Here is a 60,948-nt window from a genome sequence, read left to right on the forward strand (position 1 = left end):
TGTGACCAAACATCGACTTGCTGACCGAAGCTCTTACCGACTTCATCATGGCACAATCACAGCTCAGCTGCACCACTGGCAACAGCGAGAACCATCTCGTTCGGGGGCCCCCGCGGTCCTTGGAGCAGGGCCACATGGGCAGACGGAACAGCGGCTCCTCTACCTACCTCGTCCGAAGGGATGACTGCGCCTTCTTGCACTCGCGACCCATTACGTTTTTGGAGCCACTACCAAGCGTCCGCGTTTGCGCCGGCTGTTCGGTGGTTCCTGCACTGGCCGTGCAACTCCCCTGCGGCCACATCCTGTGCGAGGTATGCGAGCAAAACGCCTTCGTCCGTCCGACAGCATGGCGGCGCCGAGACGCCGGTGTCGTAGCCGAGCACCGCACAGGCCTGTGTCCCGTGGACGAGCCCTACTTTGCCAAATGCCAGCTGAAACCCGTGATCTTCCGCCTGCATAAGCTGCATCGCCATCGTGCCTTCTGCGTCAACAGACGCTTCGGCTGTCCATTCCAAGGCGAGCTGGGACAAGTCAAGGGGCACTGCTTCAGCGACTGCTGCGTCCGACGCAAGATCTGCCTCCTTTGTAAACGGAACAACATCCTGGCATGTGACACCCGGCTGCATTCGAAGCACTGCTTGCCATTCCAAAAGCGAATGTCAAAGCAGAAGCCTAGCCAAGAATGAAGAACACTTGTCGTTTTAATATCGCAATATGTGAATAAAGAATAATGTTCATGTATTTCACGCAGCCTTTGAGTGATGATTACACGTGCCCTGTGATCTGCCTGATACGGCGTGAACACGAGCGTGACGTGAGTTTCCTGTTGTTACGTTATGGGGTTTTACGTGCCAGAACCACTTTCTGATTATGAGGCACGCCGTAGTGGAGGACTTCGGAAATTTCGACCTCCTGAGGTTCTTTAACATGCACCTAAATCTAAGCACACGGGTGTTTTCGCATTTCGCCCTCATGGAAATGCGGCCGCCGTGGCCGGGACTCGATCCCGCGACATCGTGCTCAGCAGCCCAACACCTTAGCCACTGAGCAATCACGGCGGGTGCGAGTATCCTGTAGCATACAACTCGAAACAGGTTCTTTCTGCTTAAATGTTAATGTGGCTCGAAGTTTTCAGTTAACCAGATTCGGGAGAGCACAACTACAATGAACAAAGGTTTTTGAGGAAATTCGCGGAAAATCAGTGCTGGGGGGTTAAGCAGAAATAATTAATTAACCGCTTCCATAGTGTCGCATCCATTAATTCGGCACTGCTTCTGCGCACCCTGCATAAGTTGTCAGTTTGACATATTTTCATGGCGTTTATTTTTCAAAAAAAAGCATAAACGTACAGTATATATACCGTTGTTTCACCCTATATTTACACCGCTTCCCCTTAATCAATTTACTGTCTAGTAGCAGCGTTTCCTTGCCTTCTCAAGTCACATATTCCTTATCCTCCTCCCCCTCTCCCCTTTTGTGTGCGAGCTGGGAGCAAAAAGTGGCAAGGCTGTTATTCCCTGGTTTCGCGACTGCGTCGGTTATACTCATTCTCTGCTTCCACTCCCCCCCCCCCTCCTACCTCCTAAACATCCTAGCTTCCCTCAAGACATGCACGTTGCTAGAAAGGTAAGGACTGCAATTTCTGCAGTGCTCTTGAGGGGGTCACAGATAATTACAGCTGTCAAGAAGCTAATGGGGCGACGCCAAGGAAGCTCCAGAGGGTTCTGTGCGCATTCTACACGGTGCAAAAGGTCAAACGAGTTTCGTTGTAAGGTTTGCAGCGAGGCAACACAAGATGGGGACAAATTGAAGGTGAGAAAATGGGGACAGGGCGCTTTCCCCCTTTTGTCCCCGTCTTGTGTTGCCCTGATACTAATCTTACAATGAATCCTAACCAACTGGACCAACATACAGTCTGTGGTCAAACGAGTTTCTCGCTTCTCCTTTGTTCTCTGCCAGGCTCCCTTCATGCATATACGCGCTCTGAAACACCCCCGACGCGGCGTGCAATTCAGCAGCAACAGCAGCAGCGGGAAAGTCGAAGAAAGAGGCAAAGCAAGCATCGCTTTAAGAACGGTACACTTCTTGTGCCGAGAGCTCACGTGCTACGATAGAGACACGTCTTATTCAGAAATGGCCTGCACTGTATTCGACAGCGTAGTGTCCATTTTCGTTGATTGTTCGTCAAGTATTGTCAGAGTCGTCATATTTTTTAGCAGCGAAATACAAGTGTGACGGGAATAAGAAGTGGAGTTTTCAATCATTTAAGCAAACATCGTATTCAAATTATAGTACTCACCACTTGTCGACGTGGAAGAAAACGGCCCCTCTAGAGATTTATCAGATTCCTATCAATGGGATTTTTGCGTTATTCCGGTCAAGTACACCGGAAGATTCAGGCGGGGAGGAGGTCGGCGCCTAGCAAAGCAAGTTGAATATCAATATAATGTACTTTCAAAATATACTGCATATATTTTTTATAGTGACGCATATAGGTAAAACGAACACAATTGACCGGGACGATAAACGCCAGAGATACACCCATTGCGAACACCCGAAGTGTCAAGTTTATAGGAGAGGCAATTCCCAAAAGCTCGGAATAGCCAATTTGGTGCAATCACGCTCAAAATACAGAAGAATTTTTTTTCTAGCCCTAACACATTCGACCACAAGCAAGTATAACGAGTTATTCTACCCATTCAGTTGTTTCGTGTTACCACCCCAAAACCCTACAAACCCCTCTACCTTGGTACCCTCAGATAAAGGATATTGAACCATAATAATACATTTCGTCTTCGTCAGCACGTTATTATTGTAGCGCGACTAGGACAACAGAAAATTCTAGCAATAATGGTACATGCAGGGAAGCTCCAGGACTCCAAGGGGAATGCTCTCTGGCTCTTGATGTGGGCACTCCTGATTGTGGACGCTTCTTTAACGGGAACCACTTTCGTGAAACCCGTGAAATATTTCGAACCTTATCGCATTAGCGCTTCCTGGTGCACAGTCAATGATGCTACAAAACTAGTCAGCTGTTCATCCCTATTACATATACCTGTGTAAATTCCTCAACAGCGGGTTTTTCTTTATATTCATGCAAACTTCTTTTTTTTTATCACTGTCACCGATACATTGCGCTTATATCTATCTGTGCGCGCGTATACCACATGTTTCTGCGAAGGCATTAGATAATTTTCAAAAAGATGGCTGCTTGGTCTACAGTCTTCGTCTATGGGACCTCCCTATGTATACTACACACATGTAATTATCTGTACTTTTACCAATAAATAAATTATGAAATTATGAAATTGGTTTGGTTGGTGAAATATGTTTTGCTCAGTGAACAATCCTTTTTTAGTGCAAATCGTAGTAAGGAACAATGCGACAGGATAGAGCCCACGCTAACTACAGAGGTCATTGCTCAGATGGTGAGAACATAGGCAAAGTTGAGGAGGGGAGGAAGGAGGAAAGAAGAGGGTTTGAAATAAATTCCTATGCACATGTGAAGAAACACGCATTACCTCGAAAGGAACTGATCGTATTTATATAATTTGGTAATAGAACTCAACTCGCACAATTTTTTTCAAAGGGCAGCGACTTGCCCTGCTGCTACCTTGAGATACGCGCTTCATAATGTCGGGCTCTCTTAGGTGACCGCAAATACATCGCCATTGTGGTCCATGTAGCTGAGGTCGCACAATAAAAACGTGTGATGGACAACTCCCATGGTGGATTTTACATCTTTTTTAAATGTTTCTTCCCACAGCGCATCGCGGAGGTGTAATCTGAACTGTTGTAAATACCGGCCTAACAATTCTTTTCAAGGGACGCGACACCTAGAGTACATAAGGTAAAGTTGAAATCTGCGCTTTGCGTTCAACCTGCAAGGTTTCTTGTCTGGCACATGTCTCTTCCTTTATAAGATATCGAAGAAGTGATTCTGCTATACCTGAGAGCATGTGCTCAAGGAAACCTGCACAATGTAATGTTTCAACTTGTCATTGAAAGCTCGTTTTGACCTGCCGATGGCAACACCTTAAAAACGATGCCTTTATGCATGCTTTTGCTATCCCCCGCTTAACAATCTTTGAATGTACGAAACTTAAACGTAGCTGAACTTTTCCTGTGCGACATATATATATTTCCAGCCAATATGTTTCGCCGTGAACAAACGTTGTAAATCTGAAAATCTCAGCTTGTTATTCAAGGAATATATTGTTATCAGTACCAGATTATTCATCCAAGAAGAAAAAAAAATGTTGAAAATATTTTTCTCGTCTTGCCTGGCGTCACACTGCTCTGCACAAACTATGAATTAAAAACATTCAACATACCGGAATAGCTTAACAGCATTTGTCTCGTCAAGGTCAGCATTCGGGCACCTACAATAACCCGCTAATAACATATCACTGAAGACTGGGGGCAAAACATGAGCCGAGGCACACACCCTGACTTGAATAATTCACATGTCCTTCGTCAAGATGAACGCCGACTGTGATGCACTGTTTAATGTTTGTAAGGTAGTATGCATTATCGTGACGTCAAAGTTTAACGTGAAAGCTGTGTCTGCGTTCAGTTTCTAGAAATAAGTTTAGTGGGGCATTATGTGTAGTTAATTCACGTTCGCAGAAATTAGCGTGGACACACCATACATATAAACACGTCAGGGCCTGTTCAAGGAAATGCGTTCGATAAAACGGCATTCCTTCAAACGCAATTGACACCACCGAGTCATGACGCTTTTCAGTATATTTCATTTTCCTGAATAGCAAATGTCCTTGTTCTCATATTTCAGCGGTAAAGAACAAAATTATAATAAGAAGCACACTCCATCCCGAAAGCTTAGTTTTACATGAGAGTATATATAAAGTGGTCACCTAGGCGTTCTAATCGAATAGGCCTTCTCTGGTTGAATTTACAGTAAGATAGAAATAAAAGGAGCTGCATTTCACTGGAATTTTTAACATTTCATAGTCTCCTTGATGGTACCACGTGAACCTACTTCTGTTCTTGTATTTCCTTTCATTCCTACATGCTTTATGAGTAAACAAATAGAAGAAGGCTTGCTGTAAGACTTCATTCTTCACCAAGACAAATCTGTTTTACGCAGTGAGGCTGGGAGAAAATTGAGATAACTTTTCAAGTGAGGCTATTAGTCAATTAAGGTTCAAGGAGTAACGACAGCAGAAAATCATGCAAATACAACGCTATAATATAGGCTGCTATTGAAAACAACCGAAAGGCAACGAGTAAGGATATGGCCTCTGCCTACGGCAAATAGTGCTAAGCCAAAAAGAAAAAAAGAAAAAGAGATTTGCTGCATTATGCATGCATATTTATAACCTGAGAACTTTAAAGAACATGTCCTTTGTCACTAGTTGCTTGTAAGGAAATTACCAGTGTACGACCGTGAAAGGTGCAGGGGGCAACGGGTTTCCTAGAAGTGTATATACTGTGAAAGAGATCTGTCGACTGCTCTAGCAGTTGAGTAGTGTGCAGGATGCCTTAGGAAAGGAATAAGTGACCGTTCGCTGAATGCGCACCCAGCTTGCCATTCACAGGCAGCATATCGTTAGAATAAGCAGAAACACTCAGGGCGTCCTCGCATTCCGGAAAACCTGGTTCGGATTTCCAGGAGACCAACAATGGGTCAGAGAAATCCCAAGTTCTACTCCAAGTGCATTATATTCTCCGTAAATGTATACCCACCTGTGAGCGCTGATAGAGGTATGTGATCCATTGTTCGTCAGACAACACGGGCCCTTGAGTGCCCGGGTGAAAATTAAACCGTGACCTTGGTTTTGACACGTGTGAAGATTCATAGCGCGCTTCTGCAGCCCTTGCCACTATCGTTATTGTCGCCACGTGATTTGTTCGTTAACTAAGCACCGAACACCGGCCCGGAGGTTTATACTATTCAACCATAGTATATTTGAGGAATTACACGAGACATATTGTTTATGCTTCCGGAAAACATTATTTTTAAAAATTGAATTCTGCGTCTTTACGTGCGAAAACAGCGATCTGACTAGTTGGGAACCCAGAACATTTTGAACAACTGTGGTTCTTTAATGTGCAAATAAACCTAAGTACACGGATGTTTTTGCACCTCGCGCGCATCGAAATGCGGCTGCCGTGGCCAGGATTCGATGCCCCGACCTCTTGCTTAGCAGCCCATCACTATAGGCACAAAACAACCCCGGCGGGTAGAACACATTATTGATTATCCTCATAATAAAAAACTCAGCGTACTTGCGTGAAATATGTCCTTTGCAATAACTTACAAATGCAAGCACTCCAGAGGGTAACTGAGTATATTTAAGATGGCCATATAATTTACCGGCCTGAACTGGAAGACGTCTAAAACAACTTAAGTCAAATTCACTGCTATGTACTAAATCTCTTCGTCGAGTTATAGAAAGAAATATACCATTACAACGTTTTGAAAACCGTGGTTTATTTACACTTCGACTCTCGATGCAACTGGTCAAAAGAAGTAGCTTTACTGGAAATTAGGCTGTCATTCTGCACAAGGCCACGCAATACCAATGCCTTTTTTTATTGCGAGATAAACACAAATTAGGAATAAATTCTAAACTTAACGTTTTCTTCTTGGTAAAGATGAATAGTTGATAGTGTACATAAAGATCCAATAAACAAACATGAAAGTACAGATAAACAAAAGTATAGCTTCTGCGGCATAAAAAGCACACTAAATTTGTTCTAACTCGTTATGATAGGGTGTGATATTCGTGTAGTTGTTGTCGACCTCCCTGCCTATTGCTATTTTGGCTTTTTCGTTGATATACCACATGGACATCCGTATCGATATGATAATATAACGACGCATAGCCTGATGGACAAAGATAGAGAGACGACCGGCATTGCACTGACTTCCAACAATATTTGATTGCCGTTGCCAAATCCCGTGTGTATTAAACGTGAGGACGCATGCGAAGAAAATAGAAAGTGGACGAAATTCGTGTGCTAAATACATGGTCCTGTCTGAATGTTCTCCGCCCTCTGAAATGGTTACAACTAATTTTGGACCCTTATTTATCAAGAGTCACTTTTTCTCAGTGTGACATGTCGACGAGAACATGCCTCGACGGCATTGATTTCTTCATAATCAGAGTGAGAAAACATATTTTTATGTATTTATTGTATAGCGAAAGAACAAACTTTCCTTGTCAAAATCTGCGTATTGTAAGCGCTGGCACTAATAAAGAAAATAATGTTTCTTAAAAAAATGAATGCTTTTGGGAGGAGTAAGAATGGTCAAGAAAATGGGGAAGCTTAAATTGCTTCGACAACACTAATGGCCGTATTTCAGGACCGGTGCATATTGGACACTTTCAATTGTAAAAGGCATGGTTCTCTGAGAACGCGAACTATTCTACTATACAGTTTCTATGAATACATAGTGTTTTGGCATTTTATTAGGTTCTGAATAGATTTCCTGTTTGCAATACACGTAAAATACAAAATGACCTACACCAAACGTCCTTGTTTTAGTGTAGAGATCACCTGGGACATATGCCCGAAGTCTCGTCTTTAGGCACGATAACTCAGATACGTGAAGAATGCTTTCACGAAAATTCAGCAACCATAATTGAAAACAAGACTTCCTTAATCAACTCTTTAAATAATTAGGGTAGGGCACACTTGGCTACATAATATTCCACTGCGATGAGCAGCGCTCACCTGAGCTCCTTCGATGTACAATAAAACGAATGGGAAGAGGATGAAAAGACTGATATATATATATATATATATATATATATATATATATATATATATATATATAAACACCCCACAAACCAGACACATGTTTTGTATTCCACTACACTCTCCGTGTGTTTTCTTTTGCTAATGGCAGCCATACACGGTGCAGTGATGTAATATTTACTTTAATAACAAAATTAATTTTGATATACAGATTCAAAAATGTAAAAATGGAACGACCACGCTTCATCGCCTTTTCGTCAGTGCATGTCGCCAAACTGCTGTCTGCCTCAGTATTAGCTCCAAGGTGACATCCCTTAAAAGTCAGCGGCTGCTATTGGTCAAGTACAGTGTGTGCAGTAAAAAAAATTGCCATATACGTTTGTAAGCCAGCTTCTGCCAATGTTTCACAAACGCTGTGACATGACGAGCTGAGAGAACTGTCGCATAGAACAACTACGGAGAACCGCGCAAGGAGATTACCACGCGCTCTTTTGCACCTTTGAGCTTGCCTAAAGTAGAGAGAGGGTTACATGAACCTCTAGATGTAAAAAATGAAAGAGGGTAAGGGCGAGGGTAGTGCTTTCTTTTACTTGCCCTCTACAAAAACTCTTAGCTTTTTCACGCCATATTTTGATTCTCCTCTACCACTTTGACTGCTCGCATAGTTAGCCACAGCCCCTTCGACCACGTGACCGGTTCGAAGCGCCTCCCCCACGATGACATAGCCAATGGGTACAAGTGGTCGAGGACCCACCTCAATTTTCCTCCTCTGCTCGCCGCTTGCGAAGAGCCCTGCCAGGCTTTAAAAACCGTCGAATCCTTCTCCGAAGCCAGACTTGCTCCAGTCACATTGACGATCTGTCCGCCTTAAGACGTCGTAGATATCCTCAGCCCACGTGTTTCAACCGATCCCTGTGACTATCATCGGCTTGCTGACCGAAGCGTCATTAGAGGGACACTGCTGCTCGAGATTCGGCGTCATCATGGCACAACCACAGTTCAGCTGCACCACTGCCAACAGCTACAAACATCTCCTACGGGGGCCTCCGCGGTCCTTGGAGCAGCGCCACCTGGGCGACGGGAACCGCGGCTCGGCTACCCACGTCCTCCGAGGGTATGACTGCTACTTCCTCAACATGAGATCAATCACGTTCGTGGAACCTCTACCAAGCGTCCGCGTTTGCGCCGGCTGCTCGGTGGTTCCTGCCAGGGCCGTGCACCTTCCGTGCGGCCACACCTTGTGCGAGATATGCGAGTACGACGCCTTCGTCCGTCCGACAGCACAGCTGCACCGAGACGCCAGCGCCGTGGAAAGGCACCGCGGAGGCCTGTGCCCCGTGGACGGGACCTGCTTTGCCGAATCCGAGGTGAACGTACTGACCTTCCCCCTGGCTCAGTTGCACCACCAACGCGCTTTCTGCGTCAACAGACGCTTCGGTTGCGCTTTCGAAGCCGAGCTGAGACACATTAAGGAGCACAGCTTGACCGAGTGCTGCATCAGACGTAAGATCTGCCGCCGTTGTGGACGGGACAACATCCTAGCGTGTGACACCCGGCAGCATTCGAGGCGCTGCTCGCCATTGTAGAGGTGAATGTCGAGGACGAACGGACGTTACCAAGGACAAGTGCACAGCGGCAACTTCCATGAAGATCACTTGTAGTTTTAGAATCGCTATCTGTGAATAAATAATAATGTCATTTCATTTCACGCAGTCTTTGAGTGATGACTGCACATGCGCTGTGGTCTGCCTGATAAGGCGTGAATACGAGCGCGACGTGAGTTTGCTGTAGTATCGAACACGAAAGATTGTACAGTATGTTGTTTCTGTTCATATGCTCTATGCGTGCGTGTAACCAGCGTCGGAAGAGCAAAATCTTAAGCGCGAACGTTTTCGATAGAAGTCGCGGGAGGTCAGGGCTGGTGGGCTTAGCAGTATTAATGTATATCGGTATAATAGGCGCCGCGTGGAAGACGCCACAGTCTCGTTTAGTTCCGTTTTGGAGCAATTATATACAATGCGTAAGAAAAACCTGGCTTGCCGCGATCTGAAAGAATTAAACGTAGTTTATCTCTTGAGAAAATGTTGGCTATGTTACGGTTTGAATAGCGTGAGTTACGGAGATTGCAAGAACAAAACGAAATTTATGAAAATAAAGGCTCTTACAGAAGAATTTTTCTGCCACGAGCCGCGGCCAGAGATCGACTTTGAAGATATCGGCCAAATGTGTCCAGAAAACGGTGGGCTGCAATTATCGTTACAGCCGAGCGATATAACTGGGCCTATGCATATAGACACAAGTCTAGAAGCGTACGGTAAGGGGCTAGTTGGTATGACATTATGCGAACCACTGCGCCTGTGTCGTGTGGTTCTTTCTCTGTCTTGTCCTTTTTGCGCAGTTTTTCTTTGTTCTCATAATATAGACACAATCGATAACTAATTGTATGCGAAAGCGGAATATGTAATGTAGTGGCAGAAATTCACAAAGGGCTGAAGGAGGAATGCCCTCTGGTGCTATAGTTCTTCGAGCTTTACATTAAGGGCATAGAAAGACAACAGGAAAACAGCGAATTAGGGTCTTGTTGATCCGTCATGCGTAATGTATGCGTACGACATAGTGCTACTAGAGGACAATGCAGGAGATTTACAGAGCCTTGCGAATGTAGGCGGGGCAATGCGGCGACAGTCATCAATCTAGACCTGAAGTTAGGTCAGGGAAATCGGTAATTATGATCTTTATTGAAGAAATGGGTAAACGCGGTGTCATTTAAACAGCAAGCCATACCCAATGGCAAGCGACATAATTACACCGGCGTATGCATAAACAAAGGAAGGACTTAGTCGCGTACCCACCAAAATAATATCAAAATAATAAGGAAGCGGTATGCAGCTATAATCGCTTTGCTAGCTGCCACAATAAATATGAAGGAGTGCGTGGAATCTAGACTGGAGTAATGGTGCCAGAGCTAGCGTTCACAAATGCCACTATGTGCTTAAAATCGGATATCTTTTCGGGGTTTGAAGTTAACCAAAGATCGGTTGGCCTTAGGAGCCCACGCTAAAACCACAATAGAGGCAGTACATGGTGACATGGGATTGGGCTTTTTCCAAGTCAAATAAGCGCAGAAGAAAATTGGTTTTGAAGAAAGACTTGGGAGCATGAATAAAAATAAATGGGCAGCTAAACTACACAAGTATCTGTACCTCAAAACCGCGGACACAGTGTGGAGGACGAGGCCAAGAGAGTTGGCAAAAACTAGCACAGGGTAATTGAATATGTTAATAGACAACCAGGAAACATCAGAAAGAAAGTGAGAGAAACACAGGGTAAATTGGATGCATGTAATGGGAACAAAAAGACCATTCTGATTTTCAAACATGCAAAGCAAGTAATTAGAAGGGAAGATCTGCACGAAAACACATAGGACAGTACTTTGGTATTTGGCGCTCGACTTGCTTGCGTAAGGACAAAAGCATACTGGAGCAAATATTCTCAATAAGACGATGCGTGTTTCTATAGAGGAAGCCCAGAGACTACTCAGCGTATCCTAAAGGAATTCTAATGGATTCCCCCAGTGAGACTCGTAGTTTAACGTACACCTTCCAGAAGTGCTTGGACCTTAAGTGGACGGAAGCATCAACTGGTCAGCAGCTGAGATAAGCAAGATACTTTTACAGTATTGGTGGATAAATCAGGGACGAGATTGATACGTCCGTATCCTTTAGGCATAAATAGCGTTGCAAGGTAGATAGATAAGTTTTGAAGGAGATTACGGTGACGGTATCATGGCCGCCATCTTCCATGAAGTTCGTATTCTCCGACCACGCGACGCCACTTAGTCGCGTTTGGAAAAAAAAAAAAGGGGGGGGGGGGTAATCTGCTCTTCGCCGTCGCAGCATGCTGCGGTCTGTCTCTCTGTGTTGCAACGCTGCGACAGTAGATATGCTGTAGTTGATGAAAATGCCCTGCCCCCCCCCCCCCTTCTTTTCAGAACGTGTGGCGCCTGGCACCACTGTTGTTTTGTTGCTGCGCGTGGTGACCCCTCTCCCCGCTGATACTTTCAACAATGACTTGGTACAGCATTTCTACATGTAAAATGGTCATTGCCGCTGGTGGTGTTAAGTGGTTTGTCACTGTCGCTTTTGACGTGGCTGTCACGTGAGGGCCACCCGCTGCTTCGAAAACCATCTCGGTAGGTGGCCTGCTGGCTGTGGTGCTCACTACCTCGTCGGAACGCAGTACTTGTAATAAAGACAGATTGAGAGTGAAACGGACGGAACCTTGAGTGACGTTGATCATCAACCGCTTTTGTTTCTTTTCCTTCCTAGTCCCTATTCTTCTCTTTATTTTTTAGCATTCTACAAAGTACGGACCCAAAGGAACATTCTAGGCTCGAAATGGTAAATGTAGCGTTGTGCCTGTAAACACATAGATAGAAAGGGAAAAGAGTTGCTATTGACCGCAGTAGCTGTCTTGCACAGCCTGCTGACTAACAGTAACTGTCTAACAGTCTGCTGACTCCTGAGCAGGGTCAGGAGTGGTGAGGGGTGGCGATAAAAGAGCAGGCGTAAAAGTTAGTAGAGAGTATATAGTAAACACGTGATACTTACAACAGAGTGGCTAAGTAAAAAGAAAGAAAAAAAAAGACAGTTCGTTTGTGGAGTGACTCCCTCGAGAAAGGTTGTAACCGGCACTGTTAGGTCACGTGGGACCGTGGGGTGGCGAGGCCCGACTGCTCGAAGTCGCAGTGCTTTTGTAAGCTACCCCGGAACGCGTTCACGTGCATAGAACTTAAGAGTTGTGTGCACCGCCGACACCAGTTTTGTTTCAACCGCATGTGCCGCGTGAACCAATGCCCATTTCCTTACGTTCGGAAGACCCCCAGAAAGCTCGTTTCAATTACTTCGGTGCAGAGCCCCTCCATGTCGCACCTTGCAGTGCGCCAAAAAGGGTGCTTTTTTATAAACATGCGCGACGGAAAGGCTTTGCGTGTCGCCAACAAAAGCACGTTCCTCAAGGATCCGAAATCAGTGATCGTATGTGAACGGGCGTCGCTTTTCTTTTTTGGCGTTGTTTACAAACTGCATGAACACGAATGGGGATTTTGGCAACGGCCATGTTTTGGTGCAAGAGTGCCTGCTTTTGCAACACGCTGCTGCTGACACTGCCCAGGCGGCGCGTCCGAGCAGCGATCGTCAGCGCCTCTTGCGGCACTTTCCGTCAAAACTGACACTGACGGACCACGCTACTCACGCTGCGCACGCGGATCTGCCAACGTGACCGCATCTTCATGCTTGTTTTGAAACGAACAAAGGGCGCAAGTTTTGCTGTGTGGTTTCAAACCAATCTCAACATTAAACGGTAGGATACGTCCTGCGCTTCGTCGTAAAGGGGAAAAGCTCTACGCTGCCGCGCACGTACACATCGTGAGAGAAGTCGCGCCGGCGTGACTGTGCTGGCGAAGTGTCACTCCCAGCAAGGCAAATCCAACTACCGCGTGTCTCTGGCCTGAGTACACTCAACTATCGTATTATGCTTTGATCAAGCAGGTCAATCGCGTGTGCAGGCATGGCTGAGCTTACTAAGCGTTGGGCGTAGGTGTTCTCATCCAACCATTTGAGTTACCGTAGACAAAAGCGTGTCCTTCCGTGGTGCTGTTTTTAAACGCTTGCAAAGCCTCATTGGCCAAGGATGATAGGCGCCATATCTTTTCGAATTACTAAAAGGCTCTTTTAAACAAGTTGCACAAAAAATTTATTTGACCACTATGTTCTGCCAAGCAACCGCAGTACTTTCTTTACAACATGTCGAGGCACCGGCACGACCTTGGACCACTCCGGCCGCCCAGACACGGGTGACCGTACCCGGCAACCTGAACCCAAGCAGAGCCGCACAGCATGGAGCGCTCAGCGATTCACGCAAGCCCCTGCAGCCGCCACGCAGTACGCTTCGTACAGCAAAATAAATGGTTCTAAAGATATGGAGATTTTACAAAAATACGTAAGTCGGCTGCCCTGCAAGACTCTTTCTCGACCAGAAACTTCCAGTCTACTGAGTACAATACTTTCTAGTGCGATCCTCCAGGAAGGAAGCCCGAGCACAAAACCACGGCCGGCCAGGAAATCTGTAGAGTCGGAGAGCAGGCAGACCTGCACGGCCGTTACAGCCTTTGACGCTGCAGTACCGACGTCCCCGCGCTTTGTTTCCTGGGCTGTTTTGGATGTCCTGCACACTCGCCATCGTAAAACAGCGGTATGAGAACGTTTACCTGCAGGACGGTGGCGCGCGTGGTTCAGAAGTTTCGAATCACACGTGGTCATAACTCATAACGACAACACGCGCGCCGCAGCTGGATTCTATACGCCGTCGACTGAAGTTGTATCAGGGCCAGAGTCGCGCTTTTGACGCTACAGGTGGCGCGGCCGTCGCAGGAAAACCTCACTGTCAGGAGCGTACAGCCGAAGCTATAAGCGCATCCAGCTTTTCTGGACATCAGGGAATACGTACAGCACCGTACTTTGAACTTAAATTTATTCAGCTTGCCCAGAACCGAGGGTTGGCGTGTCTATACTAGTAGCGTTTCCTTGCCTTCTGACATCACATTCTCACCGCCCCCTCCCACCCTTGTGTATGGGAACTGAGAGAGAAAACTGCCAAGGCTGTTACTTGTTTTGCGACTATGTCGATTCTAGCCATTCTCTGCTTCATCTGCCCCCTTGTTTTCCCACTATACTCTACCAATCTATCTAAGGTTTGTTCGTTTCAGAAAAGGTGCACGGGAACCACAAACGAAAAGGTACGAACGGTGCCAGTTATGGTGTGCCGGGCTGCACCCGCTCTGTAAGGCTGAAGGGTGCACTGCACCCCGGCAGCACCTTGCTTTGCACCCAGTTCAATCGAACACGGGGAGTGCAGGGTACACCGCTGCACCTCGGGGAATCGAAGACCTAGGTGCACTGCACCGTTAATAGGTGCAGAGAAACTTGGGCGTATTGAATAGACCTCAGGCTTGCCTCTGCACATGCACGTTAGTAGAAAGGTAAGCGCTACAATTTCTGCAATGCTTTTGCAGGGGGTCACGGATAATTATAGCCGTCAAAAGGCTAATGTGGCGACGCGCGGGGAGCTCCAGAGGGCACTAAGCACATTCGACGCAATACAAAGGTCCAAACGAGTTTCTCGCGTCGTCGTTCCTCTCTGTCTCGCTCCTGTCATCTATACACACGCTCTGAGCCATCCTTCGACGTGGGGTGCCAAACAGCAGCAGCAGCAGTGGGAAAGGCGAGGAAGAGGCAAAGGAAGCTTCGGTTTGATAAATCGGCGGCTAAAGTGCACAAGTATCTGCACATCAAAACTGTGGACGCAGAATGCAGGAAGAGGTCAGGAAAGTTGGCAACCAAGTTGAAGGTAATTGAAAGTGTAAATAGACAAGTAGGAGTCATAAACGAAAGTCAGGAGTAGGAAACGAAAGCGAGAGAAACAGAGTTTAACTAGATGAAAACAATGAGATAAAAAACATGGATATCTTCAACAGTGGCAAGAAAGAAATGAGAATGATAAATCTGTTTGGTAAAGGAAAGGGCAGTAGTTTGCTATTTGGCACTCGAGCTGCTTGCTTAAGGACAAAAACATAGCAGGGTATATGTTCGCAACAAGATGAGGCATGTAGGCTGCAGAGAAACCCAGAGACCACTCGGCACATCTTAATGGAATGCAAAAGGGTTCGCTCAGTGATACCCGTACGTAACGTACACCTTCCAGAAGCGCTTGTATTTAAAGTGGGCGGATTCATACACCGGTCAGCAGTCGAAATAAGCAAGAGACGCTTAGCGTATTGGTAGAAAAAAAAAGAAGCAGGGAAGAGGTTTATACTGCCGGATCCAATACAGACGTAGGTATCGTGACCAGGTAGACGAGTTTTGAGGATTAGAAAAAATGATTGAGGAGTTGCACACAAATAATGGTGGAATGAAAAGCAGCTATACCCTGCTTGATTTACCCAACCACCGCTCCGTTTCAAACAGGGTGTCAATAAATCTTCAACTTCGCCCCGTCGGCTACTTTCCACTATGATTCTTCCGTTTGAGAAACACCTTAGAGTTCCAGCAGTTGTTCAGGTGTCAGCCGTCCTATGCGCTTTCTTTCTTTCTTTCTTTCTTTCTTTCTTCAAGAAGCCACAATAAAGCAAGCTACACCAGTATGCTACAACCGCTATGTTGAAGCAACACCACGAACGTTGGTTGAAGGCGCGGTTGCAGACGCATACATGTGTGCTTGAACGAATGTAGACTAGGCGCGAGTCTTAGCCGAGCACTCAAATCTGGAAAAATAATGCATCCGCGTTTTGCCAGCTTTGTAATGTTTAGTGGCGGGATAGTTGACTTATGCCTGAACTGACGTGAACCACCTTGATATTTTTTTATTTATATTGCACAGATGGTGCCACCACCAGAAATCGCCTCTAGGATTCATTTTTCATTGAAAATCTTTTGTTTCTAGCACTAGTTAGTAAAACTCGTGAGTGCCATTGATAACAGGACACAGTTTGAAATCTGCGATCACTTGTAGTAAATCAGCATGTACATGGAAAATGATGTCAATTTGCACGGACCTGGCCATTAGAAAAATTAGATAAAGTAACTGCTGCTGTGTAGATTCGCTACTGCAGTTAAGACGTGTACAACTTTCTCTTAATATAAATGGAGAGAAGGGCTTCCTGCTTGAATAGTTTTGCCCCTACTTCGGGAAGGCGTGACCAAGAATTCGCACAAATTGCACTTTTCCCGCAATAATAGCTCATGAATGATTTATCAGAACACAGAAAAACTTCACATACATGGCAAGTAGAATGTAGCCTGAATATCACTAAAAAATTTTGTTCGACACTGAAAAGGAAGAAAAGAAAGATATTCCTTTATGAACATTTACTTTTTTGCCCGTATTGATTGGAGCCTAAATAAATTGCGAATCGCTTTACACGTAATATCTCACCACATAAATGCTGTTTTACATTTCATCTAAAGGTGACATAAACCGCATTTTGTTATGTTAAATAGTTTATCCATAAACGCAGTACAACTCAGGCTAGTACAACAAGAAACTCCCTATTTTTGCTCCTATTGCTTTGACTCCTGTTCGGTACACTTACTGCTATGCGGTACTACTAGGTGCCATGCGAAAGCGGAAGAAAGTGAGTTTTCTAATGCAATGTTGCTCGCATCTGCCAAATGCGTGCCGAAAATACAGTTCTCCCATGAACATTGTCTGATATGCGAAGCAGATGCCACCGGAGTGAGACCGCCACCAATCATGGTTTTCGCAAGCTGCTACATTGCTTATTGAAAATGACTCCCGCCGGGACATTTGAAACGATTGCACTAAAACTATATCGGAAGTAAACGCAGCATAAATAGAGTGGTGTTGGGAAAAGTATACTTGAAAGTGTGCTTCAAAGTATATTGAAAGTTTATTTCAAAGTTTGGGCGTTGGGAACGTTGGGGTAAGTAAAAGAAAAATCTTATTGTTTGCATGGAGCGCGTGGCACAGGTCATGAAATGGCTTAATCGATAGCGCCGTTTAAAAAGGGCAAGTTGCAACGGATGCAAACTTGTCAAAACTGCGGCAGCATTGTCAGTGTCTGTGGGATAGTTTTCAAGAGGAAGGTGGATTAAGGAAGGCCTAAGGAAAAGTTAGTTCTATGCGATATGCTCTATAAAAATGCCTTAGGAGACTGTATAAGCAGATGAATAAACATTTCTAGCTGGAACATTCGGAACAGAAAAAACTTGAATCCCTATACGAACTGATTTGGCATTGCTTTAGAAAACTGTTAACGCAATCGAAAGTATTTAACAGAACGCGTCAATCAGAGCACTTAGCGAGCCGGAGAGAATGCGGGAGCTTACAGCGTGTGTCGAGGGAACAAAATCACGTTCAGAGGGCCTGATGCGGCACGATATTCTGAGGACATACTTTCTGGTTTGCTTTGGTGTTCTAACCGTCTTCCCGCCAAATTGCGGTCTAATTTGTTAGAGCATCGGGTTGCTGTGCTGAGGGAGCCGCGTTGGAAACCAACCGTCGGACCAATTTGGGTCAGTGAGTACATGACACTCTTCAATGAAATCCATGCTGGTTCGCAGTATCGAACAACTAAATAAAATAAAATGTGCTGCTCTTCAGTGCATCTTTTTGACGGCAACTTCAGTCACTGCGGCCTGCAGGTGTGTGCCATTTTTCAAAGAAAAAAAGTCTGAAATCTCATCTTGTGCCGGGCGGAATGGAACCCGCGTTATATAAGGGTGACCATGTCTTTAAGAAAACATAACTTTTTTTTTTATTAAGAAGCTTTGAGCTTGGTGTTTTTGCAGATTAGTTCTTCCGCAAGAGGGACATATTTTGCAGCATAACGCGAGTAACAGCAGAATCAACAAAATAACATCAATTAACGTTTTTTATTTCAACCCCGGGGGCAGTTGTTTAAATGGCAAATCTGGAGGCAGTCACATTTTAACGTACCCCCATATTATGAAATCTTCAAAATCGCCTCTAAATCGTTTATTTGGTTGCACCAAAATTGATGGTATATGCAATCTGTGACAAAAATTTTCACATTTGTGTCATGATGAATAGGAGTGCGGCCAATAAATATTGAACCCTCTCTTTTCTTATTTTTTATGCGTCATGCGGCGTTTGTAGTTGGTTGCTTCAGTGCCCTCTGTGAAATAGTCAAGGCGCCTTGTTTATTTAATAAGGGATAGATAGACTGGTGTTCAAAGTGTGCAGACTAATTAAGACATTTGCGGGTAAACTGCGCGTGCAAGCGATTCAGAGCTTTAAAGGTCATTTTATGAATAACTGTGAACGCAACCGAGGTCAAATATAGAATTGGGGGAGGGTGCAGTATGGCCAATTTTCTGGTTAACAAGTGCTATATGCGGGCAAGGTTTCAAACGGAAGTGATTTACGGTCGGTGTTTTTCTAGTATGTGGTTTAAGGACAGACAACTGTGATTGTAAACAGTAAAATGAAACAAATAGACGGCACATCCCACGCCCTGTGGGAATCGATATGTTATGCGAAGCAGTGTGCAGGGTTTGTCGAGCATCGCAGGCGTAATGCGAAGACGTGGGATCGTTCCCCACCTGCGGCAAGTTTTTTTCATCCACTTTCCTTTCCATTAATTCGTAATTTCTTTATTTCATTTATTAAGCACAATTTCCCCTATGTTGTCCTGGTGTCTGTTTGTTGGCTTCATATATGATCAACGAAAATCGGGCGCTGCAGTTAACCTCCTTTCTTCCAATTTCGGCACATACGAAGATGTAGTTGGCTGCTTCATGACCTACATGTGAACTTGACGTGCACCAAGTTCACGAGGCACCCACATGAGGCGCCTGTGAGCACGAAAGTGCATGCGCTGCGTAAAAGCTCATTCTGATTTTTGACTCGTTAAAGAAGCCCCGTAGGGCCTGCCAAAAATTGCCATGGCCGACGGTATTTCACGTCGTCCCGGCGGGGTATTGGGAAAAGTTTTCAACTAGCAATAGTCGCCCCTCAGTTATCACTTCATTGGGTACGACACCGCCTCTGCGCAAAGCTGACAGGTTTACTGTTTCGATATGACCCTATTGCAAGAGGCCCTAATACGTTTGCAAGTTTTGTGCATGTAAACATTACGTTTTTCTCAATAATTGCTCAAAAAATTTCAGAAATTTTATATTTTTGGTGTAAAACTAATAAACTAAACTATATCTTTTATTTAGTATCAACAATTTCTTTTATATATTAGTCAAAACTTGTTATAGTGCTTACATGAAAGCAGTTTGCAGGTATGTAGAAAACTGTCTTCAACATGTCTTCATAGGTGGCGCCAGGTGGCTCCTAACGCCTCCAGTTGCTGCGAACGGCGAGATAAGTCGGCGTGTCGCCAATGTTCGGCCACTACAGTAAATTCAGTTGAATATTTAGGAAATACCCGGGTTCCTTCACATGTTGAATCATCATTAGCTCTTGTTTGGCCACATTCGCCGGCAAAGAACCCGTAGGATGTTAACTTGACTGTCTCGGACCAGTGAACGAGGGGCAAGTTTTCGTTCTCATGTGCGTGCTTGCGATGTTGTGCAAACACACAAATTAGCGCATGAATCGTCCAAAGCGTCCGAAAGGGCCTCAGCAATGTCGTCCGTAACTGTGTTTCGTCATTTCGCTGTGGCTTTGCCGTTCGCAGTCGATTACCTTTCGAAACCACATGCGCCTGAGTTCTGGGGGCGGAGTGTTTGGGTCGGTCGTCGTCTTTAAATAACCTGCCTTCTCTGCTTCATTTCACAATAAAACGCTGTAGTCCTGTCAGGAACGAAGCTGCAAATTCTGATCAGTTCAGAACGATAACGTGTCATTGGTACGCTCACTCGGTGCGGCACGATGTTTCATGCGTGTGGAAAGACGCCCGGATACAACACGTACTACGTTTGATACGAGGTAAAAGCTGCAGTGCGCTTTGTATCGGCAATTGGCGGGCTTCAGACGAATGTGACATCAAAATTGGGAATAATTGCACCAAGACAAAAGGCAACTGTAGCTCCAAAGCTAATCATTACTTCGCTTCACGCGTAGAATATTGCGCAGCTGATGCGCCCAGTCGAGCCTTGGGTTTAGACGTGGGAAGGAATTCTAAAAAGTTTCTTGGCGCAGATCGTGCTGCCACACAGTTTGTGATTAGTTTGGAGACATTTGCCGAGCGAACCTTACAGCTCGGCAAACCCGTCTCTTTGACACGTCGTGTGAACTGCTGTGTTCATTCAAACGCCGTCTTTGAAACGGTGCAGTTGACTTGGCGCCATGGACTTCCTAGCCGAGAACAACGCCTGCGGCCAGACGCTCCTGCACCTCGTCTCCAGGGGCAACGCCATCGTGGCCGAGCTGCTGCGGCTCTCGGACGTAGTCCCATCCATTTTCAAGCTTGACAACCGCAAAGACGTGGCCGAGTACGGCGACATCCTCCTCGACTACAGCTACTTCAAGGTCATCGACCATTTCGAGAACAAGATAGAAGCAAATGATGTAAGGATATGGTGCTTCCCTGCCGTGATGCAAATGCCCTTGTGGTGTGATTTTTGTCATCTATAAGCAGAAAGTAATTTTGTGTAGAGGCAGGGTCCAGGGACTTCGAAGTGGCTTGCTTTCTGGTGACGTGCAGTTTGCAGAGGCATGCATGCATAAGTCAGCCTCACCTTGCTTTGCCTTTGTAATAAACATTTTTTTCTGATTGAAGCATTATGACGAATCAAACGAGGCATTATAAATATAGTATAAATATAGTATTTGTCATCCCATACATATTGCACCAAGGAAAGTGGCACATATAGACCATACCTTCCAGCTCGCCTGAGAGAGCGTAATCTTTATTTTCAAATCATCTAGATTTGAGTATGGTGTGTACGTTTTAGTGGGTCTGGGCACCCACTGCGGACACAGTTTCGAGACCTTGTCTCAAAGCGGCTTCCTCGGCTCGCTGGACAGCCCAGAGTTGTGCTGTCAGGTTCGATCTGAGCACTGTGGTCTTCCAGCGTGAGCAGAGGCTGGTGGTGGAAGAGACGGAGGGGTCGGCACTGCCCAACTTGTTTGTTAACTCCTGACACTCCCATAACATGTGATTAAGTGTGGCAACCTCGCCACACAATTTGCATCTGTTTGTAGTGTACATGTCTGGATACATGGCGTTCATGAGTCTGAGGTTTCTGTAAGAATCCGTTTGTAGTTTTCTGAAGTGTACTGCTTGTGTCCTGTCTAACCTAGCATGAGGGAATGAGTATACACGTCTCTGTAACTGGTAGTGTGTCGTGATGTCGTGGAACCTGGTCATACGACCCTCCCATGCCCAGACGTTTGCAGTGCCCCGTGGAGTACTGCAATGTTTATATATATATATATATATATGGACAGGCGTGCACTGAGAGCAAGCTTTTAAAAAAATTGTGTGTTGTATGCCCCCTGCCCCAGCCGTCTGTACTGTGTCTGATTTTACAACTTTCAATGTTCGCAGGTTGGCAGGTATGCTTCCATCAAACTGGACTTGACCAGCTAAACCTTTCTAATTTTATTCTTTTAAAACATGGCTGGTTGTGTCGTTTTTGAGAGCTGTTTATTCAGGTGTGGCACCAAGGACAGGGACCTGCCGCAGTGGCTTAGTTGCTGTGGTGTTGTGCTTAGTGCTAAGCATGAAGTCGCGGGTTCAAAACCTGGCCACCGCCGCCATTTTTCGATGGGGGCAAAATGCACAGACCCGTGCCCCATGCAATGGGGGCATGTTAAAGATCCCCTGGTGGTCAAAATTAATCCATAGCTCCCCACTATGACATGTCTCATAATCAAACGATGGTTTTGGCACTTGGAACCCCAGAATTCATTCACCAATAACAGGGAAATCTTTTATGCTCACAGCATCTGCAGGACCGGGATGAAGAGTTGCGTGAGAACTACATTGACATCCTCACGCGCTTCTACTTGGCATTTGAAAGTATTCACAAGTACACCATTGACCTAAACCGGTGAGTTTTCATGTGACATTGTCAAGCATACAGCAGCATTCCATGCCACCTTTTCAACAAAATAGCACTGTAACAAGGGCCCCTAAATCACCTTGAGCTCAAAGGCATACGAGCAGTTTCAGTCTTGCCTTTGCTACCGTCCCCATGTGCAATCTCTTCTCTGCATACTAAGGCAGCACTGAAGCTTTTTAGTAACACACTGCTTCTGCCAAACGCACAGGTTGACTTATGCAAGCGCTAAACGTTAGACGAGGTGAAATCATTTGAGTTGTGCACAAAAGGCAAGTGAGACGACAAGGAAAAGCAGGAGTGTGACTATACATGGCAAAGGCAGTCTGACTGACTGATCAGAACTGATGTCTCTCATATATGGACTAATCAACAGCTTTCATGCCTGTTATGTGCATGGACCTGTTGGCGCCACGACATGTGAAGAAGGGAACGAAACGTGCCGGATAGGAGCATGCCATTGTTTTATTTTTTTTATTACTAAAAGTGGTTTATGGGCCCTTGAATATGTAACTGTGTTTTGATTCTGGCCTCCACAGGCCTGGTCTTACAGTAGTCGGAAAGATCAGCAGGTTAAGTTTCCTCTTACTTCTGCTGTAGTGATAACAGTAGTATGAATAATATGAAGGCAATCTATGCAATTCGAACAAGACAGAGGTTCGTAGGAACACGGTGACCTGAGATTTTCAATAGTGGTCGAACGAAACAGGTCTCTGGCTGGAACCGATGTTTTGATAGGGAGATTTGTTTTCATCAAGGTGAAAATGATTTGTCTTGTCCAGGCCTTGATGAAGGCAAGTCCCCATGTCGAAACATTAGCTCCAGTCTAGGGCATTGCCTAAACAGGCAATGCCCTAGACTAGAGCACTAATGATCATCTGCAATTTGTCTATTGCAACTTCTGATACCATCTTATGTAGAAGTTGTGGTATGGTCTATGCTGCCTGTTCATATCGCATTGCTTACTCAAGCTAAAGTTTGATTCTTGTGATATTCTGCGCTTGTCTGTAGATATTAAGAGTGTCGCCATTGCCTAGTGCCACTAGATATTTAGCTTGAAATCTCGGTGGGTGACTTTCTGTATAGTGGCATTTTAGGTTGCCACATGTCAAGAATGATCTCATTTTGCCCTTTCATCCGGGCAGGACCTCGTTAGTGTTGAAAATACCCTAAATGTAACCAGTTCATGCAATGCATTGCTCAATTGTAGTGCAGGTACGCTGGTACCAGCAAACCACACAGGTTTAAACTGAGGCATCTGTAAGCTACGTATAACAAGTGTTTATGTTAAATAGCTCGCTCATTATTTAGGGTGTGAATAACTAGCACAAACTGGCGCTGGTGCTTTTCGAAGCCTCTCAATATTGTTGGGAACCGGCATGCATGAGAAGCAATTCACTCATTACAGTGAAAGCTCGTTAATTCGAACTTCAATAATTCAAATTTAGGGATAATTCGAACTGTACGATTTGGTCCGGCCAAGCTCCACAGAGATCTATGCATAAAAAAGCCCGTTAATTCGAACGCGAGAAGGTTCCGCCACGGATAATTCGAACTATGCGCCATATTGCCAGCTGCTTGGCACCTGGCACACGGCCAGAGAAACGCGCATACTGCCTGCACACTAGGCTGCGTCGCCTCCGGAACGGAGAGAACGGCGAAAGAAGGCAAAATCGGGAAAAATATAACCGGTGCGGTGTCGGCCAGAAGGCAGCGGCGGCTGCCTTCTCTCCGTTCTACATTGAACTCCGAGACTTCTTGCCCGTCGCGGATCTCGGGGGCTTTGCAAATCTCCTTTGCTGACTTTGTCGACGTGGACGAGGGTGCAGTGGTGTGTGGTGCACTCAAAGATAAGGACATAATTTCTCAGGTCAGAAGCGCTTAACCTGTCGCTGCCAGTGACGACGAGGAGGAGGAAGACGAAGCGCCAGTGTGGCCCTCCGCTGTGGAGGTCATGGCTGGATTGAATGCTGCCCGTCTCTTCTTCAGTTTTGAAGAAGGCGAAGAGGACTCCTTGCGCCACATTCGCTCGTTAGAGTGAAAAGTGCTAGCTGTCGCCTTCAAGGAAAAAAGGCGGACTACGATCACGGATGTTTTCAAGCATTAAACATGCCCTACTGCTTCCAAATCGCAATGTACTATTGTTCTCTTTCACTTTCGTTAGTTCGAACTTTCGTTAATTCGAACTGAAGCGGCTTCCCCTTGCGGTTCGAATTAACGAGCTTTTACTGTATACCAGCTCTGCTAGCACTAAAAGGCACTGGATTGCACCACTGTGCAATCGCTGCACACAGGTTTATCTTGAAGCACCAGTGAGCTACTTGAGGCTACTACGCAAGTGAAATATCTTAATTATTATACAAACTGTGCTAGTGTAAGATAGAATGTGCTTCGAACCAGGGATAGTTCATTTTTCAGAAGCTTAAGACTTCCCTGCTTTAGTGGCCAGATTGTTGTTCATTATGGATCCGGAGATTGTACATTTGTGGACTTGTTATAAGCAGTGTTCCACGCTGTATACAAGAAGATTTACATGTTGTATTTACTAGGGTTGAATTTTTATGCCAATTTCCAGGTTTCTCGAAGACTTGGACGAAGGCATCTACATCCAGCAGTCCTTGGAATCAGTACTTGTCAATGATGATGGCAAGCAACTTATGGTGGGTGAATGCTGAACTTCACCAGATTTCCGGAATTGCAGCACTTGATCATAGCTGGTGGTGAAAACATGGCAGCTATGGCGTGTTTTCAGCTGTGCAATTAATTGCTACTGGCATAAACAGCCTGCAGAAGCACCGACTTTGAGATCTGTTTCTGTTGCTCTGAAGAACCAGTCTCTGGGCACTTCATTCCGACACCACCTATTAATTTGCCAGCAGATGATTTACCAACAGACGAACAAATTCCAACAGAGATTTTGGGCCCAGGGGCGCAAAACGATTTTCAAATCTGCTGCTCAGGTAGCCATTGTCGTGTATAGATGTCAGGCTACACATATTAACTGTTATGGAATAGTCTTATGCATAACAAAATGTTGAAATATAGTTGGTTTTCATTAAGTAGATGGTTCTTGCCATTATTTGGCATTGGGGTTAAAGACCATCTGCAATTAAATTTCATACAGCCTGCATGCAAAATTTGGCCCTTGAAATATGAGTGGAGGCATTGTGAAAAACTAGCATAAATAGCTGTTTCTGATACACAGGCTTTAAAAAATTATGCAGATCCCACTTACTGTGGCAGTAAAAACTACGCAAAGCATCTTGCAGGCAGCTGGCTATGGCATAGACCCTGCAGTGGCATGGCTCGACCAGCTTTCTAACTTTCTTGACGGTTTCAAGCTCAGGCATGCTGTGGGTCAGAAAGAATGGTGTCTTGCCTAGCTGCTCAATCATTGCAAACAGATTCCCCTTCCTCTGCGCCGAGTAGTACCGCAGTAGTACGCCATCCTCAAGCTGCTCAAGTAAACCTCTAAGGAATGCAGTGTCCGAGCATATGCATTTCTTGAAGAAACTGCGGTCTTCCAAGAGCTTCTTTGTGAGTGTCAGGAGCAGGCCGGCATGCACGGGGTGGGAAGCTTGCTCTTGAATAGCTTTTCATTCAGAGAAAACCATCGTCCGGTGTTCCACAGCCGACATGCCCACATCTTTCTATGCGCGCCAGCTGGCTCAGTGCAGGTAATATGCAAGAATCAGAGGCGAGAGTCGGATGGCAGAGCTTGCATCACGATGATGCCACAACCACGCCGACGACGGTAACATGAGCTTATACCCAGCAGCTCAAGTTGGTAGGCACCACCAGCCCTGCCAACGTAGGAGGCTAGACAGATAGATAGATGCACCCAAAATGACTGAAATTTACAAAGAATGCTTCATATTAAAGAAAAGAAAAAGCGCTGCCCTTACCGCTAGCCGGAATTGATGCTTGGCCTAGAAAACATGACTCCTCGGCATGACCTTTGAGATTAGGCTGCGCCTGGGGCTGCCCCCAGTGTGCTGGAAAATCCTGGTTGGTGTGCTGGAACTTATGTCATAACGACAACGACCAGGTGCACACATCATCTGCTTAGGTGCTGTTTAAAGGCTGCCAAGAATAAAACTGTGCAATTGCCAGCACTGCTGCTTTGCCAAGATTGCTTGACTGGCACTATATACTACTCATTTATGTATAAAAAATTTACCCAAAGTGAAATTTTGTTGCAATTGCCCTTTAACCTGACACTCCAAGTCTTCTGGCAAGTGGTAAGCATCAGAGTGGCCTGTGTAGCTTACTATAATGCTTGTCTCTACAGAAAGTTTCAGTAACGAAGTAACAGTTTCAGTAATGTAATATGCTACAGGGTATCATTCTACATTGACTCATTCCATTTCGTGCTTGTGTGGGTCACTGCAGCTGCCACAGATGAGCAGAGCAAGAAGTAGTGTACGCAGCACTTTTGTTTAGTTTTTATGAGTGACATTATTGTACAGAGCCCTATTGCTGCATGATGAGAGCAAATTTTGCTCTGTGTTTTGACGTCACAGTAATGTAGACTCCTCGTCTATCATTTCAAGAGTGATTTCTTATCTCATAAGTACTTCCATACCTGCATACTTGCCAAATGTCATTCCTTTAGGTGCAGAAAGCTTGAGTTCTACAAAAGCATGCATATGTACAACTTTAAAAGTACATGTCAGTAAATTTTTAAGAGTTGTTTCACTGAAATGAAGGACTGGAAAAGGGAACAGATTACACCAGCTGAACCTTAGCCTTTTTTTGTTCTCGCTTTGCCAGCCTCGTTAATACCGCATCACCTTTTGGCTGTTGGCTTGGTGTAGTACACCAACTGGGGGGAGGGGGGTTTATCATTCACTTTCTGGGCTATCAAGACTTGACAGCTTTGTCCTGGAAGTGCAGCTTACACCTTGCTGCTGATGTTGCGATTGCAGTGCGAGGCCCTGTTCCTCTGTGGTGTCATACTTCTCGTGGTCGACCAGAAAATCGAGGGCATCGTTCGGGAGCGCATGCTCGTTGCTTACTACCGCTACAGGTAAGTTTGCATTCATGCATCTTTGTGGATTGGTCTGTGTTATGTCATCTGTGTAGTATTTCCTGTAGTAGTATGTGTTTATTATAGGGGTGCGTTCCGCTGTTACGAAGTGCATAAGAATATGGTTACCATGCCCACAGTTACCCTACCTTTGGATTGCAGTTACCATGTCATCCAGAGGTAGGATGTAGTTGCGTTGCCCAAGGTAGAATGAAGAGTTATTTTCTGGTGAATTCAGTATTTTGCATTCTCTTTATTTGTACTTTTGGATGGTCCCGACTGTAACCAAATTATTGGTTGGCAACTGCATTGTGTGCTGTGCCGCACACATTCTGAAGTGCAATCTTTGAAGGGGTCTCTTTTATTCAAACACTGTTTTATTCGAATAATTTTTGGTCCCTTTAGAGTTGAAATCAACAAGGTTCCACTATAACAGCAGAAAGCTGAGTAAGTTGATAAGGATTCGTTGTTGGAAAGTTAGGCTTGTGAAACACGGACAAAGGAGATATAAAAAAAATTTCTTGAGAGCCAACGTGTGCGTTGTCCTTTTTGTTTCTAATGTCGATATTTTGTACTGCTAACCTTTAAAACAGTAAAATAGGTTCTTCTAATATTGCAAGTCACCTTTCCAGCATAACGCTTGCGTAACCCTTGCCTGTTCTTATTGCTCTTCTTGTTCTCTCTTACGTGACCTTTCAAGCCATCAGCATTGAAGCATTCACTTTTCTGCCTGGGTCAACTGCTGCCTGCCGCTCAGTTTGCTCGTACACGCAGTGCGCAGCGTTCAAGTGACGAGTCCAACTTCGATGACGTCTGCAAGCTTCTGCGGAGCACAGGGTTTTCGTCTGCACCTGGCGCCAAGCGCCCTGCCAACTACCCGGATGATTACTTTCGACGGGTGACCCTGAATGAGACCTACATCAGCATGGTGCTCGGGCGACTGAGGTCGGATGATGTGTACAACCAGGTAGTACCCACATTCCTTTCTACAGCAATAACTGCTGTGGGCTCAATTCTTTAGTCGTCTTGATGTTTGCCAGGGTATCGTAGGTATTCCAAAGTGCTTTTCGAGATATTTGGAAAAATGTAAAGGATAAAGGCTGCAGTGTCCTGCGAGAATTCAAGCTCCAGACCCAAAGATTGCCACTCAAAAATTTTGCCTCGCAGACGCTTTACTGATTCTACTGCAGGGAAGAATACTGAGTTTGAAGAGCACGCTCATGCCCCCCAACTGCTATGATTGGCTGATGCTTGCTTGGCTTCTCCATCTCGCCACTGGGTGGCACTGGTACCTGCGCTTTTGTCTTGTAGTGTGTTGTCTCAGTTGCAGAAGGCATCTTGATTAAATTCTTCCTTTTGTTCTTCTCGAAAAAAGAGATTGTTCGTGCACATCTGCAAATTTTTGTGCCAACCGATACCGTAAAAAACAATGCAGGACTCGATGCACATATTAGTATTTTGGTGTCTATCACATCACCGCTTCACATTCTGTGCGAAAGTACAAATCTTCACTTTAAAAATTTGACTTCTTGAGGTGGAGGCAAAGGAGGTTCGAGCATGAAAAAAAAAAAAAAACATTTGTTCATGTGGAGGGAGGCACGCATGTATTCATAATGCAGTTGATGGATATTGAGGAATCACCAGGTGCTTTCGATGACTAACGTGGCTTAACCTCCTAAAGCACACGTACACAGGGGCTTTCAAGATGTTACATTGTGGTTCTCCAGTTTAATTTTGACAACCTGGAGTTCCTTAACGTGCACCCGAAGCTCAGTAATGGAGCATTTTTGCATGTCACGTCTATCACTACACAGTGAGAACCGCACTCATGACCTCATGCTTAGTCGAAAAAAGCCTGAGCTGCTGCAACTCGTGCAGCACTGAACCAGACATATAAAGTCCACCTTCGAATACAAAAACATAACATGGTGGTCAGAAAGATGAAAACTTGGGGACGAAAGGCAATCTCGTAACACCTGTAATATTATGCAACACCCTGTCGTTAATATGATGGCCATACATCAGTAACTCAGCCATGAATTGACTGACTTGGACTCAGAGCCAACTATGAGTTTGAGTGAACCCCTGTGAAACCAAGTGAATTTGAATCTGAGTTAGTCGAAGTGAGTCTGAGCCTGAGGGAGTCAAGTTCGCGTATACATGAGTCTGAATCGAGTTAGAAGTAAGTCCATGTGATAGCAAGTGGACTCCAGTCTAAGTTTGGTGAATTTGAGTCCGATTGAGTTCAGCGCACTTTGGCTCCTAGCGATCTTGAATCCGAGTAAGCCCAGCGGGGTCTGATTCTCAGTGAGTTGGAGTCCAAGTGAGCTCGACTAAGTTAGACATTAGTGAGTCCGAGCCGTAATGAGCGCTGTTAATTTTGCGAACTTGTTGTAGTACTGTGGGGAAAATCGGCACCAAACTTGCTTGACAGGCCTACATGCAATTCATGTCTTCGTATAGGTTGTCTTCACATTTCCTGCCACCCTGTCAGTAGTTGGCAGCACAAGGCTAAATTGAAATATGTCTGGAAGGATGCTGTGGATCACTTATGGGGTGGCCAGCAAAACGGCGATTCTCCTCGGTCTCTGTCTTGGCAGATCTCGGCCTACCCACTGCCGGAGCACCGGAGCATGGCCCTGGCAACACAGGCGGCCATGCTGTACGTGGTGCTGTACTTTGCCCCCGAGATCCTTCACAACCAGCAGGCCAAGATGCGAGAGATTGTCGACAAGTACTTCCCCGACAACTGGGTGCGTGTTCATTTTCTGGCTGTAGCCACATGTGAACCTTTGTCTGAAGCAATACATGGAGTTCGTACGTGTGATAACTGTCACAGTTTATCAGAGAAAAAGGATCTTGGTGCACCGGCACAATTGCTTGTAGTTTCTGCGAAGTTATGTGCACTCTAAGGGTTACGCAGAATTATGGTTATTGTAAGAAAACAATGCACAGCTTTTCACTGCTTCATCCACGTACCTTTTCTTGTGTATCTTTTAAATGTGCAGATCATGTACAGTCTGATGTTCAGACCCATCGCTAAAGTCTAGTGAGTGATACAAAATTGAATACTACACTTCTAACGAAAAATGTCATAGCAGAAGAACTTGTCCCAGTGATTCGAAACTGTGAGCTGCCACGAGTGCCTAAGTGACAATAATAGCCTTTAAAGGGCCATTACCAGGTTTGGGCATTGCAAACAGGCTGACGTGGTGCATAGATCACTTGTGGTAATAGTGTCTTCAAATTGTATTGCAGCAATGTATGCCATAGAATCAGCTTAACATTCATATGGCCACCCGCATGCCCTTACTTTCAAAGGGGTGTTGCTTCCTTGCATAAAGGCGATACTGTACCAAATGCCCACACCGTCATTGATTGGGGCGTGTGGCTTTGGTAAATCATATTCGTGTCAATACACAACATGCAAAACAGCCTCTGGAAATACGCCATGCAGCAGGAAAGGAAGAGACAAAAAAAATAAAGAAGAAAAAGGCAGGGTTGAGGGCATAAACAAGACAGAATCCCTCAGGCGAAGTATGTGAAAAGAGGCAGTGAAGGAATGCTGCTTGCAGGTGCTAGTCAAGGCAAAGAACACGTGCGTCTTTATTGATCACATAGTTCGCCACCTGTTACCATGGCAACACGGCATTTTAGTTTCTCCCGTCCCTTCTGATAATGAACCAGTTTTGGAACAAATCTTGCAGTAGAACATTCTCTAAACAGAGCTTTATGGCTTTCTGTGTGGAACCAAAATTTCTGATGAGGTCTGCTGGGGAGCCCTTAAAGGGACACTAAATAGAAATACTGAATTAATTTTAGCTGATAAATTAGTCTTTCTTAGACTCTATTTTTGTTAATTTTGTGGTAACAAGTAGATTATTAGCAGTAAAAGTGATCCTTCAAAATCTTCCATTCATTAAGGAATTATTAGACACTGCTCTGTCAGCAACCAAAGTGTGCGCGTGCTGTGAAACGCATAAAGTAAAATGTAATCAGGCTATACTGTACAGCCAAATGCTGTTATTGTGAAAAAAATTCTCATGCTGTGTAACGAAAGGAAATTACAGTCAACTCTCGTTAATTCGATGCTTGCGGGACCGCAAAATTTGGTAAAATTATCGAAAAGGTTGAATTAACAAAGGGCAACAAATAATGAACCATTTGAAATATATTTTATTGCTCGAAGTCTTTCTGCTTCTTGCTCTTGAAGCATGATTTCACCAGCATGCAACGACAAGCGCTGACATTCCTAAACACTGCCTCAGCATTAGACTGAAAGGAGCAGTAAAGTTCTGAAAATTCTTAAAAGAAAAGCAAAGTTAAAGTAAAGCAAAACAGCTACACACCTAGAGAAACAGTAGTGTAACCTACTGAAAGCCTTACTAACCGCTTCGCGCATAAGGGGATGCCGGTGGAAATCAAGTTAACTGAAGCAGCATGCTTTCAAATTCGGACTAAAGAAAGTTTTCTTCCGTAGCAATGTATGCTTTCTCACTAGGGCTTTCCAGTACGTTTAAATTAAGCAAGAAGTTGAATTAATGATAGTCAACTGTGTCTACTAGTTGTCAAAAGTGACCATACCGGTGTATAGATGGCTGCAGTTTTTACAACCTCTTGTTTCCGTGTTGAGCCGTGACTGTTCTGGAATCCCAGAATGCGAAGGGGTGCAGTTGGGTATTTCCTGGCGTCGCCCACAACCCCAATGGTGGACAACTTGGGCACTCAGAATCGTTGTACGCATGTACTTGATTCCTCAGTTTATTTATTTTATTTATTTATTATTATCCCCAGGGCCAAAGGCTAAAGAGGGAAGAAAGTTACAACAAATGAGAAAAAGAAACAAATATAATCAGTTAGAACTTTTAAGTACAAAGGCTTCTGATTATATATTTTTAGCTAGGGTTTACAACATCATGATAAATTGGTAGCGAACATAGTAAAGCGGTCAGTACAAATGCACTTAGGTTACAACCATACAGTAAACAACAACAAAATTCTTCGATTACACAATGTAAGCTAAAGCTGCTCGAAATCTTTGGTTTATCATAAATGGAAACAATAACCAAAGTACTGATTGATCCCTTTTGTCTTACATGTTAAACAGAAAGTTTACAGATTAAAAATTCGAGCAAGGCTTATCTAGGATGAATGTTAGATGAATGTTGGATGAATGTTAGATAAATGTTGGATGACTGTAGGTATAATGCTATTAGTATTACATCAATGTGGCGACACATTGTATTGTCACTGCCGAAACACGTCATGTGGTGTAGCATGTATGCAGCTGGGCTCCTCTTTTGTGCATCCCTCTGTACAGGCTGCACCATCTGACAGTGCAACCGTGAGGTTCAAGCATGGCATGTGATTATACCAGGCATTTCATGTAACTTAAGCCAAAGGATTTTTAAAAAGTTGTAAACCGCAGCTGCGAATGAAACCAATAACATATTGTTTCCAGTCATGTTGTGCTGTTGAGAGTATTTTTTATATTCTGTTTCTAAAATGTAATCATAAAAAACAAAAAATTTATATTCACTTTAGGGCCAAGTGCGTTTTGTACCTCTTGCACAGTGATCTTGAACATTTTTGGCTTATCGAGCCCATTCTCAGGGTAGCAATGCTCTCTCTGGTATTGTAAAAGGGTAATTTACTACTGCAGTTAAGATCATTCTTTTCTTTCGTGTCTCTTTAAGGTGGCTCAGGTGTGGTGTTTCTTTTCTCTCGCAATTTCACTTCTCTTCCTGCAGATTGAGCCGTCATTCTGTGCGTGTTAGCCTTCACCTGGGCCAAGAAAGCCCACCAAAAGAACTAAGCCACGCATGTAACGTGTTCACTTCGCCTCCCAGGTGATAAGCATCTACATGGGCATGACGGTGAACCTGGTGGATGCCTGGGAGCCCTACAAGGCAGCTCGGCAAGCTCTGCTCAACACCCTGGACACTGCAAATGTTAAGGACCAGGTACGAGAGTGCAGGGCTTGTGCTGTTGTTCTTCAAATAAGCACAGGTCTTGCTGCTTCACTTAAATTACCGTAATTCAATGGCACCAAAATCTTATAATTTCCTGATTATCCAATGACATCTGCATGACTTTTATGTCATGGTCGTCTGTAAGTCATGGTATTATGGTCAAATGCCTCTGTATACGAGCTTAGAATGTCACTTTGTAAGCGAGAAAAAGACACAAATACGAATTATAGGTGGCGATGCCGCCGCGGAAGTTTCCACACCAGCTCACCACGATGTCATGAATTCTGACGGCATCTGCTCATGCCAAGTTAACATTTTATCTGTGAACATGGGACTACAACACATTCTAATAGAGGCAGAGGCTGAACTTTGCAAGTTTCCAAATCTTTCACTTAGCCACAGTGGCCCAAACGCAACAAAATATTTTTGTAATCTATGACATCACAGTGGCGTACCGGCGCTGGGGCTTCAGCACGAAATTCCGAAAATTTAAGTTTGTCCCATGTTTTCCCATGTATAAGGAAATTCATAGAAGAATAAATTGAGTTGGATCACAGACATTGGCAGACATTGCAGCTCCTTATTGGAAGCTTACCATCGTCATCGAAAAGGAAGGTCTATAATCAGTGCATTTTACTGGTGCTGACATATGGGGCAGAGACTTGGAGACTGACAAAGAAGCTTGAGAACAAGTAAAAAACCGCGCAGAGAGTGATGGAACGAAGAATGCTAAGCATAACGTTCAGAGACAGAAAGAGGGCAGTTTGGATCAGAGAGCACAAAGGTATAGCCGATATTCTAATTGACATTAAGAGAAAAAAATGGAGCTGGGCAGGTCAGGTAATGTGCAGGTTAGATAACCGTTGGACCATTAGGGTGACAGAATGCGTACCAAGGGAAGGGAAGCGCAGTAAAGAACGGCAGAAGACTAGGTGGAGTGAAGAAATTAGGAAATTCGCGGGCGCTAGTTGAAATCAGTTGGCGCATGACAGGGGTAATTGGAAATCGGAGGGAGAGGCCTTCATCCTGCAGTGGACATAAAATGGGCTGTTGATGATAATGATGATGAGTAATCAACCTCATTCCGCAACATTAACAATAATAGAGTTCTCAAAAGATACCGTATCAGCAAGATATAGGATTAGATTTTCTTTCCAAGAAGAAAAAAAAAACAGCTTAAGTTGCTCCTCGTCTTATGTAGCAGTCTTTAGCACATTGTGAGTCGTCGCCCTATATTCCGGTTTATACAGTACTTTATCAGTCGAGACTGATTTGGTTTTTCCCGTTAGTATCCCTTTAACACTATGAAACATTCATTCTTCCTGTATGCTTCCTTTCACAAGCTTCTACACTTTGTGCACCTCATCGGCGATCCGAGCAGCCTAAATTGCAACCACTGCTACGTAAGAGAGACACTGGCTCAGATATTATGCATCTGCCGGGTGCACACAACCACGCGACAGACTGTTCACTGGCAAACATCAATGCAAGACCTTTCTCGGAAGACTTTATTCTGGGTCCTGTGGCCTCACTCGAGATGTGCTACGCTAACAGTACAGGCCACGGTGCAATTTCTGCGGAACACAGGAATTTGTGCGAGACCGTGATTCAAGTATGCTGCTGTGCTAACAGCCAGCATTCTTCGCATCCCTATTCTTATCATAGTCACCCTCCATCCCCATTTTGTTCCCTTTTCCCTAGCGCACAATATCAGGCTAGGGAGCTCATCAGCTCAGGCCAACCTCTCTGCCTTTCTACAAATAAAATTCGTCCTCCTATGCAACCTACCCCTCACATCCGCTTACCTTGTCTCATTGCTTCTCAGGCCCAGAAGTACCACAACCGCATCACGAAGCTGATACCGAGGCTGCAGCACCTGCTGAAAGAAGGGGCGCTCGAGGAAGAGTTTGTGCTCGACAGTGTCCCCAAGCTGCTCAACACGGTGCGCGAGTGCAATGTCACCCTCCGGTGGATGTTGCTCCACACTGTCAACCTCTCTCAAGGCGAGTGTTGGCTTGCCACAGAGCGCACACGTGTGCCTTTGTCGTAGATTTATTTTCGGAAATCGCAAGTTACTTTCCAGCACCTACTGTCTACTGTAGGCGTCACTGTCATGTACAGCACAATCCACTCTTAAAGGAAACACCTAGCTAGTAATAAAGCCACTAGTATAACTGAAACACTCCTACTTTATTGAGAGAAAAGGAATGGTTGGCAGGACGCATTCAGCTGACATCTATGCATTAAACAGTTGTGGGCACGCCTTCACACTATAGTTCAGCTAAAAGTTCGGCTTTCGTTGTCTCCTGTAAGAATCAGTCTTGTTGCGCCAAATGAATGGAAGCAGCGTTTTGAATGACCAGTCCAAAGCAATTTTAGCACTGGTCTGCAATGTCCCTTCAAAGTTGTTTTAGTTATTCCTAGAAGAAACTGCACAGGTACTTTCAACGTCGTGACACCTGGTGGTGTTACTAGACTAACGCTCACTCAACTTGCTGCTTTTGTAGTGCTCTTCCAGAGTGCTTTGAGGATGCATTTTAGATTTGGCCAGTTGAAATTGAGCACTTGAAACACCTTCTATGGTTCACACAGAGCAGTGCACTTCAGCTAGGGACACTCAGAGGCACTCTCATTTTCAACCTGTGAGTGCCAGTGAGATTCGACAGAATTGCAGTCACATCGCTCCTCAGATTGCTGTGGGAGCATCAGAATGCCCTTTTTGGGAAGCTTTCGCTGACTCCAATGTCGAGATGCCTTGGCACCACTGCAAACCAATCCAGAGCGTGATAAGAACCAGTCGAACGTACCTGCTATACTTAAACCTCGATATAAGGAAATTGGTAAAATTGGCACTTCACTTTGTTATATTGAAATTTTGTAATATTGAAATGCACCCTTTTAAATAAATAAGTACAGCCGGCAAAAGATTTTTCTTGCATGGAAGGGGCCGTAATCTTCTTTGATTTATTGGGCAGTTGTAAAAAAGAAAGCAATTTCAATGAGGAAAAGATTTCGTTTTCTTGAACTTGAGGGTCGGCAACCAAACATGCAGTTTTGTGCCATGTCGACGATACATTCACATCGGCGGTGCAAGACGAAGCCTGTGAATCTTTTCCATCCACTTCGCCGCCGTAGGTGGTAGCGTCGCCTGCAGTGAGACGACGACGTCATGAAATGTGTAGGCAGAGAATAGTGAACATTTGCAAACGCTTCCTCCCCTCCCCAGCTCACTTGGGAAAGGGGCACACATCAAGCCACCATCCTTTTCAGCTCACCCTTGTACACTTTCTCACGCACCCATATTACATTGCGAGAGTGGCACAGTAGTATATCGCTGCACTTAGACTTTGTATGGAACATGACGGCAAAAGGGTCTTGTTGCCATGTTGCTCCACTGTGGCTGCCGCTCTCTGTCACGCGGCGTACAATATAAGAGGTGCATTCACAAGCAGCCCTGTATATTCCAACCATTTGAACATTTGACCCACGGCACTTTCCATTTGTAGCCTTGATATTCCTTCGCGGCGGCACTGAAATTTTGTTATATTGAAATCGTGCATTTAAAATGCATTTCGTTATAATGTTGAGGTTCAGAATACATGGTGTCCTATGTACGAGAAGTTACAAAAGGTTAAACACTTTGTTATTTCGACAATTTCGTGATAGTGAAGTTTGTTATGTTGCGGTTTAACTTGTAAGTTCTGCTGTCTCTTCCTCTTCTTTCCTCTGTATTTTGACCTTCTTGCCTTTTGGAACAAAACGCGCAGGCTTCATTGTTGGTGGTGAGCTGAACAAGCGGTGCCGTCAGCTGCGCGACCAGGTCCACCAGGACAGCAAGTACCAGCCGCTCACTGTGTTCCAGCTCCTGCTGCACACTGCCCAGTTCGAGCTGAAACTCAAGGAGGTCTGTAGCACGCTGGGGCTGTTCCGAAATTGTTCTTGACTGGTGATGGATTTCAGAACAGTCTTAAAGAAATTGAACTTTTACGAATGTATGTTAACCTGAGCAACTATGGTGAACTTTTACGGATGTAAGTTAACCCTAGCAACTCGTACATCTAAGGCGTTAAAGCCGAATAGGACAGATGTCACACCCTTCGGAGGTCCTGAAGGTCTAAGGGTCCCAAGGAACTCCTAAGGTTTTGCCACTGCCCAAGTCATTGCAGATGCCTTCACTATATCTAATAAAACTTCATCACTGTACCTGGGTCTTTGTGAACATTTGACTGTACTATTTGAGCTTAGTACTTCTACATTCTCCACTACAATTGGAACATGTTCCTATGTTCTGCACCAGCTCTACCAATGCCGTCATCAAGCCCTGCGTCAGCCATTTTGGGGCTGTGTTCAGGTTGCGTAGCTGGCTGTTCTGTGGCTGACATTTGACACTAGCCATGACGCTGCTGTTGCATCGAAATTGTTGTGGAATTCCTTCTAGCAGCTTCACCGTAAAATGTAAGCTTATACGTGTTTACTTCTTGCTTTAGAGTTTTCTTGGAACAACCAAATTCTGTGAATGGGTCTCAAACTCATTGGTAGGAAATAATAGTTCACAAGCCTCTGCTTGTATGAGTAAGGTTTTTGGTTGGCCAGCATCTTGACTGCCAGTTTAAGCATGAACAAGGCAAACAAAGATGCAAAGGGCTCTGATGGACAATGCACACAAGGAAATGCTATCTTATTGAAAAGATTGGAAACTGGGAAAGCAGAAATGAGCACGAAATCACTTTATTTATTTATTTATTTATTTATTTATTTATTTATTTATTACAGCGAAGCTGTATATGGCTAGGGTTCCGTGCATTCTTGTTCTCTGTGAACAATAACTATCATCATCAATGGCTCATGCCCCCATAAGCATTCATACTCCCGTAAGCAAGCAAAAAATGCAATGGCTCATAGCGCCATAAGGTAGAGCCTATAAGCACTCAGCAAAGTGAAGCGAACAGTGCTTAAATTCTTTCTACTCACGCATACAACATACAGAACAGCATGTTGAAAACTGCCGTCATTAATGGCTCATACCCCCGTAAGCAAGCAAAAAATGCAATGACTCATAGTCCCGTAAGGTTCAGGGCTACTCACTTTGAATTGGCTGCGATTACACTACCCCTGTTGTTGTTGATTTCAATGTGGATGTGCCAGTACCAGACTGTGATTAAAGTTTTGAGTGGAATAATGACCACCGATCAAAACAATAAATGAGTTTGTGCCTTTGTTCAAAATTATGTATCACCTCTGTCTCAAGGGCTAAACAGCTTTGCTGATCAAGAGTGGAACGGCTCACGATTTTTTTCTTTATTTATTCATTCATTCATTCATTCACTTGATAAAATTGCCCAAAACGAAAATGCAAATCACTGTTTTGCCAGCGCCCAATAGCAAGCTCACGGAGATTCACATTGCAGATCCTCATAAGGAAACCCATTGATAGATTGTCATAAATACTTCTGCATTTCAGCATCATTCACTAACATAGGCTTGGCATTATTTTTTTTTTTGTCCTCAAAACCCCTTCTCTCCCTTTCTCACTGCGTTCCCTCCTCTATTACATCACTGTGCACATTGTAATCCAAAGACTTTTGCCAAAGACTTTTGCTTTGCTTTCAACAAAGTGAGATGACTCTTCTTTCCACAGCTGTTCCAGCACTTGCTGTCCGTGAAGCACGAGAAGTGGAGTTCGATGAAGAAGGAGAGTGCAGAGCACCTTAAGGAGCTGTCCGAGGTCTACTCGGGTGCAAAGCCCCTCACCCGTGTTGAGAAGAACAGTGAGTGCTCGCCGTTTTTCCTCGCGTGATCGCTGGTTCAGCAGCAGCACCTCGGCAGATTTTCCCCCCAAGATCAAGCATTATCTTAGGCTTCAGTAACGTTACTAGTTGAGCTCGTTGGTACTATGTATCAGCATGAAATCAAAAGTGAAGGCATTCTGAAACTACTCCATGCTTGGAAACTGAATACAGATCAATTGTGCCTTGCGCTTTTTTGTAATTAAAAGGTAACTTATGTTCCACTCAGTTACTTCTTGCTCGGGTTTCAATTTATGCTGATGGTGCATGTTTTGGAAGCAAACAGCGCTCAAAATGGGACACAGAACAGGACAAAGTGCAGCATCCTGTGTACTAGTTGTTGTTGTTGTTGTTGTTGTTGTTGTTGTTGTTATTGTTGTTGTTGTTGTTGTACTTCTTGTGAATTTATACATGATATTCGCGAAAATTAGAGGAATTATATATGGAAGGATTATCATTGTTGTTGTCCCATCCTCGTCGCCAGTTTGTTGTAGCTTCGACGGGGCGGCCGGACGAAAGGGTTACGGCATGAGGCCTAAATGGCCGGGGCGCGCAGCGCCGCAAGAAAAGAGCCAGACTGCTCCATTCGGGGACCAGACAAAGAATTGCACTTTTATTTCTCCGAGGGGAAGCAGGAAGGCAACTTACAGCGTTTGGCGCTGAGTGGCGCCCTGATGTAAAGACCCAAAACCGAAACCAGAAGTTAACACAGGATACCACAATTGTCATATTTTTCTATCTGCATCATTATAAAGTGTGTCTCCAGTTTTTACCTGTTTTTGTGACTTCTATTTTATCGTCCGAAGATAGGTTTCAGTGTCACTCTTATTCTTTTTTTTCTAATGTGTTCAGTTTTTGTAGCTGAGTCTTATTGCTGACTGTCAGGTTTCTTGTGACAAGCCACTGTGATGGCTTAAGCGAACCTGATTTCTGTAATTGTACTTGAAAGATTTGTTAATTATTATTATTATTATTATTATTATTATTATTATTATTATTATTATTATTATTATTATTATTATTATTATTCGATCCTGGATATGTCAAACTTAGATATATCGAATTATTGCTCTATCGAATAGTGCTAATATCTCCTTGATCATTTCGTGCAAAAATATAGCGATGTACAGTAGAAACTCATTCATATGTTTTAGAAGAAAATGCAAGAACAAATGTACTAACCGGGAAAACCTACAATCTGAAGTCACTAAAAGAACTGGCAGACTTGACTGTAGCTGACATCAACGTAATGCAAAGCATTGCAGCACGGGGCTCCGATACACGTCGAGTTGGTGTGAGGCCCGAGCATCCCGAGATGTGCGTTGTTGTTTTTCTGTTACTTCCAATGACATTAAGCCACGCACACTGCGACACAGATAGCTGAAGATGCTTATCGCAATAGGCTTGGTGGTGATAGCTGTGAATGCGGCATGTGATAGCTCAGGAGGAGATTTGCTGGTACCAAAATGGAAAACAGTGCGAGCCGGCATTTGTAACGCGGCACAAGTGGGCAAGTACTGCGGGAAAGCTGCTGCAACAAATGGTTACTGTTCGCGATTGCACGCGCCTCGTGCCTTTTCTTTTTTGCGTGAAATATGGTGGCCAGAAAACGTATCATACTATCGCAGTTTGTCAATGTACCGAACGTTAGTGCCAAAAGATCGTGTTTTTTTAAAGAATGCATCAACCAGCAAAAAAAGAAGCAAAACTGTATTTGGGTCTTTTTTTTTTTTTGGAATAGCTGTACAGATACAGCTGTACAGCTTTACAGATAACAACACATAACTAGTTCCCTTTTTTCATTCTTTGTATACTTTGATTTTCATTTTTCTTTGTTCACTTCACCATTAGAAGTTTATGGCTGATTTTGCATCGTTTTATAATGAGTGAGGCATTTAAAAGCCCTGGCTTATTTGTTATAAAACAACACTTTTCGCCACCATGGTGAAGGTTAAGGCAGACAATGTGACTGGCATTTGCTGTGGCTTGCAGCTAACCTGCAGGCCTGGTTCTCGGAGATGAGCAAACAGATCGACTCCCTCAGTTACGAAGACACGACAGCCACCGGCCGCAAGATTGTCCAGCTCATCCAGGCCTTGGAAGAGGTAACGCATACAAGTTGTTTTTCATAGCGTGCGAAACTCTACTCAGTGGTATTCCTCGCTGCATTTTTAGATTTGTTTCGCTGCTCCCCAGTGCTTTTCAAGCAAGAAGAAAGTTTATGGAAAAAAAAGTGCAGGTATCTGTGTGAATTGCTACTGCTCTTGATGAATGTGGTGAACAAAGAGAAAAGAAAGTTGTGCAGAAATCATCGACAGTCATTGTTAGTGGCAGCAAATAGCCAAACACTTGTAAAGAGCTATTCGCTTTATTAAAGGAATGATGCGCTTGAAGCCATTATTTGTTACAGTGAGGATATTGAGGTAGCACTTGTCCCTTGATTGTGTTATTCCATAGAGAACAGAGCCGTTAACGAGCACATCTTTGGTGGTAGCGTAGGTGGCTTTACATATGAGTAGGTTCATCAGATGTGTACCATCTCGAGCAACACGAGCAATGGCAGTGAAGGCGACTACCATCCTCCTGTTTTGCAGCCATCACAGGGGGAGAGGGCGGCGAGAGTAGAGGAACATTGTCTCTCTCAAGCGCTCCACAACAGCATCTAAACCTTCCAATGCCGCAAAGTTCTCGTGTGACAGCACAAGCGCTAGTTTCCAGCATTCCGGCAAGGAACGCACTCCGGAACTCTGTTACACAGTAGCACGCTAACTTTGCATCTATGCCTTTGTATTGGCAATGAAAGTCCAACTACCAATTTCAGCTTCACGCTACTTTTTTGACAGTTGCCAACTTCCCCTTTTATGAAACTTTCTGTGCCTTGCCACTGTAAGACGTCGCTTTTAACGAATTTCAAAACGTTCAGCTGAAACTTGGCTTAACTGAAGCATTTATGCAACAGCCTTTTATCAAAAACTAAAGCATGTGCAAAGCATTCTGGTGAAACCTGAAGGCGTTTCTTTACCATTTTGCTACATTTCCAGGCCATTTCAATCGCATTTCAGTGCTAAGCGTGATCTGCAGCCCTTGAATGACTCTCGCGCAAATCACAGTATCCACTGAGGCTGGATCTTCCTTTTCTGATTTGCTTCTTTCTCTTTACCAAGCAACAGTTCTTGAAGGAAAGTAACACAGGGTACGACCAAGTGTTTCCGAGATGTATATGTTACTGCTAGGTAGCTTCGTAAATGTGGCGTATGAAATGAATGAGTACTTTAGAAACCACTACTGTTGCAATCGTGTTGAGTGCAGCAGCTCGGAATAGAGCTACAGTTCGATATTTCCATATTTGTGGGGAAAGACATTTTTGATTATTGCATAAGTACACTGATTGGTTCAACTTACGTTGATCATTATTTGTGTGCTCTCCTGGACACATGAATATCAATATGTGTTTGGTATGTAGGTGGCTGGCTTTACATTTCTCTGATTTCTTCATACGTGTCAAGCATTACAGCCGTGTTGGTACATCAAAATTTATCTTTCTGTATTTAACTGGTAGGATTTTTTCATGCATCCTGTCTGCAAATGTGTCTGTTGTAGTTGTCTTATGTTCTTTATGCGGTCATCTTATCTGTCTAAATTCATCTAAATACAAAGTCTTACAATGTCTTTCACTCGTAAACACTCTATCTCTAATTTCCCTTATCACATAAATAATGATGTGCTTTTTCCAGCCGCTTCGTACAAGCACTCATGCCAAGCCTTTTCTGGACCCATCACGATACTACCATATGTGCTAATGCTTGAACATCACTGAGGTACTTATAATGAAGCCTACTTAATTCACCCTCCAGCAACCGCAGCTTGAATTTACCTCTCCTGTTTCGTCGCCTTATCATAACAACCTAATCAGCCTATTAGGATCGGTTCAAAATAGGGCCACTAAGTTTATCTCACGTAATTATAGTTATAATTTGAGCATCTCACAAATAAAACATAATATTTCGCTGCCGTGCTTAAGCGCTTGTCATGATTTCGCACTCTTATCGTTACTTCACAAGTACTTTCATGCGGCTAGAAAATGTTTTTTCACAACTTGAAGTCGCGCCTTGCACATTACAGATTACATAATCACCTCAGCTTCACGCGCACCTGCGGGAACACCCACGCATTTAATTGGTCAGCAATTCTTCATGCCATTCAGTTACGGAATGCTCTTCCTTGTTCCATCATCTCCAAAACAAATCCTGATTAATTCCACCAGCTCAAAAGTTCACATTCCACCGCATAACTTCAACAAAAGATATGTCCTTCCTTCTTCTTTTATATTTTTCTAGTCTTATGCATTCTGTACGCTTGCTTGTTTTTATTTATGAGTGTTATTTTGCTTATTATATTTTTTATCCGGTGGCTTTGGAGCAGCTACTTTTGTACATATTTATTTTGTTTGCTGAATGAACTATATCTTTTGTCTTTTTACACTGCAATTTCCTATTATTATTGTGCGATGCTCTAATGCTCATATAAAATGTTGAGTATACATTATTATGCTGTCCATTTATCACATATGTATATAGTATGTTTTGTTATACACCCATCTAGTGTTTACTGTGACACCTCCCTTATCCAATGCATCGTACGAGGCCTGTAAGGAAATTTTAAATAAATAAATGAATGTTTGCTGCATTGGCTAACCTCTAAAAAGTCGGTAGTGTTCCTTGAACTGAGAAAAAAATAAATCAATGTTTCGGGTCAAGCAGAGCGTGTTGTGTGTGCAGGTAGAGCAGTTCCACGGGCTGGATAGCATCCTGCAGGTGAAGCAGTTCCTGACCGAGACGCGCCAGTACCTTCACAGCATGTTGCGCATCATCAACGTCAAGGAAGAAGTGCTCGTCACTCTAGAAGTCATTGCTGACCTCTCCTACGCTTGGGAGATCATTGACAGGTACTGCTTCTCTTGCAAGCCCACCTTCGCGACCCCTGCACTGTCGCTATGCCTCTACGCGTTGGTGATCCCCGAGACGTGGCTGATTCCGTTTTCCTTGCAAAACGCCAATTTCATGCGTAAAAACAAAAAGGAAAAGACAGAAAACTCCCAAGCAATCAGAAGCCACTCAGGCTACTAATTCCACAGTTTGCTAATGTACAACTTTCACAAATGACACGAAGGCCTGTTGGTCTTTACTTGCTGGTCGGCCTTTTAATTAAAGGCCTGTTGGCCTTTAGGGTTTTTTTTTTTTTTTTTTGTCATGGAGCATCATAGGGCAACTTGCTGTGGCTGTAGTCGGCATTTTACTGCTAACTAGTCTATGTTCTTCGCAAAAATGTGCATTTGCTTGGGAAATGCTGTGAGTGCACATTAGTGACATACGTGTGTAAATACTATATGTTAACTGCTGACTCTTCTTGCACAGCTTATGAATTTCTGCTGTGAAACATGTTCGTGTGAATTTATGTTCACTGGATAAGCGAGTGACTGCTGAAGATATCGCAATACTACAGTGCAGAACAACTAACTTGCATCGGCTCTGCCAAAGGAACAGCCCACTAGTACTTGTCTAACATTGCCTGCAAACACTGTGCACATTGAAGACATTCGAGTATATTAATGTGCTTCAAGCGTTTTGCGTGCAAGGCACGAGTGAATGAGCCATCAGCTTGTTTGTGTGATGTGTGTGAATGTTCGAGTCTTTCACAAAACTGACTGACTTATCCAGAAGGTCGAAGTGAAAAAAAGACATGCTCTAATATGCAGCACTCATTCATTTGACAGTATTTGCCCAATTCTAACATGCCCCCCGAGTTGAGTGCTTATCAACTTTTTATGTGTTCATAGTAGGAAACTTACCTAAAAAAGACCTTAAAGCTCCTAAACAACATATAGGAATATCATGTGCACTTAATTTTTTAACAACAAAAGTGTATCATGCATCCAATGCTGGCAATCAGAAAAAGCTGAAGCCATCAAATTTTATCTTCACTGGATGATTTTTTTTGCACTTATTGTTTGTTGTCATCATTTTAGACAGCACTTTATTGCTATTGCTGGACTACAACATGCCGTCGTCTGCACAGTCAATTGCACCTGTAACATTTCGTGTTCATCAAGCGACTTCGCTACGATTGCAAACAAGATGGTGGCCCAAGCCCAGACTAACCACTTTGCTAGTTTGTCCTGTCACGCGTGCTATATCCTCCAGAACTTCAAAAACACGATACAATTTGTTGCTGCTATCTTAAAATGTAAAATAATTTTATCTTTTGAATGAGCCTTTGTAGTCAAAGACCTTAAGCAGCACGTTGTCTGCATCGTGCTGCACAATAACGTGCTTTGTTGCCATCTTGTGATGGCAATGACGATGACGCTGCGAAGGCTGGCTCTGGCAGTAGGCTGTTGCGAACACCGCAAAAATGCTTTTAGTCGCATATGTGATTGCACCACGCAAGCAAACTTTAGGTGAACTTTCTTGCAAAAAAGAAAAGCGTGCAAATATAAACTGGTAAATACTGTGATCATTCATTGTGAGCTCTTGTTTTTTTGTTTGAACGCTTTCCTTGGGCAGGCCGAGAATAGCAATTGTCGGCAGGAGGTAGTGTGTGTTTGATGCATTCATTGCCTCCTAATTACCGCCAAGTCGGGTGCTGCCACCACTGTGGTCGCCATTTGGGTCAGGTGCATGCGGACCGACAGGTCAACTTTAAATTAGCGCCCGCTGTGTTCTTTCCTACTCCATCCTGCTAAGTCTTTGTCTCCATGTCGCACTAACAGTAAGTGCCTCCTAGATTTGAATTATCCGTTGAAGGCCAATTTCGTGATCTAGGTAACGAAAGTTTTGGCCGGCCAAGCCCTTCATTCGGAATCAAATTAACGGAACAATTAAGTTAGCAGGAGTCAAACCAATGAAGGCCTACTGTATGATTGATGATCTTCTCAAATTTCCAGTTACACACCATTCATGCAGAAGGGAATCAAGAGTGACCCGTCCATGGTGATCAAACTTCGGGCTACGTTCCTCAAGGTAATGCCCTTCTGACTGTTAGTAATGAAAGGCCTACAATTAGTCTGCTTTGTCGCAGTGCGGTGTAGCTGTTTTAGCAGGTTTTTCTCCGAGATCTAGCAGATTTTCCACATGTTTGATGGCAGAAATGCACTTTTAGTTGGTAGCAAACCTTATATGCCAGGTCTTGAATAATTTGACCATTTTGTACTTGAAAAGCATGTTTTGCTAGCTGAAAGCACCAGTAGCAAAAGGATTTAAAGGGACACTAGAGAGAAAAATTATTTTAGCTGTATTTGTAAATTGCCTTCCTACAATACCAAAAGAAAACGCCACTTTATCATGAGAAAAGGCTTAGTACGCCAGACAACATGCAAACACGAAAGATGGGAGGCGATATTGCCTTGAAGTTTCCTGCAGCAGCTCGTTTCCCGTCTGCTTGGGCCTAGGTAATTGTTCTCATGTTAAGATACATTACATACTTACTCAAAAGAAGCCAAAGATTGAACTTAGAAAGTTCCAAGAGTATTTACTGTGACACAGCGTCCCAATTGAGGAAAAGATACTTCAGAATTTGTGTCGTCACTTTGACATACTGGCACTATGGTTTTGACAAGGAATTTTAGAAAAAAAGTTTAAGTTCGCCCTTTATTTCCTCTACCACTAATCCACCTCTTAGTGCAAAATTAAAGAAAATGCACTTTCTAATAGATACTTGATTGGTTAAAACTGATTAAGTGCTCCCCTTTAGTCTCTCTTTTTTTCAGCAACCCTTGGAAAGAGACAAATTGGAAACAGTATTAAGCCTAGAAAGCAATGATGTGCTTGCTGTGCTACCGTGTCACAGCCTCCCCGCTTGCTGCAGCTGCTGCTGTTATACGTGTGCTTCACTGTGCATGCGGGACGACATGCCAATCCTGGAATGAGGAGGGATCAAGCCAACAGTTGTAGCTGCATCAGAGTCACGTAGTAGAAGCCGTTTGCATCTATAATCCATGATACTTCGAGAGAGGCAGCACTGAAAAGGGAGACGAAAAGACACAGACGATGTGCTTGTGTTGTCTGCATCTCTCCTTCTCTCTTTCTTTCTTTCTTTCTTTCTTTCTTTCTCTTCTTTTTTCCCCCTTGTCTTGTTTTTCAGCATCGCCTTCCTTCAAATGCCTTACCCAACTGAACCTAATTGGCAGCTTGATCCAGTCCACGACGCACTGACGTGCCGTTGCCGATCCCGACAATGTGGATCTTTCATTGCAGTGTCGCATGAATGTTACTTGTAGACATGCGGAGCTTTTGCTCCCATCTCTCTCACAGCTGGCCACGGCTCTGGACCTGCCGCTTCTGCGCATCAACCAAGCCAACAGTCCGGACTTGGTGTCGGTGTCACAGTACTATTCCACCGAGCTGGTCAACTATGTCCGCAAGGTGTTGCACATCATTCCGGAGACCATGTTTGGCGTCCTCGCGCGCATCGTGGAGCTGCAGACGACAGCCATCAAGGAGGTGCCCACACGCCTAATGAAGGACCAGCTGAAGGCATATGCTCAGCTGGACCAGCGTTACGAGGTGAGCATTATTAAAGTACTGAAAGTGAATCCCACTTTTTACCTGCGAGGTGGTGCTCAGTGGCCATGGTAATCTGCTGCTAAGCACAAGATTGCAGATTTGATACACGGCTGCTGTGGTCATTTTGATCCAGCTGGAGTGCAAAAACGCTCATGCACTTAGATTATATGTGTGTTTAAAAACCACCAGATAGTCAAAATTAATCTAAAGTCCTACAATGTCTCTCAAAGCCGATGTGTTGTTTTGAATGAAAAGAAGGGAAACCAAGGTGCCCAACTTTTGTTAGTCACGACCATGTAAACCCAACAGATAGTGAAGCCAAGAAAAGCATAGGGGAAGTTATTCGTAATTTCTAATTGAAGAGTATAATTGATAAGCTAAAGAAAGTTGAAACTGTAGTAAAAACATATTGCTGTCAGTGGGGACCGAACCCACAACCTCCAAATTACGTAGTTCGTAATACATGGGTTTGTCTCCCAGTGGCCAACAGTTTTATTCATCTGCTTTCAATTACCTTTAGCTTATTAATTCTATGCTTCAAATGAAAACTTCAAATGACTTCCCCTGTACATTCCCTGGCTTTGTTATTTGTCTGCTTTATATGGATGTGTTCCTCTAGGATCTTCAAACCCCTTAATTTAAATTTGATTTCATATTGCTCGTGCTTCCATCAGTTCTTCGTTCACATTTCCAACACTGCCCTTTCTCATGTCTCTCCTGTCAGGTCGCCAAGCTGACTTACTCCATCTCGGTGTTCACCGAGGGCATCCTGATGATGAAGAAGACACTGGTCGGCATTGTTCAGATTGATCCCAAGCAGCTGCTCGAGGACGGCATCCGCAGGGAGCTGGTCAACCAAGTCATGCGTGCCCTGCACAATGGACTCGTCTTCAACCCCAGGGCCAAGGTATGTGTGTGTGTGTGTCAATGCCATTGGTCCAGAAAAGTGTGTTCCTGGTTAGTGATACACTGGAAGCCTCAAATTTGGGAGCCATCATGGGAGCCCTGCACAAAAGAATATGATTACAACAGAATTACAACATACCGCCAATTGTTATGTTACAATAATACAGCAGACTTCCGTTAATTCAACTCTGGTTAATTTGATTTTTGGGTTGACTCACTCAGGACCGAGAGTTCCGGCCAGTGCGCAAGCATTTCTATGGTCTCCAATTTTAATTATATTGATCCTAAAATTTGCCTTCTCGGGATGGCTCGAACTTGACCAGTCAGCATGCACGTGTGTGACGCCTATGGGGACCCTAAGAGAGACCCCTTTAATGGCAGCACATCTTGACGGAGCTTAGGGGAGAGTGAATGTGTTGAACACACGTCATCTCTAGTCGAAAATGCCTATTTTCTCCCTGCTCTAAGGAGATTTTGAAGGATGGTAGCTCACAATGTCTAATTGCAGTACATACCTGATTCTTACAAACTTGTTTCTTTCTTTTCTTTCTTTTTTTGCTTACCCAAGAAAATTGGGCCAAAAATTGCCTGTGCAGTGCAGTCGCATACAAAAGCGAAACTGCCTTCGCGGTGTTTGTATGCTTTACTTCATCAAATGGATATATTGTGTCGAAGCTTATTTTAGGAAAGTGGCCATCACTAGACTTTTGCTTATTTTTCTTGTTAACAAATTGAGTGCACATTACATTTCTACTTTGTTTAGGAGCTTTAGCGTAATTTTTACCTTAGGGTACTTCTTTGGACACATAGAAAGGGGACGTGCATGTTATTTGGCGGTGTGTTAGAATCGGGCTAATATTGCTGAATAAATCAGCAGTGTATTTTGGTGTTTCTGGTGCATAATGTTTAATTTGACCTACTGGCTAATTCAATCAAATTTGTCGGTCCCATCAAGCTCAAGTTATTGGAAGTCAACTGTACAACAGAAGGAGCCAAGTTTTAAATGGAAGGCAAGGTATCATCATCGCACACATGTAGCTGTAAATATGAAGCATAAAACATCTAACAGTAAACAGATAGCATAAAAACAAATACATGAATAATAAAATAAAGATTAACAATTAGAAAAAAGAACTGCGACATTATTTCCATTTTGATGGTGTTCCTATGATATATTCGGTAGTTAGTAAAGTACATTAGGATTTCCTGGTGCTGTTTTCCGCTGCTTTAATGTGCCGCACTCTTATGAGCTAGCCAAGTCCCTGAAATGTCAATCTTCAGATGTAAGAGAATGGTAGACACGCAGACAGCATCTGCCATTCTGTATTCAAATGAACTAGACTCAAACATCATCCTTCTCTTAAGTAGTGGCCTTCCTCCTCAGCTCATATTTACACTACATCTCTCAATTTCACCCTACGTCACCTACACTCAATTCACACAGCTCAATCCTACACATCACCTACACTCTGCTGGCTAGACACTGTATCACTGTGTAGCATCAATGCCTAATCAGTTGGAACACTAGCAGTGCCACTTGACTTGCACACACCAGGTTTATTCATGGAAAACACGGGGAAGGCGGGACATAAACATTCAAGACGATGAGCAAAACGAGAACAAGGTACAATAAAGAATTCGTTTTGCCATTCGCAGTTTTGTTGCTGTGTTCTTGACCGTCACTACCACGTGACACTACAATTGAAGTTGCTACAATCTGAACTCGCAAATTAAGCACAGTGGTCACGTCCTCTAACATGTAGTAGCTTGCCAGGTGATTCTGCATGGCTAAAGTGTATTAGATATCCTCGTTTAACCTTTATGGCGCTAGCCTATTAGCCTGCTATATAGGTGATACTATTTGCTGAACGTAAGATATGGACATATACTAGATGGAAAAGCATAACTGTTGGTGGTGTCTTGTGCTGTGTTTAATGAAAGTATGCAGCAATGAACAGCTCTGTTCTTAGCTGCTGGCATAAAAGTGCCAGCAGATGCATAATTGTGAGCATGTAGCTTACTGCAGAAGGACATGATTTTGTTATATCTAGTTGATGTCATTATTGTCCGATGCTGCAGATGATATATAAGAATGTAGGGGCATAAAAAAGTTTGAGTTCTCACTTCCTTTGCTTAGAATGATGCCAGTGCAGTGAACTTCACAAAGCATAATGAAGGAAATTTTGTCACTCGGGGAGCACTGTGTTGGCAACACTATAACTTAATTTGATAACTGGTGGTCTTCATGAAGATGGTGCAGATACATTGACACATTTGTGGCTGCAGCTGTTATGTTTTTTCTTCCCTCCTGATCTCTCGTGTCCGTTTGTCTATACCGCCGTATTGAAGCCTACCACCCAGTTAGTAGCCCACTTACCCGTTCTGCTACAACTGCTGTTGCAGCCCAGTGAGTTGGTGCCCAAGCTGACCGCCCTGGGCAAGGTGATGGACGGCTACTACCGATCGTTCGAGTACATCCAGGACTATGTGAGCATCTATGGGCTGCGTGTCTGGCAAGAGGAGGTGTCTCGCATTGTCAGCTACAACGTGGAGCAGGAGTGTAATGCTTTCCTTCGACAGAAGGTATGTTCCATTTGCAGATGTGCCTGTTGTTTGCCTTCTCGAAAAAAAAGTGCAGGAAAGGTGTACTTGAACTAACTTTAGGGTCCTCAAGGAACTGTTCACTCTGGGTTGTATTGTCAAAGCCAAGTGATAGCATCCCAGCAGATCTGCCTAATAAGCTGCTGGGGACAGGTATTCGTTAGCTCAATTAGTGTCAAGGCTATTCAGTGTCATTTCATTAGTGTCAATGCTATGAATTAGTGTGGTAGATGTGACATATGGACATGTCCGAGTGTACTTGGCAGGGAGCCTTCAGCCTCCCCACCTGACAAAACAGGATACGTGCTGATCTGTTTATATTCCCTGCATCTAGGGTTATACCATCTGATGCTGTGGCCAGTGTCTCGCGAAGCATTTCCCGTGTTGAAAAATTAATTTTATGTGTGTGTATTCTGTGTTCACGTGCCAGTGCTCCATCATGGCGCTACGTGTACCACAGAGGAACTCATCGTGCGTGGTGTACGCAGAACATCTCCCTTTCTTGCTTGAAGTGGGAGCATGACACCGATACCACAAGTGCAGTTAAGGTGCCCATATTATTGGTATTGCAGTAATGCAAAAATATAGTCATACCTCGGTATAATGAACCTTGATATAATGGTTAATGAATGTAGCAACAGTATTATAAAATTTTAAAAATTTTCTTTTTTCGCTATCAGTATGTACGCTTACAATGAATATTGGACATAATGGAGGTACCATTCTCTTGTCAGATGCGACCTTATTATAAAGAACAATGAATCTCTGGAACGCTGCTCATGGTTCTAATTAGAGCATCACCAATCACAAGGGTCATGAGGTGAACAGTGCAGTGATATTTGCAGGGTGCTACCTACATGCTTCTTGCTTTTGTTTTGTATGAGATTCTTTTCCTTCACAAGTGCGAAACAAACACTTGGAAATGCAGGTCCAAGACTGGCAGAGCGTCTACCAGTCACGCACTATCCCTATTCCAACATTCCCTCCATTGGACCAGGCATCGGTCAACTTCATTGGCAGGCTAGCACGCGAGGTGCTGCGTGTTACTGATCCAAAGTGAGTATTGCCATTATGTATACCATCCATTTTTAAATGCAAAAGAGTGACGGATACTGTTGTTCCATCTTATCTGGAAGATTTCTGGAATAGATGGAAATGGGGGGGGGGGGAGGGGGGAGCTGCGTGAGAACTTGGAATGTCCACGTAGCTAATTATAAAAACATTTGCTAATCAACTCTTAAATTATTCACACTAGAGCACATGTTGAAATTGCGAATGGAAGTTGAATGGAAATGCTAAGACAAGCACCATTTCCAAAATGGCTGTCCTACAAGATCTGCTAAAAAGTGCACTGGCACTATGCTTAAAGGGACACTAAATGAAATGTTAAGTCAAGCTAAAGTAATAGATTAATGCTCTAGAATGTCTAAGGTGTCAATGTTATCGCAAACAGAGCTTTAATAATCGACAAAATGAGGTAAATTCAGGACAGAATTTGAGACTCCCCCGGACAATCAAGTACTAGCCTGATGACGTAGGCACTCTTCATTATAATTCTGTCACTAGTACTTGACCACTGATATTAAATATATCATTGCATTGCATTATAAGGCGAAAGAAAATTCTACTTGTCTACTTCTATTCGATTCTTGGAAAAAATTGTTTTGATGTTACCCTTGACAATGACATGCGCAGTCAGAAGCTTTAGCTTTTGCTCAACTTTGCACTGCCCACGCTTTCGCGTTTCATTAGTTTCATTATCGCGAAGTGCCACGATGGTTTTGCCAGCTCGCAAAACTCCCACAAACTACAAGTAGCGGAAAATGCCAGGTCCATGTGATGTTTCGGTACGCTTGAATGGTCCACGTCACTTGAACAAGAACAGCTGCTGTGGCAAATCCAATGCTGTGCTCAGTTTCCCCACAGCCGCGTGTTAGCATTTTTTGCAAAAAAACAGTAGTGCTGTCTGTCGGCCACTGTTTTAGGCAACAAAGGGCGGTGATGGCGTGTGCAATGTCACCACTCCCTGCTTGGGGGCGGGCTACTTGAATTGTGCTAAAGACATGCAGACCCTTCGGACGTCATTTTCCGTAAGTCTTCTCTTAGCATGAAACAAGCACCGAGCTAGGAAAACAAAGCGCATGTTGTCAGGTCAAGATAATCTGTTCCTTGTTAACTCCTGTAGTGATTGCTTCAGAACTGTGCAAATATTCTCTTGTCTCATTATTGTGACCACAAGTGGCTTGTTGGTTGGTCAGTTGTACACCACTCCACTATAACTAAAAGCAGTCATTATCTGCACTGGGAAGCTGGAAAGAAGAAGAAAAGCTCCTAGTAACATTGCTACAATCTGCAGTAAATGTTATAATTGTGCATCCATTCTTTCGGCTTCCTTCAGTGTTACCTAGGCCTTGTCTAGTTTTTCATTAATGTAAGCAGTTTTGAATGTGCATGTTACAACAGTCTTTCTGCACCTAGGACAACTGTCTACGTGGACCAGTCAAATGCCTGGTTCGACACCAAGTCACATGCGGAAGTGATCAACCTCAGCCTCTTCGCCCTGCTTCAGGCAAGAGAGATGCCCTCAGGGCTTTTCTTCAATCTGCATTTGTATTTTATGAGTATGGTGGGCAACAGAAATATTTGCATTTTTCAACACTGTGAATGGTGTTCACTGCAGGGCATGGGCCAACTTTTAGTTATTTGTCCGCAGGGCAATACTTGCTGAATAAAATGCTTTTGACCTACTATTTCCAATAAGTAGAAGAGCAGTTGGATTTCAAGCTACGCCTGCACAGGAAAAAAATGTGTTGCACAAATTTTGATTCTGCCCAAAGCCACATTGTATTAAAGAGGCCCGAGACACCTCTTGAATGCAGAGAAACATGCTGGAATGAGTGTAACACGTGTTGAGGAATATATGTCCAAAGGAACTTTATAAAGGGCCCCATATGAACAGAGGTGTAGAGATCGCAGGAGGATTGTCAGCTACACAAATCGGTAAGGTGTCATGAAAAGGGAGCACAAATGGAACAAGGTTCATGTTGTCGCCGTTCCTTGCGTCCCTGTTCTGTTGGCACTCTTTTTCTTTTTTTTCTATAAAGAGAGTATTGATCTCTCTAAGCTGGGACAATGCCGATAGCAATCCCCTGCCTATCGCTCTTTCCTTCCCTTTTCCACTTTCCGCGATCCACTAACAAGTAACCATTCAAGACCAGTGTCTCACAAACTTGCCAGAGAGTGGCAAAGGTGCTTACAGGACAAGTAGGACATGTTAACAACCACTGTGTCTTAGTGTCCTAGAACCTCTGAAACATTGGGCATGCTTCTGCCTAACGGCTAGCGTCTGGGCCATTGCACTTCATAGCACATCACCATTGATGTTGCCAAAGGTGAAATAAGAGCAGGATCGTTGAAAGCCGCAGGAGAGAGCAAGATTGATATAGCACATGAGATTGTGGGTTCCTTCCTGTATGCAGCGGAATAATGTTTGGCATGCATGCTCATGGCAGCATTGTGTGCAGGTCGGAAACAAAAGTGTTAGAGCACTCCTTTGACATAGTGTGAAATAGTGTTGACAGGACAGAAAGAAGCAGACCTGTGCTTGTTGCTTTTGTGGGTCAAGTTACAGAAACGTCCACATGCATGTTATCTAGGGCATATTGTGCTTCGCCATAATTGCTGTTATACATGCAAATTACTTGCCTTCTTGCACCAATGACCACGCAATGTATAGGACAAGGTTTCATGCTTTAACTAAGCTGTCTGAGGTTCGTAGTTACTATAAATGTACAACTTAAAAAGCACAAAGAGCCAAGAAGACACAGGTGGCCTTACGTGTGTGTGTGTGTGTGTGTGTGTGTGTGTTTGTCTTTTGCTTTTGTGCTGTATGTTAGTTATCTACAAACCTGCACTAACTAGGACAACTGTCAGTCCTGGTATGTAAGACTTGTCTTTACCTCCTCCACGCAAGCAGAAAAGTGTGGGCACACCTGGCCTGACAGGGCTGGACCGGCTGCTGTCGTTCATGATAGTCAAGGAACTGCAGGGTGTGCTGCGGTCCCTGGAGAAGGGAATGGTCAAGGACAAGTCCTGGCAGGAGCTGCTCACCAACATGAGCAAAGCCCTGCAGCCGGTCGACGGGCTAGTCCGTAAGTGTTGCAGCTGCGTCAAGGCATTGCCCCCCACCACATTGGCTTATTGGCTAAGGCATTCTGCTGGTGAGCATGAGGTTGCGGGTTTGACTACTGGCCACTGTGGCCTCATTCTAGTGTGATGGGAAAATGCTTGTGTGCATAGATTTAGGTTCACTTAAAGAAACACTGAAAGGTTGAAAATTGGTACAGAATCCTTCACTACAGTATCTCTTATAGCCTCAGTGTTGCTTAGGGATGTTAAACTCAATCAATCAATCAATAATACCATGATTACTAGTACAAGAACTACTAAAGTTGTGCGCTAGTTTTTCTTCAGTCGATATGGCCACATTTGCTTGTTTGACAATTGCAATTATTCCCACAGCCATAAGGGAGTGTCCTAGTCACTGAAGCATCATCTGGCTTTGGCTGCCTAATTTGCATGTTGGTTCATGTATTCAAACATGTAGCATGTATTCAAACATTGATGCAGCTAAGGCTGGCGCTAAAGAAGCCAGTGCAAATCTCTCATAAATGGTGTTATGTGCTTACCTCCTTTCGGTGTCACTCACTCACTGTCCTTGTTTTTTCATGGCACAGAAAACGTCGGCAAGACATACAGTGCAACCTTGACGAAAGTTGCCAAGACGTGGTCGGTTTTCCTCGAAAGCATTCTCAAGGTCAGTGCTTCCCATCACGCTGCATTTAAATCGGAGCTTGGCAGGTTATGACTGGGGTTCTACTGGCTAGATGGCACCATTGCGTGGATTATCCAATTTTGTTAACTATGAATATTTGTTCCCTCTTCCGCTCTCGTGTAGTTTTTGTCGTCGTCATTTTTTTTTCTAGTTGTCAAGTTGATGTGGCTCCTTTCTCTTGGCAGATTGGCCAGATGCAAATCTTGCGCAAAGCCATTGCGCACGAACTGTACACAACAGCCAAGTTTGAGTCGAAGGACTTGGTTGGTGCTCTGCAGACCATGAATGAGTGAGAGATTCAACATTACTTTTTTGTGGGAGTATCACATTTGCTCTGTCTCACACTACGAGGTATTTAGCTACTCAAAATCGAATTGCTCGACGTGTTGAAATGACACTCTATGGTGTGCATGCTTGCTAAGAATTTATAGTGGAAGAACCTACCTGTGCTTGACAGCTGTCGGCAAGATAGATGAGGCATTCTAAGCTCAATAGCATGGCAGTTTAGGCGAGTTAGTATGTCATGGCTTTTTTAGGCTTGCAGCGCAGCTCAGAAAGAGCAAAAAGGAAAGTGGAAGGGGTAATGAAAGGGAATGGAGACCAGAGTGAGCACACCTGGCTTGACAGGGCACTCACTCTGTTCTCCGTTCCTTTTCATTACCCTTTCCACCTTCCTTTTTGCTCTTTCTGAGCTGCGCTGCAAGCCTAAAAAAGTTGTAAACTCACGTACGGTGACTGAGTTACGGGGCATTCCCTCCGCACTGGGCTGAACACAACCCAAGCCTCAACAACACTGCATGGAATTTGGAAACCATAGTACAGGCTTCCAATGTCATTTCTCTCAATAAGCATGTCTATTGCCACAAACTGACTGCTGAAATTTTTTAATCTCTTTGCTGCCCCACACGTCTACATGTACAGTGTTGTCTTTTGTACCTCGCACTAAGCCAAAATTTCCCATTAACTGGAGATACCTGTTGGTTTTTTGTTAGTGTTGCTGCTAATGGCATGCATAAAGCGATACATCTGTTATGTTGCTTACTACAGTCACCGACCGATAATTCGGGCTCGACAGGGACCGCCAAAAGGCCCAAATAATCAGGAGTTCGAAGTACCAGATTTGTCAGAAAATAAGTAACTTTATTCTACAAGTGGGCCAGAAAAGGTGTGCGATATTCTCAGAAATCTTACTTTAGGAGATTCCTTCAATTTCATGTGACTAGCTCAAGACACATCAGCGTATACGAGTGACAAGTTCCTTGGCACATTGCCAAGCATGCTATCTTATCACAGTACAGAAATGCTGCTGGCTGCTGATGCATCTGGTGCTAGTCACGCAAAGTATTGCGAAAATGAAAGTATCTTCGAAAGCGATTGTCCAAGAATACGGCTCAAGCCTGTCAACACATTGCTATACGCAGATACACTTGCCTTTGGCCTAGACAGTCCGTGAAGGACTGTCTAGGCCAAAGATTAAAGTTCACAGATTAAAGCTGTGAAGTAACGGTGGGGAGTAAGGTTTTACAGTAATAGCACAGAACAAAAGCTAGTGAAGTGAGACAAGACAGGAACGATCCAATGACAGTAGCATTGTTGATTACAGTTAGCTAGCAATAAGGGTTTTAAACTTTCCTTAAAACTGTGGCAGATTTTAAATGAATCAGCTAAAATTATGCAATGCAGAAAGGCACGCACACGTGCTTTTTTACATCCCGCATGAGAGTCTTCGTATATTCCAGTACTCATTCATGTTTTTAACATTAGATGTGAATAACTGCACTCCACTTCATAAGTCGTTTGCAGTACTGTAAGAACTGCGAGACTCCTTAGCCTACAGAAGGGCCGAATGCCTCTCAAGATTATGTTCATCCAAGCCACGTCGTCTGCTCAGTGGCTGATGAATTCACGGTATATGACGTGCATGCACAAGAATGCCAACATGTCATGTATCACTGTAACATATTATGTACCAAATAATAACACAGCTGTATAATCCCACCATTAATCGGACAGTTACACCCGGACCTGTATTCCGCTGCGCAATGATATTGCCTGCACATGCCTCATACCTTCGGCAGTGCTGCAAACGACTGGTGATATGGAGTATAATTAACCTGTGCTATTAAACTTATGTGATACTATATCACTTAAGGTAAACTTGTTGGAACACATCATGTTTTGCCTTGATCATTTCTAAGAACAGTGGGTTTACTTACCCCAAACATTTATGGCAGCCTCTGATTTACATTATTGCCATCGCCAGTGCCCTGCTAGGAGAGGTCAAGGCCCACCATAGGGACCCCACCAAGCCATACCCGAAGGAGGACAATCCCTTGCTCATGGAACTGGCCACATACCTAGATTGGTGCGGACTGTACCAGCCCCTCTCCAAGGTGAGTATGACACCTTTCTTGGCCCTGCAGGGACCAGACTACGACCACACAGAGTCGTGAACTTACCTTTGCCTTTATGGCCGTTATGGGCTCTCTAGGCTTTCCAAGTGTATGTCCCTACACTGAGCCAAAAAAAAATTAATTTACAGCATTACAAAATAGTCAGCTATCTCCATTGCGGCCAGCCAATACGTTACACTTTATGGAGACTGATTCTGGTATTTGTTGCGACTACATTTTAACCGTTAGTATGTTAGATTGAGGGACTTGCACCCAGAAAAGGTTTCTTTGAACTGGAAGACTGCTCAAGAAGTCAACTCACTGTGGAGGAAATTTTCATTCATTGGAGTCCATGGGATCCTTAGAGGGAATTGAAAACACATTGTAGCAGAAATTTCATTGTGGCGTGGTCCGACTGTATTGGGCTGTTCACTAGCCTATTGGCTGCCAGTCCAAATATTTCTGTTTTGTGAGGAGTTATACTGCATGAATGAAACAGATTCTGATTTAGAAAAACATTATTTTTCTCTACCTAACTTCAGATTTATGCGACTACGAGGCCCATCGGGAACCTGCCGCTATTCATGATGCTCTTCACCGTCACACACTTGGCAAAGTTCACATATGTGAGCTCACAAGGTAGGCATGCTTACCGTTCTTCATTTTTTAGTAACGTGGCTTGCATACAGTGAATGAAGATGCGTTTTGCATTCATAAGCAACCTCTGAATGAACTCTGTTTTTTACCATGTGTTGCAGGCGGCCTGCTGAGCAAGCGGGGTGTGGACTCTATAGATGGTCTTCCCTTTGTCCTGGGGTCGTTCACCTTCCTGAAGCAGTTCCACCAGGACAATGTCACCCAGTTCCTGGCCTACCTCGGACAGTACGTCCGCTCGCTCCTCGAGGAGGGCTCCGTAAGGTACGTCGACGTGGTCTAAACGGTGTGGCTTTCGACTTTACCCAGCTTCACGTTTTCATAGGGTCTGCCTGCCACCATTCGCCAACAGCTAAGAGCATTCGTGCTCAAAGACCCCCTTATATGCAAGGGTGCTCGAGCGGCGAAATTCTTGAATCAAATAGAATGTAAATATTCTTGTCATATACCAGCTTCAAATGTCGTACCGGTGACAGTGCTGATACGTGCTTGCATGCAATTGAGGCTGATAAGTGCCTACATGTGCTTGTGCTAAGCATGTACCATGGAAGTTGAACCTGCGTGAGACTTGTCACCTTTCCATACAGCGTCACCAAGTTCTCCGATGCCTCCGTGGAGACGACCAATATTATGGCCTACCTGGAGATTCTTGTGCGGCACTGCAATGTGCCCCGCAAGGTGGGTAGCCTTTAGATGTCTGTGCTGCGACTCGTGTCTAAAATGCTTCTCACCAATAACAGCATGTAGTGAATATACGCTTAGAATGGATAATGGTTTAACAAAGGCATTTTTGTGTTTGATGTAACTTGAATAGAGTGCGGTACCACTGTATTAGTATTTCGTTGCAATGTTTCTGAAGCTTTCTTTTTTTCTGTGCTGCATTTTTTGTGCAGGTGGTGCTGAACTATGTTCCCGACTACACCTTTGACCACTTTAGGTCATCATCCTAGTCCGCGTGGTGCTCAATTAAGTGAGCATGTGCCGAATTTCGACTGCAATGTTTCTACAATCGTTGATACTCTGTAACAGATGCATCTTCGAACATTCCGGTGCCGTCTTTTTCTCTTTTTGATTACTGTAAGATATAAAGACGTGTAAAATAAGCAGTAATGTATGTCTCTTTTCTTACTGTGAGTTAGCTTGATACTTTGTGAGGCCACCAAGTCTTATTTCACTCATTTCAGCAAACTTGACACCATAAAGAAACGCTTTGGCACAGTGAATCTTGGCTTTAGACACAAGCCTATTAGTTTAGGCGTGAGCCATTCAGAAATTTTTGCAAAGAGAGGGTTCAGATCCAAATTTTTTAGCTTAGACGCAAGCCAGAAATGTGTGCATAAATATTTCAGAAGAAAACCTTTTAGCTCAGATGTGAGCCATTCTAAAATCCTTGTGTGGACGTTTGCTAGTGAAGTTTGCTCTGGCAACACTGTGCTGGGCAAGAGTCTTGCATTATAGCAATTGCCGGTTTACACTCGACTATATACGATCACAAAAAAACTAAAATAAATAAACAAAGAAAACCTCATTTTGGGCAGATCTTAATGCTTACTTGGCAGGTAGGTGGTTTACATCTTAGTTGTTTGCTGTTATAGTGAAACCCCGCTAACTCGATGTTGTAAAAATAGGGAAGAGTTTCTAGATAAGTGAAATCACGAAAATATAAGCCTCTGGCTGTAGATAGCCCACACTGCGCCTTTCAACATAGGAGCCACTAGCCGCTAAATTTCCCGTAAAAGGTCAATATACTAGGAGCTGTATTTTTTTGTAGATCATCTTTACAAGATACGTACTGTGTGGCTTGGCACGTGGAGTTGAGACCGAACCAGGACGAATTTTCGACTAAACCGATATTTCCAGATATCAGAGTTTAAGCTAATTAGATTTTACCGTATGAGAAATCTTGTAAATTGCTAACGAAATATAATG

At 44.0% G+C, this 60,948-nt stretch overlaps 1 protein-coding gene and 1 non-coding gene across 4 annotated transcripts; one reads left to right on the forward strand and one right to left on the reverse strand.

The window, feature by feature from the left end:
* Positions 1–19,184: 19,184 nt before the first annotated feature.
* LOC142558651 (U4 spliceosomal RNA) lies at positions 19,185–19,326 on the reverse strand. The gene has a single exon (XR_012823065.1). It is a non-coding gene; the product is annotated as a U4 spliceosomal RNA (small nuclear RNA).
* A 289-nt stretch (positions 19,327–19,615) lies between these two features.
* On the forward strand, positions 19,616–60,137 carry Strump (WASH complex subunit strump). 3 transcript variants are annotated; one of them, XM_075668922.1, is made up of 27 exons: positions 19,616–19,827; positions 20,553–20,787; positions 22,168–22,274; positions 24,859–24,943; positions 27,212–27,312; positions 28,087–28,279; positions 29,913–30,065; positions 33,162–33,275; positions 35,110–35,287; positions 37,052–37,188; positions 38,923–39,052; positions 41,063–41,175; positions 43,849–44,015; positions 46,014–46,089; positions 47,380–47,631; positions 48,356–48,538; positions 50,941–51,120; positions 52,067–52,194; positions 53,617–53,707; positions 55,115–55,289; positions 55,875–55,954; positions 56,158–56,261; positions 58,236–58,365; positions 58,908–59,004; positions 59,124–59,283; positions 59,607–59,697; positions 59,913–60,137. In XM_075668922.1, the coding sequence occupies exons 2-27, from the start codon at positions 20,566–20,568 to the stop codon at positions 59,967–59,969; spliced, it is 3,504 nt and encodes a 1,167-aa protein (XP_075525037.1). In that variant the 5' UTR covers positions 19,616–19,827; positions 20,553–20,565; the 3' UTR covers positions 59,970–60,137. The 3 variants fall into 3 exon arrangements, with proteins under 3 accessions (XP_075525037.1, XP_075525038.1, XP_075525039.1); XM_075668923.1 differs by having other exon boundaries at positions 19,616–19,809; XM_075668924.1 differs by lacking the exon at positions 19,616–19,827 and adding an exon at positions 20,185–20,205.
* The last annotated feature ends 811 nt before the right edge of the window (positions 60,138–60,948 follow it).

Source organism: Dermacentor variabilis, chromosome 9 (genome assembly GCF_050947875.1).
Source record: "Dermacentor variabilis isolate Ectoservices chromosome 9, ASM5094787v1, whole genome shotgun sequence".
Classification (NCBI taxonomy): Eukaryota; Metazoa; Arthropoda; class Arachnida; order Ixodida; family Ixodidae; genus Dermacentor; species Dermacentor variabilis.

Bases quoted from the DNA above. Each gene is read 5' to 3' on its own strand.
- Strump (XM_075668922.1), top strand. From the start codon at position 20,566: ATGGACTTCCTAGCCGAGAACAACGCCTGCGGCCAGACGCTCCTGCAC. The intron at 33,276-35,109 runs GTACGAGAGTGC...ATTGCTTCTCAG, and splicing joins CTGCAAATGTTAAGGACCAG to GCCCAGAAGTACCACAACCG. The intron at 59,284-59,606 runs GTACGTCGACGT...CTTTCCATACAG, and splicing joins CTCGAGGAGGGCTCCGTAAG to CGTCACCAAGTTCTCCGATG.